The following is a 72,089-nucleotide window of genomic DNA, read 5'->3' on the forward strand; positions in this document are numbered from 1 at the left end:
CCTAAAAAGCATTTGTTTTCCCAGGATGCAGGTGTTGATATAGCTGCATTGTAGGTAAGGTTGTTGAATCAGGTTATAAATCAGAGCATGGCGCTGACTGGGGAACTGAGTTGAGGCCTCAGGGTGGGTCTGAACAGTTGCTCCCCTCCTCCTCTGCAGTGATCCTGTGCAGCCCAAGAGTGATCCAAGAAAAGCAGCTTGTACAGGCATTACAACATCTGGAAAGCCTTGATAATATTGATTTTCAGGCAAGAGAGGTAGATATATCAGGCATGGCTTCCAACACTTTACACAGGTTTTGCACCAGTGCAACTGAACTTCACTGAAACTTTTCTGGCATAAAACTGGTACTATACAACTGACAGTGTGGCTCACTTCTGCTGCTGTCCTTCTTTTGGCCATATGAGAAAAAACGATTGACTTTGCCACATTTTAGAATATTATCAATCATGACAGAATCTTTCATGGACTCCTGATCTCTCTAGTACTGCAACCTCAATCACACAGGTGTAACAAACCATTATTATTCTCCAATATTAATAATTAACTTTTCTGAAAATGTATCATAGGGAGAAAATCCCTTGTTGTCTGATCATATCTTTGATTTATATTTATTTTGCCCCTTGAGCTTCAACCTTCCCCCACTGATATCTCTCCAATGATTTCCATCAATCCCTTCTGCCAGATGTAAATTTTTTGAGTTAATAATTTTATTCTGCAAAATTAAGACAAAAACCTTTATTTGTTTTTTATCTTCATCATCTTAATCCTCATCTGCTTGCACATCGTTCTCATGTGATGCCTGTACAGCCAGTTGCTGCAGTCCTATCCACTACTTCCTTTAGTTATTCAACAATGGAATAATTTTCTGGAATAAATTTGTTAGAAAATGTCTACAAGCCAAAAATAACACATATCATCTTCAGCAAAGTGTGAGAAAAGACCAAATATACTGAATGGGGCATTGGAAGTACAAACTCCTACCTGATCCCTTTTTTCCACTATTTTTCAAGTTGGATATAGACTTTGTCTGGTGAGGAAAATAGTGGATCTTCTGGTATGCCTAGCAAATCCTAAAGTCCGTAACTGGCAGCTGCTCTTTTCTGAAACTGCAGGTCTTGATGAGCTGCCTGCAGCCTTCTGAGTTCCTGGTGCTCACACATCTACCAGACGGTGAAAAAATCTCCACTTCCAGAAAGGCTGAGATTCTGAAAACAAATTTTTGAACTTTCTTACTGAGTGTTTTCTATCAAAACTGCATATATCTGAAAACTCTAACCTCTTCTATGTACCTAGAGCAAAGTGCCACAATGAGGAAGGGAAAAATAAGTTAATATAAAATAAGTCTTACTTAATAACTGCATGAAAATCCCATGATTTTCGTTCTGATTTAATATAAGCTGGATAACTCTTGTTGTTCCAAGAGAAATTATCTGAGTTATAGCCAAGTAAAATCTGAGTGATATCCTCAGAACTTGGTTCATAGTAACTCAGAATTCCCTAAAAGTTGTTAGCTAAATGTTTTTGAGAAAAGTAGCAGGCAGAGGCAGAGTATGTCCTGTGGAATAGTTAGATAATTTTGAGATCGAAGATAATTAGGAATTTATAAGGGTGGGTTTTCTGTGCTTCAGTAATAAGTGCTAGATTCAGAACTTTGGCGTGATATTTTCATAAATTGCCACTTACCAAGATGAACATGTAAAAGAAGTCAAATTAATCCTTGAATGTATGAATTTTTTTTGTTTTGTTTTCTTTATTCATAGTTCTCTGCAACAGACAATCTATCTAGCAAAACAATATTGAAAACTTAAAAGGCAAACTGGGAGTGGAAATCCTGGACACAAGGTGCAGAAGTGGAACTACATTAATATTTCAAAGGAATCTACAACTTGTATATTCAGAATAGCTCTACTACTTTTCTGTGAGGAATATGCAGCAAGAGAAGACAGGTAATGCTTTATTTCAGAGTAGGTGGTGGTTGGTATAGGGCATTCAGGACATGGGATGGTGATGGCTGTGGTGTGAGTTACACTGTTAGAACAAGGCTGTGGTGTGGCATTTGGCCAGTGGCTGAAGTGAAGACTGAAAAGCAACAGCTTTGTATCCTGCCAAAATCTGGTATTGTCCCACAGGCTTTTCATTTTATTCCAAAGGTCATAATGTACTGTGTTCAGCCAAATCTGCTTCACGAAACTCCCACTCTAGGAAAAACAGTTTTTGACAGAGTAAGTGATTTACTGAATTTTTTGTATTTTAAAATGAATTTTCTTTGTACAGAAATAGGTTTGTATGGTAATGTCTGTGTGCAAGAAGGTAAAATCCTGTGAAAAATGTGGCACAGTAAGTGGATAAATCTTGTAGCTCAGCAATTTGTGTCAATGTTTAGCATAGGAGGAAATCCACTGTGACATGTATCAGATAATGGAATCATTTCCTATAAGGGTGCTTACTGCATGATGGCTTTACTCTCTGCAGAGCCATACAATGGAGCACATTAGCAGCACAGCACCAGTTTAACACTGGACATTGAAGGCTGAGCCCTGCTTTTAGTTATTGCATCAGCAGGAGTTAAAGAAGCCTTGTTCTAAAAGTAAAGGCCAGGGAGGCAGGGTTGAGAATTAGCAAATACCGAAGAGTGAGACTTTTTGCATAAGTTGGACCAAATTCCATTTCCAGTGCTGTTTTTACATACTGAGTTACCCTTCTTATTTAGAAAAACACTCCTCACAAACCACTGGTTTTGCGAATCAGATCTATTTTTCCATCTAGGTTCTTTCACTTCATTACCTAAGTGGCTCCATCACCTTAAGTACCTAATACCTCTCATTATCTTAGTGAGTCATTTAGGGGTTGACTATTTAATATCATGAATTCATCATAAATAAATATTAGAGCTAAAATCTACATTTGCTCTGGAAGATGGAAAGCTTTTTTTAATTTCTGAGGTCTGGGTTACTTAACAGCATTTTAAATCACTGGAAAGGTTTTATAAAGAACCCTGTGAGTAACATTAACAGCAGCTTCTCAATGAGATATAATATTTTGCCTAATAATAAACAATCTCATTTATTGTTATATGAAGTGGTTCTTCTGAGCAGGAGACAAATTTAGCTCTGATGTGGGTTTCCTTCTACACTGAGCTTTCCATCTCAATAAGGAAAACTTTGTCCTCAAAGGTGAGGAAGAATTCAGTCAAGTTTCATCCTAGAAAAGTCCTCATGTGCCAGAAGAACTGGCAGATGGGAGATATTGAAGCAAGATGAAATGTTCTTATTTTCCAATGCCCAGACTGTTTTTTCAGCCATACAAAACGGTCTCACTTTCCCTTACTGTAATTCTGATGGCTACCACCTAATGCTATGCTGTGGTGAGGGAGCTCTCATAGCTGAAATTTCTTTTGTAGGATCACAAGGGCACATTTTACTTTCTCTGAGACTACAGTACCTATGTCTACACTGCCTTAGGGCTCTTCTGATCATAATTTAACTTCTGTAATTTTTAATTGCTTGCAGTCCACACTTACATTTCTGAGTGTGCTTTCAGCAAGACAAGCTAGATGGACACCTCTGCCTGTTCTGCCTTGAAAGATGACCCAAGCCCAAGGATGTGTCCTGCATGGACAGGGCATAACCACAACCAGGGTTGCTCAGCAAAGCCATTCACCCTGTACTAGGTGATGACTTCTGGGGATGTCAGATGGTCAGGATCAGGCTAGCAAGTTGTATAAGTGTCTTACTAATAAGGGCTTATATTAAATATTTCAAGAAGCGATGGGATATAGAAAAGTGCATTTACAATGGCTCATGCTTTGAATTAACTTACACTTTTATTCTTTACAAATATGATGTAGTCCCTTCACCCTATAATCTTTTTCTAAAATTGAATCTCCTTTCAGTCTGAACTAGGACTAAAACCACTTTAAATGCTGTTTAAATTAGAGAGTTTTGGTGAAGAAAAGGCCAATTGCAGTTATTTAGAAAACAGCTATCTAGATTGAACAGAAATTTGAAAGACACACATCTGTGGGTTTGCATGTTGTCTTGCTAAATGTCTTGCCACTTGCTCAGAACTAAAAGGCAAAAAAAAATCATTCCCATTGGCTGTGAGAAACACTGCAGAACTCAGACAGTGTGGTACTGTATAGGAGCACAAGGCATGTTGCATTCCAGCCTGAGCTCTCCTGATTCCCTTCTGACTGTGTAAACACCGGTCTTTCAGACGGGTCTGGTGCCTACTCTGTTCTTCTTCCTACCAAATACAAGCCCCCTCTCTTGATCAGGAAGGAGCAGGGAAATTAAGAAAGCAATTTTTAAAAATTATCTGCCTTGTTCCTCTAGCAGGCTACCTTTCAGGAAAGCTTCTCATCTAATGTTGCCATGCCCTGCCTTCCCTTTCTCTTCCCCCAGAAGACTGTTGGGTTTTCTTTTCTATATGAAGACCATCTCTTCTAACTGTGTTTCTATTTTTACTTTTGCTAACTTGTATTTCTTCTTTTTCTTCCTCCATTATTTCTATTTCTATTGCCCTAATTCTTCTGGGCATTATTTCCTGCAAAATCTTGACCATCACTTTGGATCTCTTGATGCTGCACTCACAATACATCTTTCAATCATCTTCAACAAAAATTCAGTAAAGCATTGCTTTAAAAATACAAAGTTCACTCAAGTTTTCTAATGGCCAATGGATGATTAAAGGTCAAACACTCCAGACGGTCTAATATCTTTTCCTCCCCTCATTGCTTCTACCCGTGAAAAAGCTGTGAACTCCACAGTACCTGCTCTGGCATGCCAGCTGGCCTCTCCATACATGTTTTTTGTCTCATTCATCACCACATGTAGAACAAAGGCCTGTGCTGTCATCTGGGAAGGAGGAAGGCATGAAAAGAAAAGAGGTACTGGGAAATTCTGAGGTGTTATCAATGGGCAACACCTCAGGTGGATCATGGTGTGAAAACTGATGGAAGAAGGGAAGATGTATAATCCAGCCATTTGTGTTGCTCAAGAGATAACTGGCTTTCTGTGCCTAAAAGGACTTAATAGATTCCTTGCATATTTTCAGGACTTCTTTTAGCCATTCTGTTGCTAGCATGGACATTTATAGCTTTGATCTCAATTTTGATATGCACGTGTAGCACATTGTGATGACTCTCACCTAATTTCTAGCCATGCTATGTGGAAGGACCAGAATTTATTTTACCTGTCCTACTTAATCATCTTTGAAAAAGGGGTAAATACTCATAGGTATGGACTTGAGGACTGAAGAAAAATAGCTGGTGAAAACTTGGTTTAAAATCATGGTAATGGTTTTCTCTTTCAAGTTTTATTAATGTGATGGTTTTCAAATCTGTAACCCTACATCTGTGCAAGTCAATGGAGAGTTTGGGAGTTCAGCAGTGCATTTTTGGTTATCATGTATGGAATAGAGCTGTCAAAAATAAGTACAGTGAGCCTCTGTCCATATTATTTAATAAAAACATTTTTTATATCAGCGGGGTGAGGAAGTTTCTTTTGTATAAGAGGAAAAATTACTGTTGCCCATTTCCAGGAAAATCCTTCAGTTTTATTTCTTAACCAGAATCCTTTAGAAATGTTCCTTTAACCCAAATCATTTTCTTTCATATAGATGTACACATTTGAAAGCAATGAACACAAACATGAACTCAGCATTTTGAGATCACGTGAAATACTCCTTCTGTCACCTAATTTCCCCAGAGTATATGTATGTGGTTACCTACCCTTTTGTTGGAAATCTCTAGGTAGTTAAGGAAGCTAGTTATCTTATCATCAGGAGCATTAACCAAAGTATTGCTCCCAGTAAATAACATCTGAAGTGTTTACTGGAAAATCACCTCCTCTTAGGTACTGTGGAGCACCACAGCCTTGCAGTGCCCATGTTAAAGAGACCAATTCATATATCAAGCAGGCGGTAATCCCAATGAGGATGTGATATGCGAAAGGAGTCTGGGAAGACGGGATTTTTTTCTGCACACTGTGCCTAACAATGCCGAAATGTTTTTTTCCCTGTCCGTTTGCTTTAACAATGTGCCATTCTGTACCTCATAAGCACTTAATTTATTCCAACTCTTTGGCCTGACCTGTAATCCCCCCTCTCCTTACCCATCTGACCCATCTGTGTTTCATTTCCCACTCATCAGCATCCAAAGAGCCAGGCCCAGGCCCTGTTTGGAGCCATTAGACAGAGATTGGCACTGCTCCCTCTTCCTGCACCACATCCTCCGCTGAAAAAAATGACCATCAGATCAGAGAACAGAGCCTGCTTTGTCCCCGACAACCAAGATCTGGAAGCACTTTCAATCATTTGCACTCTATACCCACTCAAATGCATTAATGTGATCAACATTGGGCCTGTTGTGGGCATTTTTTCCAGCAAATAGCTTGCTAACATTCCAGGCATGTACTTCCCTGAAAACAAGACCGAGACAGGGCCCTGAATATTCAATTGGAAAATCACCAAGAGCAAGAGCTTAGCTTGGCACGGCTGGTGTTGATTCTTAATAAGTGACTTCCTAAAGCTGAGGCATGGGGCTTACAGCTTCAATGACTTGTTTGAAAAATATTTTGTAGGTGCCTCATACCACTTTATTTCCTGTGGTATGCGTCATATTGTGAGCTATTCTGAGCCAGGCTGTTTAAGCACACTAACATTTTTTTCCAAGATTGCGGTGTTTAACTAAAAATGTGCTTATACAAGATGAGCTCATAGCTATTAGTGCTGATGTAGTTTTAACTACTTGGATACCAATACCCCAAGACCTAAAACCTGCTGAAAAGGGGGGGAAACCTAAGGAAAAACCATCCTTGACAGTCACTGAAGGCTTTTTGTAGACAAGAGAACTGGAAAAATATTTTTAAAGTTGAATTTTGTTTCAGTCGGACATTTGGTGTGCAAAATGCCTTTCAATCTCTTTATAAAAGCTTGCTACTAAAAGACTTATGTAAATGGCTGAAGAGATTTCAGAAATCCACTGAAAAACAATTTTTTCAATGTTTTTCCATGTGCTACAAATATCACTTCCAGCAAAAGCAGTTTGTGTGTGCTTCTCCAGTGCAACTGCACGGACTAGGTACATCCTAATGTTTTATTCATTGGAATATGTCTTTCATTGACATGGCTACCATGACAAGGCAAGTTTGACTGTGCTGAAGGGGGTCAGCAAAGATTTTTGTCAAGGCATGCCATTGTGGAGGAGGGTGTCGGGCTGTCACAGTGCTGTTGTTCAGCTATGTGCTCTTGTATGAGTCCCATTCTTCAAGCTGAGAGAAGATGGCAGCATTTTGCATGACACACTTGAAAAGTCAAGGGGTGGGACTTTTGGAGCTTACCTTCATGCCTAAAGAGGACTATGAACAATGGGAGGTACCCTAACGAAGCCTTATTTCAAAGCCCATTTTAGAGGAATGGCACTTGCCTAGATTATATCAGGTCATGTCAGGTATAAAGGTATTAAAAAAGAAAATTGAAAGGAAGGGGATGAATGTCTATATGAAGTCATAAGACTGTTCATTTATAAGCCAAAAGCTGCACCCTGGACATAATCTGCAACTAGATGTTCTGTGTAGAAGAGTTAAAATGGAAATAAATACATGAAAGAAAATGGAAATAATTTACATTTTCCCAAAGTATGATATGGATGGAGCAAGGGGAATGAGAAAGGCAATGATATGCAAAAAGCACATACCATGATCACTTTTTCTAACCCAAACCATTTAAGAGTCGAGGATTCATCTGTAGAAGAACTTCTGTAAAAGGACAGTTGAATGTACACAATTTATTTGCATCCAAACTCCTTTTCTGTATTTCAGTGAAAAATAACTGAGACAAGATTTACAGCTAAAAATGTCAACAAGAGTGTTTTACTATTTGCATTAAAATATCTATTTAAAAATTTTGTTGGTGAACTTATTTTTTGTTACAAGTACACACACGTGAATTGAAGTTGAACCCTTTGCTAACAGGGAATATAATAGTTTCTTCCTGAATTACTGAAAAAATGGTTCCATGCAATTCTAGAATCTCTGCTTGTCATTTTATGTGGACTCCATGGTAATTTATGGCACTTTGTTAAAGAGGCAGTGCTTTTTGACAGGGTTCAAGTACCTATGTTTGTACTTGCGCATCTGAGCCTTAACTATGCAGATACCTCACAGGAGACACAAATCCAGACTCTGTCAGAAATTTGTGCAAATCATTGATTGTGCTAAACATCCCGCCCAATTTTTATCAAGAACTTCCCTTTGAAGTACGTTAAGATCTCAGTGGAGTATAGTATAGTTTCAGTTCCCCGCAAAGCAAATTCCAAAGCTTCAAATCCCTTTTATAATACACTGTGTTTATTGCAAATTGTTTTATATTATAGAAAATAAGCTTCCCAATTTAGCAAAGTAATGGGAAGAGAATGCATACAATAGAATGTCATAATTACAAACTCTGCAATCAATCACAGCATTTCAGAGCAAATGTAGAAGCACCAGTGGTGTCTGCTGCAATGGTGCTGAAGTTTTGCCCTCGTGATGTTTGAACTGATTTGAGTTTTCCCCTTATTTGGCCCCATAACAGAGCTTTAATGTTTAACATGGACATAAATTCACTGTAGCCCTCAAGTGAAGACTATATTTAAAAACTGAATAGAATGCTTGAATTTACTCTCCAGATTTTTCTTCCATGATCAAGTAAAGTTCCATGTAACTTTCCTTCCCAGTGCAGTGCATACAAAATCTCAGGAAACAGCAGGGCTTAATTAGGACCCTATTTTATAGTTTCACCTGAAAAAATACATTTTAAAAATCACATATGTTTAGCTGTGCAGATTTTTTAGCCAATAAATTCTTGTTAATTAATCACATTAACGGCACTCCTTAAAAGTTGAAACAAAATCACAAAGCAAACCAAATATCCCATAAATATAATGTATAAAGAACCGTTCACCAATGCATAAACTACATGCCTAAAACACATACAAATATTTTTATTTCTTCTTCTTCTTCTTCTTCTTCTTCTTCTTCTTCTTCTTCTTCTTCTTCTTCTTCTTCTTCTTCTTCTTCTTCTTCTTCTTCTTCTTCTTCTTCTTCTTCTTCTTCTTCTTTTTCCTTTTTTTTTCCCTCCTCCTTCTCCCCCCACTTTCACTTTCCCCTATTTTTTACTTTCTATTCTTCTTTTCCTCTCTTTTTTCTTATTACAGGCACAGTGCCAAGACAACAGTTGCTATCAGTCGTAAGAGTTCAGTAGATAAAGCCAAACACTTTTTTGGGGGGAAAAAATATATTGTATTTGGTTAAAAGATGTAACACGTTTCCCCTTCTATCTTGACTTTCAAGGCCTGGTTTAGAATCTTAAACAGAAGTGACTGCAGTCACCTTCCCTCAGACAAAAAGCAAAATGTGAAGAGAAGTCCCATTCAACCATTGTTTTGCCCCAGGACACCGAAAGCATTAATCCTCAGTGCAAACTGTGGCACTGAATACTGCATTATGATCTATGATTATCTGATGTAGAGTTGAAGACACAAAGACAGGATTATATTGAGTCTAAATTATAACATAAAAAATAAGCAAACAGAAACAGTCTGGGTTTCCTGGATTATCACTTATGACACAGCTACTTGTTTAAATCATCAGTGCAAAACCACAAAAACTTAGCATCATGGTAACTTATGAACTGGTAGACTCCTAAATCGTGGAATATGTATTTTTTTGTCAAAATGTTTTGGATGAAGCGTGGGTGACAGTAAATACAATACACCATTCTTTCCCTGACTAAGAAAATTATTCTTACTGTAAAATGATTCCCACCATATTTTGTTTTCAGTTAAGAGGCAGCTTCTTTGTATAAAGTTGCAGTCCTTTGAGATAGACTGAGAGACTATCAGGCTCTCTTATGATAGGTTACTTGTGTACATAAATAATATTGTATTATTATATGTGAGTTAATTCACTTTAATTTTCCTTGTTATATTTAGAGGATGTATAATGCTTTCCTAATTATGAACTTTGCATGTAAAAAATGTCTCTGTGCAACTTCTAAATTAAAAAATTCAGAAAATGATAAGCCTAATGACTGAAAAACAAGAAAGATAACTTCTATTTTGGATGCTAGTACAATTCTGATTATCCCCCATTTTTCTTTTTCAATTACTTCTGGATTGTTATAGTTTCCTCTACAGGTCTCCTCAGTGTTCCTGTGTTCTCTTTTAGCATTATCACTTTTCTGACATCATCCTGGCTTCAGGAAACCTGCAAGATGTTCACAGCAAGGGTTCCTTCTGTGGTCTTCTGCAATTACACTTTTTTTAGTCTCTATATATAAGACATGACACAAGCATCCAAAGTCATTACACAAAGACAATTCCTTTTCCTTTATATTTATTATTAAACATTTATTATTATTATTGCTTTTGTTTATTAGAATTTTTTAACTCGAGTACTTGTTTCAGTGGGACAGACAAGAAACAGTTTAAACTTTACCAATCAGAACGCTCCTGTGGGAAAATCAAGACAAACCAGAATCATCTGAATTTCACTGATATGGATAATGTTGCTGCATATTGTGTTCCCCACAGGCTTTTCCAAAGAAAATGGGGGCTGACTACAAGCAATTGGCCTAGCTGCAGCCTGATGGTGTTTCTGTGGAAAAGACTTGAGTGCAGCTACAGACATTTACTGCCTGTCCTGGAAACCAGGCCAAATGGAGAGAAATCTGATTCAAGACTGGGTCTGTGGAGCATCTGCCTACATAATGGTTTCATTTTGTTTGTGTTATGGTACAAATTATTTGGTAGCTATGAATGATTTTTCAAGATCTGCATGATTACCAAAACTTTCTACTGTCCTTCTTTTATCTAACTTCGACTTACACACACCTGTTAAAAATGGGTCAGGACATGAGACAAAGCTTGAGTATGAAGTGGAACAAAGGTTTGTCTGCTCAAGCAGAGGAGTTTGGTAATGCTGAACAAGCAGAGATATAGGAAAGTAAGGTAATCTGTCCTATGAAGAAAGTTACTGGAAGGTGTGGAAGGTTCTAAGAGCTAGGAATGGCTGGACTGATAGAATATATTTCCTGTCTTGTTGATTATCAAGGCATGGGATATGAATTTTTTCCTTTGTTATCCTTTATTACTTCCCCTGCAGTAACATTAACAGAGTCTTTCAGCTTTCTTCCTCAACATCTCTATATCCTTCTGAACAGCATACTGAGATTGATTAACTGGCTCATCTATACTCTGCCCTTTCTCCCTGGGTTCTGGGGGTCCTAAAGATCACACATTCTATCACTGCACTTTTACATTTCTTGTGGTTTAACCACAGCCAACAATCAATTACCTCTTGCTCACTCCTTTACCAGCAAGACTGAGGAGACAATCAGAAATTAAAAGCTGGAGAACCCATGGGTTGAGATAAAGACTGTTTAATTGGGAAAGCAAAAGCTGTGCATAAAAGCGAAGAAAAAGAAGGAATTAATTTACTGCTTTCCAAGGGCAGGCAGTTGTTCAGCCATCTCTGGGAGAGCTGGGCATTTGGGAAGACAAACACTGTCACACCAAAACCCCCTTCTTCTCCTCCCTTGCCCCCTCCCTTTATTTACTGACCATCATGTCATATTGTCTGGAATAGCCCTTTGGTCTGTTGGAGTCACCTGTGTTTCCTCTCAACCTACCATGCAACCCCAATTTCCTCATCAGTTGGCAGTAGGAAAAACTGCAGGGCCCTTGGTTGTGTAATAACAGAGCCTTGCCCACCAATAACAAAACCAATTCTTCATTATCAACCCTGTGTTCAGCACAAATCCAAAATACAGCCACTCTACCCCAGCCAAAACCAGCACAACACCGAAGATGTTCAGATTGCTATGCAGTGTGTAACATTGCACAATCTGAAGATAAATATGGCCTGGGTTTATGTTTCTGTATAATAACTGGTTAGTATCATGGAGGACACATCAGCAAGGCTGGACAGCGATATTTTAGCACATGGCCACCTTTTCCATATATGTGCTCAGAAAGGGGGACAGGATACACATCAGGGACCAGGCCTCCTCCTGTCATTGCCAACTGGAGGATGGTGAGGCAGAACAAAAGCTTCTGTCTCCACGGGAAGATCAAGCACAGCCATGCTATTTGTTCTCAAAATCCCTCATTTTCCCCATTTGATAGCTTCTAGATGCAGGCACAATACATGGCGTACACCACTCATTCCATACCTCCTGTGATCCTACACCTTAGCACTTCTACCAATCTACTGCCATGTGCCGACTGCATTGCATTTTGAACAGAATTAGCAGTAGGGGAAAAATTCTTAAGATTAAAAATTAAGTACATTTTACCATTTTTGAAGGAAGCAAGCATGGGACTTGCTTTGTTATTTGGATGTTAGACTTTCCATCTCTGTGTTCTCTGTTATGACACTAGCTCTTCTGCTACTCAATTCATTGGAGCAATCAACTTTCTAGAAAAATAAGTGTGCTAGTTATTTTATCTAAGCAGACACATGTGATTATTTTAATAATAGTAGTGGATAATTACTTGGCTTAGATCTAAAATCAGACCATTAAAATGGTAGTATATGAAATTATTCCAAACAAATATCTCATTTTCTGTTAACAAAGTATTTTTTGCTGTTGTTTTTAAGTTGTGGTATAGTCAGAATTGCCTTTGAATTGGTAGCACCAATAGGGCTATTAAAATATTGAGTGTTGCAGACTGATTGGGTGTGATTCCACCAGGAAATATGATCTTCTGTGGCTTGACTGTACTCCAAATCCTCTTGATTGCTTAAGTTTTTTGCAAAGTTTAGGGAAACTGAATGAAGTTGGTGACATGCCACAAGATATCATAGTGCAAAGCCAGGAGAAATTATTAAAGATTATGCAAAATTGATTTTTTTTTAACTGCATATTCTGAAAAATGAAATGTTATCATATTGGTCCTGGAATAAAAGCAAAAATATTAACCTAAAATTTAAGATATTCCCCTGGTCTACAGGTCCCAGAGCGTTTTTAATAATTATGGTCTTGGAAAATTATTCCTGAAACAGTAAATAGTATTCTTTCTTGTTCTCCTTTCTCAGGTGTCTACTTATAACCTGCGCAGTGACAAAGCTACTAATCAAGAGAATTTGCAGGTGAGAAGCCATATGCAGTTGGCAACTGTAGAAGATTTTAATTTCCTTTTTATTTTTAAATCATGACTGTAGAAGTACTTAGAAGACTCTGTCATTATTAAAAAAAGAACAGAGACTTGAAATTATCAGGAAAATAGGTTTAAAAATACTTAGACTTCTTTTCTTTTTTCACACGCTCATGCAAAAAAGGTTTTCAGCCACTGTGGTATTTGGGACAGAAAAGAGATGTAAACTGAACATTGGCAGCATTTGGAGACTGAGTGCTTTCAGAAACAGCTTTCTTCCAGATGATATTATGGGTTCCAGGAAACTAACAAGGCTCATCACACTAAGGAGAGGTAGAATCTATCAGGAATTTTTTAGTAATCCTGTTCCGTGCACTAGTGTGTAGTGCTCATCAGCAGAGAAGGGCAAAGAAGGAGGTGTCAAGGAATTTTCTCTTTAAGGTCTATGACAACAGGTTGGACAAACACCTGTCAGGAATGACACTTCTTTTGATCTCTTCCAGTTCTAGGATACTGAAATTTACAATAATTTAAGGAAAAACCCCCTCAGAACAGCCTATGGATATATATAACTAATGCCTTGAAATTTAGTCGTACTAGTGTAATGAAGACAGAGCATGGTTCAGACTCATCTTTCATTCTGACAGTTGTAAAGTGTGACTTCTAAAAATAAATTACAAGAGGGCAAATAATGTAAGATTAATCAATAATCTTATGCCTTAATTATTTTGGAGAGGAGAGTTTAATAGTAATATTAATGAAATTGAGTAGCATTAGTAATTAAGAGCAACAAATTAAAAGTTTCATAATTGCAAATGATGAATTCAGTTGAAAGTTTATCTTAAAAGTACATATCAAACTAGACATTACAAAATGTTAAAAAACATAGGTGTTCTCAAACTTTTAATCCCTATTATGAGTTTAATAACAGTATCTTCCCAAGGCAGTAAAATACCTTTGCCATACAAAGGCAGTTCTAATGGAAAGCCTAAAGTTTCTTTGGGTCAAATCTCATTCCTTTAGTAGCAAAAGGCATCCCATTCCTGGATTAATATACAATATGCATTTGGAATTATAGTTAGTTTATTAAAGTAGAATTAAAAAAAAACCCCTCCAACTATTTTTTTTACCCAGGTATGTATATGAAATGTATGGAGAAATAAATAGTCAAGTCCTCCTTAGAGGACAACCAGAGAAAATAAAATATAATGCTGCATACTAACCCTTGAGACAAAGTGAGTTTATCGTTGCTAAAGTAACTGTCCAAAGGGTCTTTGCATGCTATGTGGCCTAGCCCATGGATGGTTTTATATGAATGTATTAAGTTAAATGAATGAATGAATGGATAAATGTTATATTTGGATATATAAGTAGAAACTTGAAATAAAATGTTTTCTGCTCCAGCTATAAAAATAGTTTCAATAAATTTATTGCCATATTTTCACTTTCCATGTAAATAACCACCTAAAATTATTTCTTTAAAAAAACCTATGTTATAAAAATTTCTGAAGCTGAGCCTTTTTGCTCCAAGAGTTGTGGCAGCTGGACTCTTGTCAAACACCCAAAGAGATTGACCAGAACAATGCCCAAGGATGTAATATGTAAAGTAACCCATTCTACATATACATGAGAGTATGAGACGACTAAAGACTTGCAAAAGAGTGTTTTAAACTGTGATATAAGATGCTATAAAAATCACACTCAAGCTATTTTAAGCAAAAGTATTTAAATCATCATATTATTCAGGTATTATTTTTATAACAGCATCTGCAGCTGGGAAAAAAAAAAAAAAAAAAAAAAAAAGAAAGAGACCTGGGTAGATTTAAGTTGAGACATGGATAGATTCTGACAGGTGTAAACTGGCATAGCTTTGTGGCAGATTGGCTCAGAAGGAGTCTCTGGCTTGGGCTATGCATAATTGAACATACAGACACCATGACTATTTGATTTAACCTTGCTTAATGCATCTGAGCCTGCAGTATTCCTTAGAGGAACAAAATGACTGGCTTTGGATATAACCGTTAGCTTTTTTCTTTCTGATTACTCCATTATGTTTAAGCTTTGACTGAGCTCATTTTTTCTGCCCAGAAGCTTCAAACCATGAATTGGGAATGACATTTCACTAAGGAAGAATACAGATAAGTAAAAAGCACAAGGATATATCAACCTGTCATAACTTTCTTTTATAAAGGGACATTAAAATGTTGGAAGATAATGTGATAATTACACATTATTTGCTCAGAAACATCTAGATTAACTGAAGAAAATACCCTGGTTAGTCATTGCATGGAAGTGACATAGTGGCACAGTTTTATACTGACAGAACCTGTACAACTTCTTTATAACAGAGATGCTAGGCTGAGTTCTGACTTGCATTTTTGTCACCTTGGGGAAAATAATCTGGGATGTGCTGATACAGAGAGAAAAAAAGAGAATTTTCCAACATAACAAATGCTATGACTGGCTTTTGAAGGATCCTGATCCCTTTTTTTTTTTTTTCCTTAAGAGAGTTATGACTGAAGTTGGGATATGCCTCAGATCCATTTGACAAAGCATCATCAATCTTTGACTAATAAAATATACATGAGTTTGAAGGAACAGACATTCTAGACAAGGTTTCTTCTTATCTTCTACTTTTCGGTGGGAAAGGAAGGCAAAAAGAGAAAGAAATATATTGTTTGGATTTTTTTTTTGAGATTGACATATGTAACATCAGAGTTTTCCTTCATTTCCTTTTCTCCTGGAAAAAAAATTTCTTGTATTTGTGAAATATAAAAGTTGTATTCTGTGGAATGTGGACATTGGCCTTGGACAGGCTCAAGAGGAAAAGAATTATAGAAGAATTAAAAACAGAAGAGAAAAATTAATCTTTTATTTATCGTAAACGGAAGCTTATGTTTCATTTATATTACATGTGAACTAACAACTTCCATATTTTCTTTCTGAAAAGTGGAGACATGATGGGTTAAGCTAGTTGAAATTTTATAGTTGTTTTTGCTGAGAAAGTTGACTCCTTCATCTAATCTTTTGATGACAGCTTTTGTTCCTCCTAACAAATAGGAAACTTAAAGTCTCAGTTTTCAATACCAAATTTCTTGTTTTCCTCTTTTTACTGATGAATTAAAAAAAAAAAAAAAGAGAGAGAAAAAAACCTCCAAAAAAAAATTGATTGTCCCCAATTCTTCTTTGTTATAATCATGTTTACTAGACAATGGTGTAATCACAAGCACCATCCTTGGGGAATATTATGGAACATGTGGTGAGTTTTATTAATGCAAAGTGGTAATGAAATTAGTACAAATAATCATCTATTCACACAGAAAATTAAGAATGGGAAAATCCTAACACAGAAAGTATGTCCTCATTACATCAAATATGCATCAGGAATAAAGGCAAGCTTATAATTTCTCAAAACAAAATGTGCCTTTCTCTCATCTCCCTACAAGCAACAGACACAGATTATAAGTACATTTTTCTCTAAAATTTTACATCTGGAATGATCTTTGGAACTTTGCCAAACTAGACACAAACTAGAGCAATAGTACATGGCAAAAAAAAAAAAAAAAAAACAAACAACCAGATGTACTTGACTTAGGTCAACTTGTAGTTCTATCTTTCCCTTTAAATAGAAGATATGTAATCAAGAAGGAAGATAAATTACTTCCTGCCTTTTTTTTTTTTTTTTTTTTTTTTTGTAACTAGATGAATTTACTCTGGGAATTCAGTAAAATAATGTAAAGAATGACTGAATGACTGGCATTTTTTCCTCCCTGCACACAAAGTAGTACATTAGAGGTAGCAGTTTGGAGATTTTTGGCACAGCCAGGAAACTGTAACATGAGTTTCTCCTGGAACTTTTGCTTTGGCGTTTTGTGACTAATGTCATTTAAGGGCCCTTCAAAATGGCTATTTTGCACCTTAGTTGGGACAATGCCTCATTCTTAAGACTTTTCAAGACTCGAAGGAAGAGGACAAATGGTAGCTATCAGTCAAGCAGATTGACCTTACAAATATTGATAGCAAGGACCAGGGTGTGAAGATGCCTGGGGAAAAGAAAGAGAAAATTACATAGATGGACAGACATCTGGATGGGACAGGTGAAAAAGGAAAGAGTGGGTGAATTTATTCTTTGCATATTTTGTCCCCATCAGTTTATGAAGCATCTACAATGTTTTTAAGGCATTAATTCTCCACCAGCAGCAAGAAGATTTTTCTTCCTCAAGAGTCTTCTAAGAAATTATAGTGTCCTTGAAGTCAGCTTCCCCTTCAGTCACTTGATTCACCTGAGGCCTCTTTCAGCCTTCTGAAGGTCTCATAAATCATTATCCTCATGCTGACTACAATAATGGAAACCTGAATCTGTAGTTGATGACCACCAACAACAATAGCATCAAAATGCAGTACATTTGGATCCACAGGTGTCCCAATCACTCTGCATTTTCTTGACTTTTTTTTCTCCTTAGACTTTTAAGTCTCTCCTTGAAGTGAGTTCCTTTCTGCAAACTTGTAATTATGGGTCATCTTTTTATAGGTTGTGAAAAGATAGAAGAGATTTTTTGCTACATATTCCTTTAAGGCTCTGTCCACGTTTAAGTCATTGAGAGTCCTGTCTGAAGCATCTGGCCTCTCTACTGACTTATGTGGAACTTGGAAATTCCTGTTCATAAGCCCTTAACTCAACCAAATGAGAATTGCACCTGACTCGGCTCGGATATTGAATTGCTCTAGATTTTTTTTGTTGTTGTTGTTTTGTTGTTTGTTTTGTTTTTATTTTTGTTTTGGGAGGTTTTTGTTTTTGTTGTTGTTGTTGTTGGTCTGGATTTTTTTTGCAGTTGCTCTGGATTTTTTTACAATTGCTATAGATTTTTTTTCTACTATTACAACAGACGTCCTGCCAAGATAAAATTTTTTCAAACTTGATCTGTACCATGCCGGTGAAGGATAGTAACAGTGTGCAATATCCTGCACTTTGCAGGCCAGGACCCAGTCCTAATTTCCTGGTTTCATTGGTTGAGTGGGTACTGGAACTTAGTACTGATTTTTCTTTAATTAAAAGCCTCATTCACATATTCCTGGCATCTAATGATCTGTGGGGGAAGAACGAGTTTATTATTTGAAGCCGCTGTCAGTGGTTCTGACTATGGACTAGACTTAGACTGATAATTATTACTTTCTAAGAGTAGATGTCCAAAAATAAAATCAATTACAGATATTTTGGAAGGCAAGTATGGCTTCACACTTAAAGACAATAGTCAACCCTTAACTATGGGATACTAAAATAAAATTTTCCCAGGACAAAGGGATACTTGTAACAGGGTATTCTGAGGTTTTTTGCTTTAATCACTGAAGCAACTGGTACCAAACATTGTTGATGGTGGAGAGGTCACATACCTGTCTGCTCCTCCATAGAGACATTTTTATTTCTGGGAAGGAAAAATTTCAGAGGCACTTATGCCTAAAAATTACTTGATCTAGAATTGAATATTCCAGACTTTGTTGGGATTCACTTAAATGCTTTTTGGTGGTTGGCATGGATTGGTTTAGCCTCTGTCAGCCAATAAACAGGTATCATTATGACCAAGATGGTAAAGACAAGTTATTACCCAGTCTACAATGGCAAATAGCATCAAGCACTGTATTAAATTCTACATAGAAAAATCATTGGAGAGATCAATGCTTATGGTCCTGTATCTGTGTAAGCACTTTCAGTGAGCAGTTGGAAGTAGTTTCTACTCAGTATGGAGAAATCAGCTGGTGTGCTGGACAACTGGTTGAATGTTACTTGTGAGGGCTTTGGACTTGCACGAGGAGAGGCTGATATTTGTTGATGGAGAGGGTTGAGCTGAAGAGAAAAGCATGAACTTTTGGTCACTGAAATGTTGTAACACCTATTTGTTTCAGGAGTTTGGAGCCCAAGAAATATCCTGGTTCAGGTCTGCTGTAATAGAACAATGGGTGAGAAATCATTCAGAAGCAGTGACCAGAAGGTTTGGTTTTCTAGTGCATTTTCCAACACATGGCTCCCTCCAGAAAAAAAAAAAAATAAAAGCTGATGTAATTTGCCTCTATATTTGATTACTAATTGGTTTTCATAGAATTACATGTTTATCACCTCAGGTTATGGCTCTTCCTGGCTGGTGTGTGCCCCCACTAGCCTAAGCTATATTCAGCAGTCAGTTCCAGGTGTGCACCAGCACAATATAAATACAAATACATAGTACACATACCAAACACACACATCTTCATGAACATGCACAGACAGATCTACATACATACTATATATACACCAAATAAATACCCACCACTCTTACATATGTGTGTGAAGTCCTGTACAGAGCAAACTCAAGCACATGCCTCCAGTGGGAGCAAAGACACACTCCATGAAGGTTGGCAATAAAGATGGCCTAAGGGAATAGCCAAAAAATATGCTGTGATAAGTATCAAAAGATGAAATTTACATATAGCTATAAAAACTGATCATAGAGCAATACATGAATGCATTTGTGAAGGACTAGGTTGCAGTTCTTGCTGTACACATGACACCAGTACTCTGATGCACACTGGCTGGTTATTGAATTATGAGTAAAGCCCAAGAAATTGTTTCTGAGAGTTAAAGTCCTTTGTGATGCTCACTTGGGTTAAACGCTGTTGACATATTCTAACAGTGGATCAGACCTTCTCTCTGGGTGCAGGCACTCACCTCAACAAGCGTGAGCTGCCACAAGGTGTGTTCTTTCAGCCAGGACCCCTAAAAGAAGTTCACTTCCACAGAGTTCATCTAAATACCAGAGTAATTTCCTGCCCCTCTTGGATCTATACTTCCAGAATTTCTCCCAATTTATGTTTAGGAGGAAGAAACCGAATATATTTGGCAGAGTAGTTAACTCACTTCTCTGTTGTACATATGGCATGAAAAACTCAATACTGTCCATGTAAGAGTTGGGTAATTCCTATTTTTCCACATTTGTTCTCACAATTGAGAGAATAGTGTTTCTTAACAGCATTGGTGCTTTTATTTTCCAGATGATTAAAATTTTCTTTTTAATTTAATATGTATTTTCTGATTTGAAAACCTGATGGGTATGCCCTGATATAATTTTACTTTAGAAATATAAAAGGACCAAATTTAGAAAGTTCACATAAGAAATGAATTCTTGTGCTCTGTATGTATTTTAGCATTTTTTCTATATTTCAAGTCTGAGAACACACTGCACGTGAGTGACTACATCCTGTTTTTCATACAGTCAGGTACACCTAATCAATATATTTGTAAAAAAGTCTTCATAGTTATTTTTCACTGAATTTTGTGTAAATATAAGGGACTATGGTGTGCAAACCAATAATGAACGTATCTTCTCTACTGATCTGAGCACCTGATATTAAAATATTTTGCATTAAAAACCATCAGCAAGAGATTTCTCCTTTTTATTTTCCTTCATCATCATGTAAAATCCATTGTATATCACTCATTTTGAAATTTACCACCTATACAACAACTTCCTTATGCAATCTGCCCATGGAAAGGAATAAAAGAAAGACAGTAGCCACTTGTTTAGAAGTAGAGGTTGGATATTTGACATCTAAACTCAGAGCACAAGCAGAAGTACTTGTCTAGGCATCAATGAAAATTTCAATAGGGCTAGATTTGGAAAGAAAATTTTAGGCTCAGGAATTAACTGTTAAAACTAGGATCAGTACTAAAATATACAACTTTGGAAAAGAAGGTGGAAAGGAAAGAATTAGTTAGCAGAGATAAGTGTCTAAAGGAATGAAACAGACACTACAGTGTCATCCAACTCACCTTGTTTCAGTTCAGTAGGATTTCACAAAGCTGTCTAAATTACTCTAAAACTGAAACAAGAACATTTCCTTGATGCAACTTCAATATTAGAGAACACCCCAGGAGGTCTGTAATACTGTTAAAATATTAAGAAAGACATAGCTCTTAAAAGAGCAGTTCTTAAATCAGCTCCCAGGTAGAATATAAAAAAAAAAAGTTCCTAAGGTTTCAAAATAACACTGTTGCATTGAAAGCTGATGTTGCTCAGTTCATTTAGAAAATACTACAAACTACTTTACTATGGGAAATTGGTAAAGGAATCTTTCTTTAATAGGAAAGATTGGCTTGTGCACTGCAAATAAAGTGATGTTTACATAATTTTGAAAGATCTTTCAAAGAGTCAATACCCTTCTGCTGTGGCTTGCTGTAAGCACCATAATAAACTTGCCATTTTTAATAAAATTTAAATGCCATAATTATGTAATTACATTGTGGGGAAAATGTTTGCACTTTGGACAGATACACAATTAGATTTTTAGTAATTCCTGAGGATTTTTCTTATTAAAAGAAGCTTTCACACTAAACCACAGCTCCAAGGGGTACTTGTCAGCATGTGTTGTATTTAGTCTGAGACCAAATTCCGCGAGGTTTACAAAACCTAAAATTTTAGGGTAGTTAAAAAATTGTTTAATTGCAAAAAACCTCCTCATGTTCATTTAAGCCAGACTAATTTCATGTTAGGATACAATATGAATACTCCTTTTCAAGGTTCAGTTATTAAAAGAAAGTTAAATTATATTTACCTTTGTCACAACCCATTCAAGAACGGGTCAAATAGATTTCCTCACCATTTTCTCCATTGTCTAATTTGTTGTTGTTTTCTTTGCAGGAACACTGTTGAATTGGCTCCCACTATTCCATGGCTAGGACAATAGGTGAGACACACAGACTTTAGTGCACACCTCGGTTTTGTTCTGAGCACATCATTTCAGAGGGTTTGGCTCTCAGTTACACCTTTCATGTTAAATCTCAGATGAGAGTAGAAAAACCTCAAACCTTCATGAAGCACACAAAGGAAAACACAGATCCTTGAAGATCTTGTTGCCCCATGAGGTTTTGTCAGAGATTCTAAATAGAAGTGTGCATGATGAGGTGTGGGCTTGTTGAGTGTAGCCATTGCCTGGACAACTAGCACAGCCCATCTGACACAACTGGAAATAACATCAGTTTATATGCAATGCTGTAGAAAGAGTGTAAAAGGGTGTAAAATACACCCTGTAGCGGGGTGTATTTTATATCAGACTTTGTTAAAATTAAGTATTTATGTTTAGATGTGTAATGCAAATATAAGGCATGTACATGTATTTCCAGGTAGGCTTGATAGTTTGGATTTCATAAAGGTGATGCTTTGGGAAGGCTGACCTGGAACAGAGACTAGACAGAGCTAAATGAATAAAGTAGGTATTTATTAAAAGGCCTTTGAGGATACCGGGCAGGACAAGAGCCTGACCAGGGCTACACCCAAGCCAATATGGTCACGAAATGGACGACCGGTCACTAGGTCTCACACTTTTATAAGTTTTGGTCCATTTGTACATTGGGCTTTAGTTGTCCAATTACAGCTTCAGATTAAGAAGTCCCATCCTTCTTGTTTTCTCTCTTCAGTCCATCGTTGTTTACGCTTTTGGGCCTGAAAACTTGCAACAATTGTCCTTGGTCTCCATCTGGAAATGATTTGTTTTATCTACCTACTCTGTGAAGAGAGCTTACTAACGCTTAATATGAGGCTCAGAACCACAGCCCTAGGCAGCACAGAATCTGGAAAACATGAAAGCTAAAACTTAAGACATCAGAGGTTTCTGGTTTATTTTAAATACATGAAAATTAAGAGTTTACAAGATCAAAATATGTGAATTTCTAATGGAATGAAATTTATTATTTTTATCCAGTAGTAGCTTGTTTTGACTGGCAACAACAAAACGGAAGAGGAAGAACAAATCTGGTTGGGAGAAAGGAGGGAGAAAATTTCAGAGAGGAAAGATGAAGGAGGTTTGTGTACCTGAATGTAAACAGTAAAGGCCCTTATATTTAAGCTTCATTAAGGGAGATTTAAGGTTCATTATGACTATTTTTCATAGAGCTTTCATAGACACCATCCTTTGTGCACCATCACATAACAATGTAATGAATAAATAAATTAACAAGATACATCAGAAACTGATTTAAAACAACCTTTATGGCCAGTCTAAACTCTTTTTAGAGCCTTAATTTGATCTAATATATGGGACTTTCTATATATTTAGGATAATACACAGAGTAGCCTTGTTCACTTGTCTTGAGCAGAAAAAAAAGTACAAAAGGTTTTTCTAACTCAAATGAATAGACATCTAAGGATTCTTGTTTTTTAAGCTTTTGTACTGTTCACCAAAATCAAGAGAACAGAATTTGTCTTGAAATTTTGATAAACACCTCACAATACCAGGGCTGCAGCTCATAAAGAAATCCTGATTGAAAGATTTATCTTCTGGAACAAATCCATGTGGATAAAGTGGTGAGATAAGAGGGGATGGAATAGCATACAGTAGAAATAGGTTCTTATGCTTTTTGCAAATGGCATTCTTTTGTTCATTGTGTAAAATATTCCAGTAGAAAAGTTCAGTGTACATATTAAGTGATGAGATTTAGAAGCACCAGATATGAAGCCCACACACAGTACTTCTGTCTCAGAAATCAAGTTTAATGGAGTATAACATAATAATAATATAAATTGTGCTTTCTGGGTCATCTGAGAAACACCTGGACCGCAGTCAATTGGGAATATATGCAGAAAAATAACAGGCTTGCCTCTGTGGGCTGTTGTCCCAACAGGTAACACAATAAGAAGTTTGTTGTATAAGAGAAACAGGATTGGATCCCATTTTTTTTTATATTTGCAGCAATAGTTTGTTTACTATTAATTAAAGAGCAATTTGGGCAAAGAAGTCCAAACAAATAATCTAAAAAAATCCATTATTTCTTCCTACAAATCTTTCTCACAGCCATGACAACATTTCTTCTGTTAAAACATAGCCTGGACTTAATTCAGAAAATGCTGAGGTTTGCACTGAAATGTGTCCCTTTCAGATTAACACCTAATATCATAACTGACTTTAAGCACACGCTTATTATATTCATTGATTTCACAAGGACAAACACACACTTCAAATTAAGCATCTGCTTCAGTGCTGTCCTGCAGAGAGATGTTTTCCTGGAGTGAAGAAATAAGAATCACAATTAGACCAAGCTGAACATGGCTATCTTTCACATTAATTCTTTTATTACTTCATCTCTCTTATTACAATAGTTCTAAAAAGTGTTGCCACTTTTTTCAGTTTGACCTGTATTTCACACATACATAAAACTTGCCATGGCAGTCTTGATAATTCTTTTTACAGTCTGTGAAAGATTTCTCTTTTGAAAGTTGGAGTAAACATAAATTTGGTTAGCACAGGAAGAATAGGAAGAGTTTACATGGTCTGTAATTGTGGTAATCTGTATTCAGCCAAAGGGAAACCTCTAATTTTCTAGCTTATGTAATTGAATTTTTGACTGGTGTACAGTGGAAAGTTTTTTTTTATTATTTTTTTTAATTTTTTTTTTTAAATGAGAGAAGAAAATTGGAATTATAATGTATGAAGACTCCAACACTCAAATAAGCAAATAATGGTCTATTCTTGACATTTTCTCTTCTGAAAACAAACAAACAAACAAACCGCAAAAAAACTGAGCAAAATCAGACACACATACACACAACGAAACCTGGAGGAAAGACTTGAATGTGTTACAAATAAATTGTTTCCTATAATCAAAATTGCCTTGCTATTTAGTCAAGGAATTTGGGTCTAGTAGGATTTTAAAGATTTTAAGGATATTTTAAGGAAATTTTAAGGATACTAAGGATTTTAAAAGACAATCATACACATATTTCATTTTATACTTCCATTTTTTTTCTCATTTCAGTAATAGCATAGTTAGTGAGTAACAAGTCCTGAGAAACTGAAAAACAATGGCAGTCTTTGCTTGGAATACTGCCATGGAAAAGAAGTGACCCAGGAACATTCTCCTGTCTTAAGCTACACTTTGTTCATGACTCTCATTTAGAACAAAGGAGAAATAAAAGCTATTTGTGGTGACATCTATAAAGTATCAAGATCTCTTTGGATACTCACACAGCAATGAACTATGCTTCAAGAACTCTAAAAGCTTAAATCAACCACAGTTAAAGAAAAAATGGTAGTTTTGGGGGTTAGTTCTTGTTCAGAGCTACTTATAAAGAAATGCACTAGAACAAGCAACTTAAATAAGAAATTATATTTTACTTCTAACGTTAAAAATGATACAACAATTGCCAAACCTCATTCTTTGAAGAAAACATAGTCACGGTAATGTGAATTGAAGGACAGGATGCTTTATGCATTTGCATAGGGTTCTTTATTATAAACTAATTTTACAGTACCCAGACCTACTGCCCTTTAAACTGTGTGTAAGGGTTCTCATTGAAAGCAAGGAGCCCTCCCAGGACTCCTGAGGGCCTTCTCCATTGATATTTCATGTCTCTGTCTGTTTCAGAGAGTCGGGCTGTTATGAGATGCTCTCTGTTGCAGCAGTAATGTACAGAATGAGCCTCATGAGCATCAGTTAAAGTGTGATCCAGGGAATGGGATATAAAATACTACTGTCTGTACTCTACTTCAGGCACAGTCTGGTTCAATATGAACTTTTGCAATTAGTAAACCTCCGTCAACCTGACTGGGAGAGGCATGGCACAGATGCACTGCTTCCCCTCTCTTTGTGTCCTGCCTTTTCTAGGTGTACTCCATACCCACCTTACCCATTGACATTAGTGGAGAGGACCACCAGGAACTTGTTTTGGTCCATAAATATTTGGACTTGTGGAGAAATAAAAGGACCATTTTGTTTGTACTCTCTCTTCACATGATTTTGCAAATTTTCATAGCAAAGCTGCATTCAATGAAGCCAGAATGTTTCTTTCCAACAACCCATAGAATGATGCCACAAGGTGTGAATGAAATTTTTGAGGTAATAGACCCATGAACTGGTCTCTCATAAATGGTGTAGGGAACAAAGGAACAATAACGATCCAACTTACAGTAGAGTAACTCTGATAAGAAAATTATTTGAACTGTAGAGTCTAAAATGTCACAGTATTCAATTTCAATACATCAAACATGGGCGTATTATCTTCCTGCAAATAAGGTGAATGTATCCAGATGCTTATCTCTCTTTCGTTATGCGCTGATATGATGTCTCCTGCAATTCACATGGGGATTGATCAGATGTCTGCTAAGATCAAAAGGAGTCTTTATATAGCATTCATTGATTCATGAATCAAACTTCCAAAGAACAACAGTGAGATGAATTTTTTTAAGTTCTGAACTGTGTCTCATTTTGGACAAACATTTAAAAGCAAGAATGTTTCTCCCAACTGGACCAAAGCCTGCTTATTTGTGATTTCTAGAAATCATTCTAAGTTCCTGCAAAAAACCAGTTTGGGATTCAGTTCATTTTCATTCTACCTGGACTGACCCGTAACGCAGAGTCTGTCATTATTCTGCCTTTTATAGCATTTCTGTTTACAGGTTATCAAATGTCCAATTCAAATTATCCTGGGTTCACTGGAAAATTTCTCAAGCATTTGATAAGCCTGACCCTGTGGGAATATATGTCAAGTCTTTTTGAATAATTTACTGAAAAATTACCAGTACCATTTGCATCCTTAGGCTAATTTGCCTGCTATTATAGATGAGAAAGTTTCTACCATGTATTGATCAGGAAACAAAGGAACTAGGAATAATAAATGCATAAAAAGGAATTGAAATAACAAGGTAATTATTCAAATATAGAAATGGAAAATAGTGTGCTTTGATCTAGAGAAGTAAGATAATTATGAGACACTCTTAAAGGCAAAATATGATTTAAAACAGTCAGGTATAAATGGGGACTGTGCATAAGGTCCCCAGTGATACTGTTGTATCTAATTCGACTGCCCTGTAGTCGTTACCTATATATTTGCCTAAGATGTGTAATTTTTCCACTGATGTGCAGGGTAATTGGACTCCCCAAAGCCCAGAACACCTTAAGCAAAGTCTCACTGATTCTGAAGCAACCCTGTTAAAAAAATGACGTTTAATTAGCTGCAACCATTCCAAAGTCTGAAAAAGACTGAATAAACACTACTTGTTCTAATAGAAATTAAAAATACATTTGGTGGTATTAACAGACAGAAATTAGATCACGAAGGTCCTTGTTAGTTTATCACTTGGGTTAGTAAGGTAAAATCCAGCAGGAAGTAATTTGCAAATTTCCTGAGCAAAAGCTGAGTGAGAAATGAGTAAAACCTGCAGAACAACTTTATAAAAGCAGACTATAACTTACACTGGACATCACTGTGACTTAAGATGGAAGAAATCTATTTAATACAGGAAGACCTAATTTGTGAATCAAGATATAGAAGAACGCACAGCTGGGGATCAGAAAGAAGTTGCATCTGCACGTATAGCACCTTGTATGAATGATGGATCTGTCATCATCGTTACCATCCTGCTCAGTCTCACACTGGCTACTGCCAGAGGAAGGATGTTAAAGGAGACATTGCTTTCCTAGGACATGACTTAATGGCTCTTGGGTTTGATTGTTCCCCAGGAGAAGCAGAAAAGATGGTTTAACATACTAAGAAAGTGACTCTCTGTATGCCTGAGGCATACTTTTATTCCACATCTTCGAAACAAAAGTGTCATGTTAGTTAGCAGCACATTTCTGTGGTAAACAGTTCTAATGAGTATGCTAAATTTAGTGGTAAAATTGGAAGAAGAAGGGAAAAAAAAAACGGTGATACTGAAAGGCCAATTCCACTGAAAACTATATCTTAGAATTCTAACATCAAATCTGAGCCATGGATGGCCTCAGATTCAGTAGTGTCTGCGCTGTGAACACCATTTAGGAAGTATTTGGCTAGAGGAGGGTTTTTACCTATAAAACTATTACACAGAGATTTTTTTTTTTTTTTGATTGAGTGCTTGCTTATTTTCTTAAGAAAAAAAAACCCTGCTGTTGAAATGAAAACATATTATCAAATTTTCATTGAAGAAATTGGCAATTCAGAAAAAAAAAAAAAAAAGAAAAAGGAACGTTAGTGCTATGTTTTATCCAGGCAGCAGCCAAAAGAATTAGTTTTAAAGGCATAACTGTCAAACTCACCTAATGCATGATCTAACTGAAAGCAAAAGGGTTGCAGCAGGTAAGGTTCTGTCTTCCTATGCCTCTGACAAATGTCTCTATGTTTGAGATTGTGCTGCTTTTGCTGACTGTGATCATTGATGAGATTTCAGCAATATTTTATGTTATACACCAAATGTGGGACTTTTTCCACTGCTCTGTTGGAATTTCTACGCTTTCCGGTGTCTATTATAAAATAAACTGCATTGATCACCATTGTGTACCTGTTGCTTATCTTAGTGCCCTGGAGGAGATAAAAAAAATAAACAGAAGGGAAGAAGAAAAGCTGCTACTTTATCTTTGAAGTGGCTAGGCTGCAAGGGGAAGTAGTTAATTCCTCATGGGTAGGCACAAACATTCCTTCACTTGTGACATGTGCAAAGGTTGCTGTTCGGAGCAGACTCTTTTCAGGACCCATTTCTTCTGGGCACTTACATTTCTAAATGCCTCAAGAGGCTGTACTTCTCAAAAAGAGAGTGGAAGCTCTGGTGTTCTGGGCTAAGACTACACCAGCATTTTTGTGAACAAACTTTGGATCAATCCAGAGTTGGAAGTGAACATGAAAAGTGTCAGTAACTCTTTTATAAGTCTTTTTGTGGTGCAGCTGATTGACCCGCATTACGATGTACAATAGCATGAAAGAGTGTTAGTAATCAGTGCTAATGAATACATGTACCTACCTGATTCATATCCTGGGCATTACCCCTCACTAATGCTTTTGTTTGGCATTCATTAAAATTCCCATCATGACACAAAATGCTGAACATTTACTATAACAAAAACAAAAGCAAACAAAAAAAAAAGAGACACATTTATTGCAAATTTCAGTCAAAAAAGGGATAAATAAGGAAATACCATAGCACTGGGACATTGTCCCAGTCCTACTTTACTTTAGTTCATTAATTGTTTTTAGAAAAGTTATTTATAGTGAGACCTCAGGCAAATACTCAGAGAGAACTTGCAGCATAAACGTTCTCTGCCCCCCGCCCCCTTCCACTTCCCCCATCTGCAAAGGAGACTTGTTATTCCATTCTTTTCTTTCTTTTTTTCCCCCTTTAGAGTCAGGGAAGGACTTAGAGAAATGTCTTCATAGTTTAGATTTATGTTAGCTTTTCATCCATCTCCTACAACACGTTTACTGAGGAGGAAGAGAGAAAAAGGGTTCATTTGGGGAAGGCACTGTGATATCACAAAAAGGATTGGGGAACATGAAAGAGGCTTGCACAGTGACAAGACAAAAAGACTTCTCTGAACATAAGCATTTAAGATACCATCACAAAGAAGGCTAATAAACTGCTTTTCTGCACCTTTCTTTTTCTCTGCCATTTACTGCCAAGAAGATGCACTTGATGTGGTTATTTGTAGAAAGTCAGGAATGGAGAAAGCCAGTGTATAAAGAAAAGTGGATGGCCAGCTGTACCCAGAAGGATGATTGTGCTGTCACAAGTCTCTCATAAGCCTGGACATCCAACTACAGGGACACTTTTCCAATCTGATAGGGAAAAACAGGGATTTTTTTTTTTTCTTACTGAAAAATTAAGAAAAAAGAGAACACACATTCTACTCTTCTTCTCCACATTCTACTCTTCTGCTCAGTGCTGTGAGAACATTAGCACTAGAGCTAACATGTTCAGGATAAAGTCAAACACAGAGGACATTTTTGTTCAGATATCATGAGGCTTATTTGCTGATGTCAAGTCTATCATACTGAGCCCTCCAGGGCTTTAGATTAAAAAAAAAAAAAATTGGTTTGAGGATTAATCTGAGGATTCCTCATAGTCATAAGTATAGAAGCTGTTCTGCTCATACCTTCCAAGGCAGCAGCTATTGCAGATGTGCATGAAAGCAGGAATAAATTTACTAAAGAAGACATAAATATTAAACATAAAGAGTCTTAAAGCATGAAAGAGAAGTTTCTTGAGCATGGACTCCAAAACTGGACTTATATGTCCTTTCAGGAAATCAGATGGTGGTGCCCTTCAGGGACCACTTCTATTTCATATCTTCAGTACTGACGTAGACAATGGGATTGAGAGCACCCTCAGAAAATTTGCAGGTGATACCAAGCTGAGTGGTGCAGATGACACACCTGAAGGATGGGATGCTATCCAGAGGGACCTGGACAAGCTTGAGAAGGCTGGGAATGTTATGGGGTTTAACAAGACCAAGTGCAAGGTTCTGCACTTGGGTTGGGGCAATCCCCACTATCGATACAAGCTGGGGAATGAACACATCTCCCAAGAACGACTTGGGGTGCTGGAGGGTGAGGCTGGACATGACCCAGCAATGGGGACTCCCATCCCAGAAAGCCAAACTTGTCCTGGGCTGCATCCAAAGCAGCGTGGGCAGCAGGGCCAGGGAGGGGATTCTGCCCCTCTGCTCTGCCCTGGTGAGACCCCACCTGCAGGGCTGCATCCAGCACAGGAAGGACACGGACCTGTTGGACAGAGTATGGACCACCTCTCCCATGAGGAAACACTGAGAGAACTGGGATTGTTCAGTTTGGAAAAGAGGCAACTCTGGGGTGACATAAGGCAGTATGTCAGTACCTGAAGGCAGCCTACAGAAAAGATGGAGAGAGAACATTTACAGGCATGTAATGACAGGACATGGGGGAATAGATCCAAACTGAAAGAGAGCGGGTTTAGATTAGATATAAGGAAGAAATTATTTTCTTTGAGGGTGGTGAGGCATTGCAACAAGTTGCCCAGAGAAGCTGTGGAAAACTCTCTGCACTTGTGAGTGTTCAAGGCCAGGTTGGATGGGACCCTGAGCAACCTGGTCTAGTGTAAGGTGGCCACTTATGGCAGGGAGTTTAGAACTACATGTCCTTTAAGGTCCTTTACAATATATACCATTCTGTGATGATTCTATGAGGTAAATCTGGTTTCCTTTGTGGATTACAGATGTGAAATCCAAAAATTCTGCTTTACATACAGAAAGCTCCACAGTTTAACCAAAACCAGAATGTTTTTCAACCAGGCTATACTGAAATCTCCTCAATGACTTACCTTAGTTTATTAGTGAGCAGTTTCTAACTGCTTCTTAGTGAGCAGTTTCTTAGCTCATGAGATGAGAGTCCTCTGACTGGGACGTTTTTTCTATAATTATTATTTCCATTCAGTCAACACAATTAATTCCACTCAAATGTCATTTTTCAGATGGTTCACTACCATTAAAAGCAACTCATGCTTTTTTCTTTGGAGGGAGGAGGGTTAAGATTTTCTCTGTATTTCATATAATCAGTCCTCTGATTCTAGGAGTGCATGAGGCTCATGCAGCCCAGTAAGACATTCTGGTTTGCATAATTCAGCTGCAATCCTATTTGTCTGTGTCATTACATGTTATTCAGTATTTCAGCTGTGCTTTTATGCTTCTCTGATGGTGGTATGAATATTTGCTACTCATTGTTGTCCTTCAGACTCCCCCATTTCATAGGTGGGGAAAGTGAAGTGCAGAAAGCAAAGCTTTCATTTAGTGCGAGAAGGGAAATGCATAGAAGATTTGTATCAGATTTCCTAAAGCACAGTATAGGCATAATTATCTACTACTGAATGCAACCTAATTCAAGATAGACACCTAACAATATATGTTATTATATAACATTTCTAGAGGTAAAAATATTGGATTCTGTTGTTTCAGCAGCAATCAGATGGAGTATTGATGTCAAACCATGGCTGACCTTCAGACTTTGCCATCATTCTGTACAACTGGAGTTTCTTTGATGCTGCAAAAGAAGGAAATCAAATAGAAACTCCAAACCAAGAAACACCAAACAAACAAACAGTTTCTTTCCTTCAGAAGAGCAAAAATAGACTGCAGCCAATCCAAACTAATTACACTTGTTGAAAGCTTGGCTTTTTAAAGATGCTTAAAAAAATAACGTTGCTGAGGGTAAACACTATCACACTCTAATGGACGATAGGGAAGCCCAGATTTAGGCATGCCGTACTTTGGATCTCACCCAAATGATCTGTTTCTCATCCTTACTTACTTCACTTCATGATATTACTCAACTCATGAAACATTTCAGACTCAACTTAGGTCTAAGAGAAAGTGTTTCCATCCTGCCTAGGAGTTCTGAGATGGACTTCTAGGATCCATCACAATACTAAACAGGGACTTCCTCGTACTCAATTCTGAGTAATAGTTTGGAAGTGAGACCTCAGTATTCCCTCTGAATGACTGCACTGTGGTTCAGGATGAATCACTTATGCAGTACGTAGATTATGGGAGGGCAAACTCTGCTGTAATTGATTCTCACTTTGTAGCTGCGGTGGATATTTTTCACTCAGTTAATTTGCTTCATCAGTACCAATTCAGCCTTCCAACAAACCACACCCTTTCCAAAAATTATTGCAGGAAGAGGAGGCTGAGCACACATGGCCACTCATTCCCCTCTGGACAGATTGCCTCATATCATCTTTCAGGGGATGCACTCATAAAGAAAATTAGAGATTTTATAATTTTTGATTCCTTTGTGATAAAGCCACTGCACCTGCTGTGCGATGGCAATCACACCAAGTTCCTGTAGTTTCTAACATCCTCCAAGCAATGTTTCCACAGACCTGCTTTGGAACTCTTCTACTTGCCTCTCCTGGATTCTCTCTGTTCCCAGATGGAAGATTAGTAACTCACGAGATCAATAACCTTAAAAAAACAGTAGCCCAGGAGGCTCCATTTCAAAATTAAATTGTTCAGATTGAACTAGCTCAGAGCTGGTTGACATTCCTTCTGAATACAATTTCCCCTATAAAGGCTAAACTGACTTTGGAAAATACCTTCAAAGGTTGCATTATAAAATCTTATTACATCCTTTCTGTATTTCAAGGGCCATAGAGCAAGGATTTGGGCCAAAAACTATACTCATAAAATTTTCTTTAAATACTGTATCTGGTAACAAATAATTATAACAAGACTGGGTCTGGAAAGAAATCAATCACCATTGTCAAAAACCAGACATCTTTTCCCCTGTGAACAATCTGATTTTGCATATTTCACACATTTATTGGCTTGCACAATAAAAAAAAAATGATGGCCACAATATTTACAAGTAGATTAGAACAGTTGAAGGCCGGTTCATGAGAGAGTCAAGACTTTTAAAGGTTTAAACCTTGGGAAGCTGTCACAAATGGAAGAAAAATTAACAACAGAAAAAGAAACAGCTCATATTTAAATGTCCATGTACGTATTTAAGGCCAGAAACAAACAGAGATTTACAAATTGGGATGTTGAACATAGTGATGCTTACAAGATTCAAGGACAGAACTGAATCCTCTGAACTAAGAACCATGATGAGCAGAGGGTGAGACTCCTAGAAGTAGGGCCTAGACTGATTATCTCTTCAAATGCTTCAAATGTAAGATAGCCTCTTCTATGAGCAGGAACAAGTAACAGGGCATATCTGAAACTGTAGAAGGAAATTTTAAGAGCCCATGGAGTTTACACTGATCAAAAATAAAGATTCTGCAAGAGGGAATTCAGAGCATCTAAATTTGGATTTTCAGGCAATTGGCTCCCTTTTTTTCTATGAATATATGCGTGAAAGAGACAAAACCCTGTTGCTCAGAGCCATAATATGAACCCTAGGAACACAAATTTTGAACCCACTGAGTGTATCTACATTGTTAAATGTAAGAGGGTCAGGGAGAATGTTGATCGTTGAAACTCTTATTTTGCAATGTTTAATTACTATCTGTCTCTCTCTGGCTCTCTGCTAGACTTCTTCATCTAGATTTTTTTCAATGTCTATCTGCCTGAAGGAGGCTAGCTCTTGGCAGAAAGCCAGCACCTTGGCATTCTCTTTTATTTACCAGTAAAGCTGATGTGACTAGTGGAAGTTGTTGTTTCGAGTGACATAGATCACCTCTGAAGGATTTGTGTATATGCTCCACTGACTTTTATCAGAGCTCAGGTGAGCATCTGGTTTCAAAAAAATTAGTTCATCTCTTCCTCATCAGAGCTAGATGCCTAAAATATTTAAATATGCCTGCATCCTATTTTGTCACACAAGATGCTAGATTGAAGTATTTATTTTTTGTTTTACACACTGAGCAAACATGAGTGAAAACAAAATAGCAGTAGGCAAAAGGTATCTGTATGCGATTGGTAAAGGATCACCAAGGCAGGTCAGTAAGAAACTGGAGAAGGGGGAAGATATATCAGTGTCCTAGATCTATGAAGGAAAAGATTTCCAGAGAGGTCCCTATACCTGGGATCCTCTAAGGTAGATGTGAGGTTGAGCAGAGAAACAGAACTGAAACAGACAGTCCTGCCCTGGAAGGCCTGAGGCCAGCTTTGTTCCAGCTCTGCAGACTGGCTACAGGGAAGTACATTCACAGATCTCCTGCATAGAGGTGATAATGTTACCTTTATCTGCTCTGCACATTTGTTTAGAGCAGAGCCTCATGCCTGCTCTAAACCAACCTGCAGATATGAATGCCCTATGTTTCAAGTCCTCTAAAGAAAATCAGTTTTCCAGTAAAACCTTGTCAATACAGCAGCATGTATTTCTTCACTCAGAGTCTATATCTGCAAGGAAAGTGAAGATCATCCTCTTTTCCCCTCTGCCTGCTACCAGGAATGGAAAATTTGAGGGTGGGCAGAGCTTTGAGGCAGCATCTAATAATTTGCAAGTTACAACTTGTACCAAAAGTCTTTTTTTGCAGCAGAATTTTCATGGTAAATGTGATTGCAGCTACCAAACTCAAAGCATTCACATATCCTTCTTAAGAATATGCAGTAACAGGTGTCAGTAGAGTTCCTGTTTCTTTTGCCGAAGCCTGCTGAAGCCAGCTGAAACTGAAGGCTGCCATGTCCCACCAAAATGTCTGCAAAGCTATACAGAAAACTTCCCTTGACTCTGATACTTCTTATTAGTGGGAATCTTTCCAGGGTAAGCAGAGAAACATCTTTCTACTTTATCTTAGTTTGCTCAAGGAACTGAAATCATCCAGTATGAGTCATGCCTTTTGCAGAGCCCCTGACTACAGCAGAGCAAATTCTAAGAAATCCTTTATTCAGAGTGTCCTCTGGTTCAGCAAGGGCCTGGAATTTGGGTGACCACAGGAAGGAGTTGAGAGGTTTTCCAGCCTGACCCTATCAGCCGTCTCACCACAAGAACTTCCTATTTTGGCTGAATCCCTTCAATCAATTTGAGGCTGCTCTGTATGATCAATAGGAGGCAGTTTAAGGACGGCTTGTTTACCTTATGTTTGTGAAGTGATTCTGGTTCCCTGGTTCCTCTGTCTTACAGCAGAGCTTCTACTGTTTGCATTAAGGCTTTAAATCATTGCTAAATTTTACAAAGAAAAGCAAAGAGTGAAAGGCATATATTTTGTACTAAATCTCTCTAAAAGTTAGCAGTAAAATAAACATCATGAAAGAGAATCAGAAAAGACTGGGGATAAATAACATAGTAAGTATAAGATAGAGGATGACTTTACAGGTAAATGCATCTAAATAATAACATACCATATAATGTCCAAAATACATATATTAAAAGTCTTTGTAAACTCTATTGAAATTGAAATAAAAAATTCAACTCTAAAACTTATAACACATATGGTTAATGCAAACATGATAGAAAAGATGTAGAAATGAAATGATAAACCACTAAGTACTCTTTGCTTTCATACAACCCTTAAAAAGTTTCATTATCTCAGGGAGAAAACAACAGTCACAGTACAAAGCCATTAGTGTTTCATGAAAATAAGCTAGTGAAAGCTACTTCAGTATGTGAAAGAGATTTGCATTCAGGTTTTTCTAGAGGTGTGGGTAAATGAATGATTTCAGTTACTGGAAAATAATATTTGCATTAGACAGCATAACATTTGAATAGGGCAGAAGGAGTGTAACTTATCTGTATCAGATCACTGTGTCCTATCTCAAAAAGAACTATGAATTTGTTGTTTTTCTTTCACAGAGAAGAACTTCTTTTTCAAGAAGGGATATGGTAGAACAAATGTTTAGTTGTTTTCATAGTCCCTGATCTTTTAATCTCAAGCTCAGCACAGACATATAACACTTCTAAGTGGGGGAAAACAGATTTATTTGATTGAAATAAATTTTTGACTCCTGACAGGACATATAGACTACCTGGAATACAGTGGCTATCTTGTTCAAAAGTTATTCAAATTATAGTATAAGGCAATTTAATTGATTTACAAAGCTTTTCAGGTAGGAATGTTTATCATTAGCTGCTTTTTAGGAAATCAAGCACTAAAAAGCTTAAATAAAAAACTGGTGAAAACTAAATTTTATTTAGTTATTTTTTACATTAGAGATGGCCATTAAACCATGACAACTTCCTTCAGGCACAGAGGAAGGATAACATGGAGGACCAATGTTGGTTTAGTTCTTTTAATATACCCACCCACATGTACAGTACAGGAAATAAAAATAAATTCTTTCCTTACTTGGTGACTGGTTTCCAAAATCTGGAATGAAGATTACTGTCCATGAAAGGATTTTTGTTCAGAGGGTGTTCAGCCGAATGCAGTGTATGAACCAAAGCCTGCTCTATGAGACACATCTAATTCCTGATAAGGCTCACAGGCAAAATCTATAGCTAAAGGAATTCTAGTAGTGTACTTGATGTGAAAGAAAGACTTTCTGTATCAAAGAAAGGTGAAAAGCAGAATCAACCATCAAGCTTAGCTTCCTGGTTTCACATTCACCAGTGTATGGGCCTGAACAAAAACAATTTCAGTCAATATCATAAAACATATCATAGATCATAAGAATTACTCAAAAAGAAAAAAATCATCTTAAAAGCAGCAGTGATGAGCAGTGAATACTGCTTTAGTGATTAAGGTTCCAAAGTAGTTCAACCCTCTTCCACTGCTATACTTTTGCAAAGTTCAGCTGTGAAATTTCACATGTACTCAGATGAAATATGCAGAAGCTGCAATGGCTGGTAAGGTGTCTGGAAAGTATTTTAAAGATTTTTTTCTTTCTGTTTTACTCTCAGATGTGCAAATATCCCTTGCTCAGTGTTCATTTCATTCAGACTCTGAAATATATATGTGAAGAGAAGGAGATCCTCCTTGTACAACAGAAAACTACATTAAGAGTAGTCTCTTGCTCTGCTCCTCTCATAGAGCTTCCAATGGTGGAGCTAGAGCTTTTTTCTCTTTTCTTTTGTTCCCAGGACACACCTTGCCAGACAGCTTACTGCTCTCTCATGTGGCTCCCAGTGACCACTTTTCCTTCAGGCCAGCCCCCTGGCACAACTCTTTTGACTCCACTACTTTTGTCCAACAGAACTAAACTGATTTGAAAATTTCAGGCAAAACCATTTTAAAGCTTTGGCAAGTGAAAAGAGACAAAACAGGAAAAAAACCCCTAAACCCTAATGTGAGATTACTTCAGTTTGAACCCTCACATTGAGAGAAATGCTTTTCTTCATTTGCCTCAAACTTGACCAAATAATTTTTATTCTGGCATATGATCACACCTGTGGATTTGCTTAGGTTTTATGATGTTCCCATAGGTCAAAATCTGGCTTATAAAAGGAAGCTGCAAGAGAAGACTATGGAGTGGCTATTCTGTTTCCCATAACTATGGAGGAAAGTTATTGTCCAAACCCAGCTTTTTTTCTGGAAACACAGTTTGTCATCAGGAAAATAGCTGATAAGAAGTGCCGCATTAACATCTAAGTCACCAGCATTTGGTATATGCCCTCAGTGAAATTCTTTACAAAATCACTGAGGTCAAGTCACAGCTAAAGCTGAAAGTGATAGAAAGAGATTAATCCAAACCTTTCCTACAGTGAGAAGAGGAAAAGAGACTCTGGAGACCTCACTAGCATAACACATATTGTTTATTTGCTAATCTTTAGAGTAAGGAAAGTATGGAAAATGCAAAACCAGAACAAAGAAAACATTAGACTTCAAAAAATTCGTTGGACATGACTTTTTAAATGATACTGACGGAAATTTGTTCCTCTATGGAAGTGGGCCCTGGATTAGTATTTTGCGTATGGTGAAGTTACAAAATTTACTCTTCAAAAGTTTGTGTTAATCTGTTATCAAATTTTATTAAAGTTCATAATTTCTTTACACATCATGGCTTGCTATGGCTCCCTGAAACAAGGTCATTACGTCTTAACTGTTTAACACACCCTTCCTGCTTAATGTGTGCACTCAATATTCTGTGGGAAATGCTTGGCTGTCCCTTGCAGCTTTGCAGAGCTGTCAGGAAGGCAGGTTTTTCCCTACAGTTTAATCACACTTTTCTTTTCTCACTTATACTTCAAGGCTTCCACATGCTGCTATAACATTTCCAGCTGAAATCAGACATATAGAATCCTCTCATCTCCTGGACAGACCATAAGCTTCTTCTAGGATGTTTCTGGTATTATGGCTGCATTCCATCATTTTAATGTTGAGGCAAAGCGGACCACAGCCAAGAAAAAAAATTATACCAAAGTCTCTGCATTGCCACCAGATCATCTAAGCCAATGACTGAAATACAATTAAAATTAATTCCCCTTCTTTCTGTGGAGCTGCAGTGGACATGGAGTGCAGCTGTTGTCATCTGTTTTTTGTGCTATCATTCCCACCTCACTTAACTCTTGCTGGTGCATTTTTAAAGTGAAATAGTAGGCGTTCTTTCTGCCTGTTTGATGGGAGATGCAGTGCTCCAGATTTCACATAATAATTTCCCTTCTTTATAGAGTGCCTCAATTATTCAGAGTTCTTTTCAAAATAAGTAAAAAATAAGGTGGCTGACCTGCACAGAATTACAGTGGTGTGAATCGGTAATGATTCTACTGATTTCACAGGGAGGAGACTGGGTATGAATCAAAATAACAAAATCTAAACTAAAATCCAATCGTTATTCACACTTTTAGACTGTCTCAGAAGCCTGATTACACATATACTCAGTCCTACATATATACTTCCTGCAGATCCTACACATTTGTACTTCAGGGATTTTCTGTTGATGTTTCCACGGGCCTTCTTATAGGTGCACTGCAGTTATTTTGCCAAAGTACTGTTACGATGCAACAAATGAGGGTAGAATATATCCTCTGATCTTCAAATTACACCTGTATAATACCTGAACAAAAGTTGATAGAAAAATAAACAATTCCAGCCAAAATTCTGTCCCCTAGTAGTGATATATGGAGAACTGGATATAGCATTTCCTCAACAATTGCTTCTTCTGGTAAAAAAAAAAAAATCTGAATCACCCTCATCACTGGAGGAGTTACGTAGTAAATATAAGCTGCTTGTCCTGTATAATTTTTTTTTTCTGTTAATGGTTTCACAGATTTCCACACAAAAACATTTAATTTCATAGAATAGAATAAAAACACCATTTTCTAGTAGGAGTGTTAAAATTCAAATGAATTTAGATAATGTAGTATTTCTCCTGGCCTGGACACTCAGTGCTTTTGTATCTGCACATGCACTAAATTATGTTTGTTACCTATGTTCCATGTAAATCAATCACTATGTCAGTTTAGAAACTATAAATTGTACATGTATAAATAGATGACTCTATGAATTCTGCCTTCAGTTAAGGACATGAAGATGTATTATGGAAGGAACATTAGTGTGTATATTAATGTACATTGATATTTCAAACAATGCTTTTGATTTAGTATTTTTACCATAAATGAGGTTCTAGATTTGATTTTATCTCGATGAATATCTTATTTAGTCAGTATAAGTCTCACAGGTTATAATTATATATTGGATCCTAAGTCTCAGTCATGTGCAACGGTATCATACTTGTTGATTGTTCATTTGAATTTTGAGAACAATACCAAAATAAGAAACTGTGTACCTAAGCAGACACACATTAAAATGCATTCTGTTCTGTATTCTGTCACACAAAACTCTGGATGAACACAAAAAAATAATGTTGTTTATTAATAATTTGGCAAAATAATGTCTGCATAATGATTCAAGTGACTAAACATAAATTTAAATTATTATCCCATATAAGCTTCCGGCCTTGGGATTTTTTTGTCATTTTTTTATTCTAATGAAAAATATAAATATATATATATATATTGGTTAACAGTTTGGAATTTCATGCTTTTCCAATTTTTTTTATCTGTGAGTTATTTTGAGGATAAAATTTTATCAATATGCATGCTGAAGGACACTCTCTTTTTTATGGAAGAATCTACCTTTACAAGTCTGTTAAATCAGGGAATTCATTATGTATTTTGGAATTGCAAATCTCAGTTTTGTTCAGCAAGACAGGAACCTCTGCATTCTCTCCATTTGTTAATATTAATGTCCTAAATAGAAAAGATTCAGGTAGTCAATTTAGACTTCTATCATGCTTGCATTTAAAGAACTCTGTGAAATTGTTTTCAAACAGTAAAGGCCTTGCTACAGCATCTGTAGGACTTGACAATGTGTCTACAAGGAGAGCTCCTGTGCATTGCCAAAGGACTTGCTTCTCTCCGTGCTTTGTATGGGTTTTGTAGTCAAGTCCTTGTCGGTGCATGCGTAAATGACACTAGAAATTTTTTCCAGGCTCTGGAAATCATTTATTCTGTTAAATATTTGAAGTCTGGGTTGTGCTAAGAGAAGTCTTCCAAATTCTGGGCATTGTCTGGGAGTCAGTACAGTATAAAATCCCCTCCACTGAGCAGCCTACAGACATGGCACAGACAATCACAGAATCACAGGACTACAGGATTGGTCAGATTGGAAGGGAATACAGTGGATCATCTGGTCCAATCTCCCTGCTCGAATAGAGTTATTCTAGACCACATGGCACAGGACTGTGTCCAGATGGTTCTGGAATATCTCCAGTGAGGGAGATTCTACAACCTCTCTGGACAATCTGCTGCAGTGCTCTGTCACCTGCACAGTAAAGAATTTCTTCCTCATTTTCAGGTGGAACTTCTCGTACATAAGTTTCTGCACAATACCCCTTGTCCTATTACTTGGCACCACTGAGACAAGTCTGGATTCATCCTCTTGGCAACTCCACTTTAAATACTTATATACATAAGTGAAGTCAGGTTCTAGATTCAAAGTACAGTTCAAATAACTCCTGGTAAGAGCAACAAAAGTTTTTCAACAGTATTAAATGTTTACCTGCAGGAAACCTTATCATTTTCTGTTTTTCAGAACTAAGTAATAAGAATTCCAGCAATATAGGGGTTAAACACAGTCATGATTAATTCTGGAGTTAAAGTATATTTGTAGTTGTCATCTCACTGATTGGATTGATATGCTGTCTCAATGAAACATGGCTTTTTTGATAGATTTGGGAGAGTACAGAATGTTACAGTCCTGCAGCAGTAAATGCATGTAATTCAGCATAGTTAGTAAAACTAGACAGGTTAATGAACTTACATGGAACTCAGCTAACTTAATGCAGCTATTTTATGTTCTGTAGGAAGTTAATCCTGATTCAATACCTTGACTAGAGACTGTAAAAATATCTTTGTCAGGAAAAGGTATTCACATTTTAATCTACTTTGTGCTAATAAAGAGAGGGAGAGGGAAGGAGTTCATTTTCATGGAATAAGGTGGAGGTGAAACAAACTCCCTCTTTGTCTTGAGAAATATTGCACCTGCATTAAGTTTCCTGCTGATTCCTTAGTAGCAATTTGATGGTTTTCCCTCTCCTCCTTCCCTTCATTGTTTTCAGCACTGAGGAATGTGAGGCATGCCAGACGTCCTTCTTGTCACTGACAAAATTCTTTCTTCAATTGCAAAAAATAGATCTTCCTCCCCTAAGTTACCATCAGCAAGTCATCTCAACAATGCACCTGTACTGTGTAACACTATATTATACTTTTCAGGGCTTCATATTTGTGCGACAGACTTGAGAGATACGTTTCCTGGTCATCTAAAACCTATGGTTCCGATTTCTGACTGGGAAGGTCTTTTAGGAATGTATTGTGATTTCCAAACAATGGCGAAATTATTATTTCTTTTATTTGATATAAAACTTTTTTTCAAGAAAAGTGCAAATTCCATTGTACCCTCCTTCCCAAAATAAACCTATTGCATTTTCAATACAATGTTTAGAAACTAGATTTTCTTGGATGTACTCTTCTCATTAACTTTACACTTTAATGCTCAAGACTCATAGAGAGTATGGTCAGCTCAGACAAGAGACCCGAGGTTTTCCCAGATGCTTTGGTGACTGTGGAAATCTACAAAAATAGAGGTTGTGTGTAGGCTGGCCTGATAGCCCTAAAATCATTACAAATTATGTAGTCAGGCAAGCACACAAAGAAAGTCTCTATACAGGCTGTGTAATTATGAGGACTCAGTAGATTACAAAACCTTGTAATAGATAATCATGTACTCCAACATTCCCCAATTATTTTCAGACCCATTGGACAGACCTTCACTGAGCAACCCCTAGGCTAGTAACAGCCTTGGAAGATTTATCTCTCTGATGATGTACCAACCTGATATTAAAAGAAGCACAGCAATGTAAGTGAAGCTAGCTTGTTTCCAAATTGGATCTAGCCCAGTCAATTAGGAGAGGTAGAATCTGTGTATTTTGCTTCAAGGAATGGTTATCAATATATTCATCTCATATTTGCAAAGTATTCCAAATAGGATTATCTAAAAGTCTATCCTGAGCCTGGATTAATTAATTCTGTGCCTTAACAACTTCAGTTACAGAACAGAATTTATATTGATGGCCTTTACAGATGACAGCAAGGCCACAGAGGCTGTATAAATTTAAGAGTATGTGATCAGAATTTAAAATAAATTAGTGAACACTGAGAAAATGTTCAAATTGAACAGGACGGAAAATTGAAAATACCAGTGCCATATGTAGGAATCAGAAAGCAAATTCTTTCTTTTGGGAAGCAAAAATCTCAGAATACTGCCTGGCGGGTTATACCAGTAAAAGAAAAGGAAGTCCTTAAGATGAAAAACAAGCTCATTATGCACCAAAATAATTTTGTACTTTGCATAAAACATTAGATATAATAATTCCTGTTCTACTTTGCCCTGATATATCCAGATGAAATTCTTGTGACTTTCATCCTCCTTCTTAAAAGAAAGGTATTACTGGCCTGAACAGAGACCAGAAGAAAACAGTCTAGACAGCAGCAACATCAAATATGAGAAAAAAAAAAAAATTACATAGTGTCAAAGGCCCTTGTATTCTTTAACATAGGATGTTGTACGACAGTATTGATCAGTTCAGCAAATCCACTGACATGACAGACAAAATCCGTTTGACTGCTAACAAGATTTGAGCCACTTATTCAAGAAATGGCATGTGGTTCTACAGAAGTGGAAACAGGGATTACAGCATCCTTAAAATCTAAAGTCTCCCCTCTCACTGGGACACACAGGTCTGTACAATCAGGACACACATGTGGGGGGCTATGCCAACCATCTCATGAGAGGCTAATTGGGGAGGCTTTTGAGTGCCTGCACATTCAAAGTTAAATGTTACCATAAACAAATAATAATAAATAATACGTAATATAATAATATATAATAAACAAATAAAATGTTACCATATAAATCGGAACACATTAACTTCTATTTAGAGCAAACTATTCCTATTTTTATAATCACCTGTTGGGGGTCAATACCTTCTTAAAGTGTTGTAACCCAATCACTTGCCTGAGATCTCATTCTTATAGGAAGAGTTTCACAGGCACTTCTAAGGATCATTCATACCAAAATTGACTGAAAGTGTACACCAGGTGCTGATTTATATAAAAGATCAATAAATATGTTTGCATATAAATATTTTCAAAATTCCATTAAGTACAGAATTATTCTTAGACGCAAACAAGAAATTTTTATCTCTGGGACACAGTCTGCATTGTCAAGTCATTGGGGTATACCAACATATTTTATATAGACTCTGAAGATGAATGCATGCTAATAAATTATCCATTTTTGTAAAATGAACAAGTTTCTCAAGTGCTATCTGCTAATTACAGCCATGAGTTTTTTTCATGCACTGGACTTAAATGAAAATGTCAGCAAAATAAGGTTTTATGTTTAAAAGGTAAAAAATATATGAAAGTATTTAATGCATTATAGAAATAACCACCTTTAGTGCAGCATTCCTGTTAGCCAAACATGGAATTAAATTATGTAATGTGACATGACCATGCCCAAAACACAAGTTTCACGAGCATGAAATTAACATGCTAAATATTTTCTCTGACTGGAGCTGTAAGAATTGCCTGAAGTGCTGTTAGGTTTCAACAATGTCCTCTTGCTGACCACTATTAATCTCTAGTATAAACCCTCTATCTGGATTTTTTTCCTTCTGAATGTTGTAACTAGAATGTTTGTGGATCATCAAAGTTGTAACAAACAGGAAAGGACAGACATATGCACATTAAAGAAATGTATAGACACATGTATAATATTTTGCAATTTTTTTGTGTTAATTGATACCACACAGCAGCAGTATTATCCTAGAATCCCTAGGCCTCATACATCATATGTTCTTCCTCATTCCTTAGCAAATCATTTGGTTATGTTCTATTTTGTAGTTTCCAAAATTTCCCTTCTTATTGTATATGGATTTGTCATTATATTCACATCAGCGTCACTAATTATTTTTCTTTCTGGGTGAAGAAACCAGTAGATGAAATTTCCTAGCTGAGATCAAACTGAATCAACACTCATTAACAGATCCCATGTGTTCAGTAAGCAGTCAGTATTAGAGTGGAAAAAAAAAATGTGCTTTTTAAAAACATGACACTCAATTCTTTTCTGAAATGCAGATGAAAGAAGAATTAGCGTCCACAGTGAACAAGAATATCTTCAGAAGTTAGCTACTTGTCTGAAGAGCTAACAGAACCCTGAGTCTTAGCTAGTGGCAAAGATATGTGTTCTGCACAGAGCTACACAGTAATTATTCCTTTAATCCTAGGAAATTAATAAAGCTTGATGGATTATGAGATTCTGTCCCAAAGGATGTAGACCAATTGACGACATTGTTGGCACTTTAAAGACCTCTATTAAGGGCAGGGTCACTGAACCTGCATCATTTGTTATTGCATTACAGCTCCATGTACTCAGCTATGAAAGGCACAAACACACAGTGTTTTCCTTACTCCTGGCTGCAGATAACAAAGGTGAAAAAATATGATTCCCATTACTTCCCCTTGAACATTTATTCCTCTCTCTGTTCTTCTATGCATGGAAATTGAAAAAAGTCCAGGAAATTGTGTAAATGCCCTTCACTGCAACCACTGAGTTCTTAAGAAATGTAGAACAAGTTCTGACCTCAGAGCTGTCCTTTCTTTGAGCAGAATGGCAGAATAATGGCTTCCTGGAGTCCCTTCTCACATGAATTTTTTTGTGATACCACAATTTTAAAAAATCTGCCAACAGTTTAAAACTTTAAGACCTGAAAGTGCTTATTATCTAACAGTACTAAATCTCAAGCAACAAAAATCTTTGTTCTCTTGTCAAATGTGTTGTCTCTCAGAATTTTTAGACAAATCAATAAGAGTTAAAGAAATATTCAATTCAAATACACAATCTTCATAAAACCATGTAACTGCCTGATTAAACACCCCTGGAATCTCTTCATCTTTCACAGAAATCAACACAATCCAGCTTCCCTTCACATTCAGTTATGGCATTCTATCAAAAATAATAGGTTAAGTATGACACATATTAACGACGTGGTTGACCTTAATGTAATGATGTGAAATAGTCTAAATTTGATTAGCAGTTATGATCTTCATCCTTTGAATAGCATTTTGTGGGTTGCTCCTGGATGAGAGGCCTCAAACAACTGGAATAATGTTGTGGCACTTTCCACAGTCCACTTCACCTGCAACTACATCAAACTTCATATAACTAGGATGCATGAGGAAATAAGCACTTCTGTTAGAGAGGTTTGACTCAACTTACAGTTCTCTCAGTTGCTTATAAATATGATACTAATGGAATGTAATACTGAAATTTGGAAAAAAATAAACAAATAGTACAAACACTTACATAGAGCTTTAATTTTTTGTCCACCAGCATTATCTAAAATGTTCAGCAATCTCTGTGAATAATATTTGACACTTGTTTTTAACTTCTCAATGTCTTGTTACAGAAAAGTGGTAATGCTATTGAATTTCTTACCTCATCTTCCCTCTTTTTTAAAAAAAATATTTTTTGGTTGGTTTTGTTTTGTTTTGCTTTGTTTTGTTTTTGAGGTGTGGCTTTTCCATGTCTATGTGCATTGCATGACATTCTCCAATAAGAATATGTGCCTTACATAAAACCTTGATGTCCACTCTCTACCTAAATACACTACATAGAGACACAACAAAGACAAGCCCTATTGTGTCTGCTCCTGGAACCAGGATATTTTGGTGCCTGGTTGTCCATTGGTATTTGTTCAAGAGAAAAGGTGGACATGATTTTCTGTAGTCTACTCAGGAGACAGGCTTCCATCTCAAGAGGATGGCATCCTTCTCTCTGATATCTCACCTTTTCTTGGAAGCAGAGAGAAGTACATATTTAGATTAAACTGGATGGTTGGGATTATGTCACTAAAGTGGACATACAGGAAATCAGTGAGGACCATTTGTTTCAGATAACAAATTTTATGGGCTTCACTATCCTACCTGTTACATATGAAATGTACCAAGCACCTGCAAAATATGTCCTGTAAAGTCTCACAATTTTATTTAATTCAAACTGATGTGCTCTTTTGTCCAAATTTCAGCTTTGTCTTAGTCTTCTTTGCTTCAAAGAAATTAAGATTTTGAATATTGGGAACTTATAAGAAACTTTATAAGTACAGGTAGAAGAATCATTTTGATGAGAGTACCTGAAATTTGAGCAAAGACTAAATTACTTCTGTTAAAATAGTGAATATCTTAGTCTGGCATGCATTTCTAGACTGTAGAAACAGAATTTAGAAAAAATATTTTTTGCACAAACTTACCTTAGAACCAATGTGCCAGTATCATTTTCTGAGGAAAAAAAAAAAACCAAACGAACCCAAAACCCCCCCCAAAAAACCCAAACAAAAACCAAAACAAAAAACCAAAACCAACCAAGCAAAAAAAACCCCAAAAACCAAAACAGAACAGAAAAAAAACGAAACCCAAACTTTACCTTCAGTTTTGCTTTGCTCCATTATCATAACTTTTATATGCTTCATTAGGTTTCTTCTGCCTCTGTGAGGTTCCTTTTCTGCACAAGGAGACCTAGAAAATATTACTTAATTTCTGTGCTCTCCAGCAAGATGCTGAGCAGTCTTCAGGAACATCTGCTTTTCATGGATTGTCTCCATAGCTGGTACTTTTCCTTATTTTTGCTAACAAATAAAATATTTTTTAATTTGCATTTCAAAATGTTTTAATTCCAAGTCATTAAAACATAAAAGTAAACCCATCTCTCTTGCAAGAAACATGCAAAAGAAGTTTTCTGAGGTTAATATTATTCACAGACAATAAGTTCTCATGAGTTTTACATAATTGACATATCCAGACTCTTAGAGGTTTTGGTAAGTTGATGCTAGGCTATGGTGATCCCAAATGGCAATGATGGAGAAAATTAAATGATTTCAGGTTTACAGGTTTTCTGCTTCATCCATCATGTCAGGACTAATTCCTCAGACTTATCCCACATAGCATTGGTCCCTGCTTAAGGCTGGAGACCGAGAAGTCTAGCTGAAGAATTAGATTTCCAATTAGATCTTTTTCAGAAGTTGCAATTTGAGCTGGCTCCAAACCACAACTGAATCACAGACTTCTTCCACGTTGCTACCATCTTGGAAACATCATGATTTGTTGGTGATAATAAAAAGTGTGTGAAGTACATAGCCTACAGATTAAGTACATGCTCACACAGATAAGACTCCTAGGGTACACCCTGTCCTTATTTGTAACATCTACTCTTTGGTTTTTGACTTTCTTTCTCTTTTTAGATGGAATGGTTTCAGTTTTGCCATTAAAATGTTCTGTTTAAAAACCCTCTGAGAAAGCAATGTGTATTTTTCTATGTGCCACAAAGTATAAAAATACTAATATCAAGTCCTTTACATTCAGAAGTGCTAACAGTGGATACTCAGAAGGTTTCTCAAATCTGTTTAAGATTAGACCTAAAAATAAATTGGAGTAAAAGGAATGTTTTTATGTGCTCAGATATTAGGACCAGCTTGAGCTGCAGATCATCTTGGCAGACATTGCTGGACCTCCCTGGTGTCTAAGAAATTGCAAACTCCTTTCCAAATCCTTTCGGAAATTGCCAGTTTGATAGAATGACATTGCAGGAAACCACTCAAATTTAACATATTTGCTGTTTCATGTTCTGCCAAAACAATGACAGGACACCAGATTAGGTCATACTTTGAAAAATAAAACCTCAGACAATAGATCTGAATGCTGCATTATATTATTTAAAATATATCTCTTATTTTTGAAAATGTAGAGTCAGAAGAGTGTCTACAGTTCCCTATATATATATATTTTGTGGCTAGTTTCAGAAAATATAGCATGAATATTTTGTTTCAAGGAATAAATGCTTCTTACAGAAAAAATGTTATCATGTAGCTGAAAAAGATATTATTTCTGTTTTGTATTCCTGGCAGTATATACAGAATACATTGAGAGAGGTCATTAGAGAAAAAGTCTTGGTTTGCCCCTAAAGGATTTTAAATTTGAGTAAGGAACAGTTAAATAGTTCAAATTTTTAAACTATTACATTTGGTTAACAAGGAAAATTAGAAATTATTGTCTACTTTCTTAACTTTTACTGTAACTTGGATTAGAGTGCAAATTCAAATATTAACAAATAAGTTACTATTAAGAAATAATAACTTAAGAAAGTGGTGCAAATAACAGACTTCCCCTAATCTAAGCTGCAATGAAATGAAATATAGAAACTAAATGTCAACAGCAGGTTTTATAGGAGCTATAATCGTGATGAGACAGAGACAGGTAGCTAAATGATATCCTTAGAGGTACAAATTATGTATACTTTAAATGTAGGTTGATCATGATGGGAACTCTTAGCAAAGGAATTTTCTTTCTATTTCTGGCTTTTTAAAGATTTATTGACAAGGTCAAACTTAACTCATCACAGATCTGGAAGGGTTGTGGGGAGGGATTTGGCATGTTTTGAAAGCCACTGAGTGTTGTTTCAAAATGCACTGAGACCATCTGTATTAATTCCTCAGACACAAGCTGTCTATAACTTGTGCATTCTGTTATTAGTACGAGTAACTCAAGTTATGCTCCCATGGAAATGTTTTGGAAAATATTGATTATAAATCTAGCAGTTGATAGAAGATTAGGTAACTCTGCTCTTCTATATCAGCAAAGAGTTCTCCAGCAGAAGATGGAACTTCTCTATTAAAATTCCGGGCTTGCATCCTTTTGTGAAGTATGGACTGTAACTGATTTTGTCTCTAGCCAAGAATGCTCAGGTCTGGAGCCTGAGAATCTCACTGAACATCTTTCCACTAATCAATTATGATTCTACAAAAGCAAAATATTTCCTAAAAAATACTTTTTCAACATTTTCTGTGAAAATTATAAGCATATTTTTTCAACAGTTTGGGTTTTTTTTTGATGATGAGTTTATCTAGAATGGTATAAATTAGAGTGCTTTGGCTTTTACATCATTTTGTGATCAATATCAATAACAGTGCTATCAAAAAGAAGTATTTTGAAAAAAAATTTACATTTCTATTTTTTTCATTTGCTTAAAAATTTTCACTAACAATTTTTTGGAAATATTAAACTTCATTTCTAATGGAAACACAGCATCCACCAGGACCCATCAACACTAGTTTTATTTTCTTTTGTCTGATATTTGTTGTACAGAAATGATATTTTTTAGTGGGACTGTTGAACTCTGGAAGCACTCCCATCTTCTGCAGTTTTCAGTTGCTTGCAACCTTGATACAGAAAAATTCATTAATATAAGGAAATTATTTATTTTTACAAAATGCATTTCAGTACTATTCATAGAGGTTGATAACTTTTTCAAATGTTGGATCTCTATGTCATTAAATGTGTTTGAAATACACTAAAAATGAATGGAAGGATCAGTCTATTTTTCCTCCACAGCAGATAGGAGGCCCTTGTTTCCCTTTCAAAAATTGAAATGGCAGCTGTTTTGGCAGCTGCATAGCCATGTAAACAAGATACGGTTTTCAAGTTTCCACATATTTATCATATTACAGGCATTGGGAGACTGAATCAATGAAACAAAAAACTCTAGAGATTGAGTGAGTTAGACTACCAAGAAGGAAAGGTGTTATCCTGGCTAAAAAAACTCTAGGACAATGTGGAAATAAATTGTCAAAATTTAAATACAGTTTCCTTTCTAATATGAAGATCGGTGTTTACACAGAATACAACAAAAATACAACTAACTGAATGCATAAACCAAAAATATAAATAATTCATATTTTTTTTTACTTTTTTAAAATAAAAAAGAAAACATAAAAATATTTATTAAGCAAAATGACTTACAAGATGTATTCACCTTCAAAATACTCCCAACAGATTTAAAATGTAAACCAGAATAATAGATATCTGCATTTTCTTCCATGCAAGTAGGCTAATTAATTCCCTTTCTTCTTGTCGCCATAGAAAACTAGTCTAAGGAAAAATAATAGTATTCTTCTGGAAGTGTGGAAGGTAGAATATAAACTTGTGTAGAGTAGATATAAAGATATCTTCAACTTGCATTTTGTAGATTTTTGTATTTATTTTCAAGCCCTCTGCATCTAAATCTGTGATGTAGATTTTGAATGGCAAGACATCCATAAATTCTGGTAAAGTCAAATATATAAATTATGCATTTAAAATAGATGGATCTTGGAACTCAGTAAAGTGGCTGAGGTTTTTTGGGTTTTTTTTTCTTTAAATATGTGAACAGCCTCACTGACTCTCCTAGAGCTGACTTTTCCTCATCTCTGTGATAGTTATCATGTTCCCAATGTTTTGCAAACTTCTAGTTCCTTTGCTGGATAGGTAACTATGGTTTGTCTTTCATATTAAACAGTTTGATGTCCTTGATGTCCTTCAGATTTTGCAGAAAATTCTTCCTCAGACACTCTTTACAGATTCCAAATTTTACTTCCTCTCCATCTTTGAAAGTTATTAAAAACTGACTGTAGAGGGCTTTTAGAAAGTCATAAAACCTGAAAAAATGCATCACAGTGAGTTTGGTCTAGAATATAATATTGAGGTTTTTTATTTACGAAATAAACACGGTTGGGAAACCTTCAGGTGACATGAAGACTGTCTTGTTTTATACTCAGTGAAAATACAGTTTGCTGTAAACCAAGAAAATAATCCAGAAATCTTATTCCCAGCATGCCCTTTACTATATGTAGTCAGATGTGATAAATTGGACAATGAAATTACATGACTGTAAGTATATATACACACAGACAAAGTTATACTTACTTAATTCATTGATGTGCTTGGAAAAACTGGTCTTATGGCCCTTCTGAAACTGGGAACATACTCTTTCTAGAAGGAAAACCTTGATACTTCTGATTCTGCAAGTCTGGAAAGTAATAGTGGGGTTTTTTTTTTTTAACTATTGAAGTATATATAAGAATAAAAATATGTGTAGTTGCATATTAAACCCAGTTTTTCATATAGTGTTCTGTCCCTGGGGAAGAAAGGCAAAAATATTTTATGGTCACGTAGAACAAAAAAAGTGACAGCTGTCTGAGGTTGCCTATATGTGTGTATAATTTTCAAGACCTGTCCAAAGGGATCCAAGAATATGGAGTAAACACTAATTCAATACATCATGGGTAAAAGCATGTACCCCAGTTATAATTTAGCTGTCTCAGACTATTAAACATGTCTCATTATGCACGTGTGTGTTTGCACGTATGTACATAATGCTTCTAAACAATCACATACCAATATATGCACACACATGTATATTTATATCTATCAGTTTTTAAAATGTAGTAACTGGGCATGTGACAAGAAAACTTAAAAAATCCAACAGATCTATCTTTCCTAAAGCACTGAACTTCTAAGGCCAGGCCTGACTGGTAAGTTGGTTAGCACTGAATGATGGCTTGCGCAAGAACTGGACCACAACATGCTTAATGTTCATTGGCAGCTTTCCCTCCCTTAAGGCAATAATAAAATCCCTTCTTTAACACTCAAACAACCAAACCCAATCAAGAGATCCATGCAAAAGGATGCAAATCACGAGAAAATAATAAATAAATGGAGTGGTCTTTTGGTCTTGCTGGAGAAAAGAAATATTGTATTCTGCTCTTAGATGTAGGGCAGAGAAATTGAGAGAGGTGTCAGAGACAAACCTGATCTGCATCCCATAGGTAGGGCTGGAAGGTTCATCTGCCAACGCTGTGGTAAGCCACTGGTGACAGGATCTCTCCCTGGGTGGTCAGGCAGATACCTATCAGTGCAGAGCTGAAGCGTAGACAAAACAACAATTTTGATGCATCTAAACTGAACTGCAGGTGTGCACTGCAGTATGCCCTGAATCAGAAATCTGGTGGAAGCATGTGATGGCTCTCATCCAGACAGCACTACCAGGTAACCATCCCATAGAAAATAGATGAAAGACACAAAGCTTGCTCTGGTTTGGAGGCAGGGCCCTTCTCCAGACCCATCAGCTCTGAAGTGTTCCCAGTTCACCTCCCAGTTTAGATTGCAGCCTCCAAGTTTTCAAGCACCTACTGTACTTGCTGTATATCTGCCAGTTTGTGTAATAATAATTATACCCATTTTCAGGGTGGAATAAAAGGATTATAACTCCTACTGAAAAAAAAAGCACCCTTTTTCTTTTCTAGAAAAGAAGTCATATCTTAAAACAGCAATCTAGTAAAGTATTTTGTCACTAAATATGGCATTTAGTACCCAAAATTTTGGGAGGAACAATCTAATCTGTTTTGTACCTTGATATATGCTCAACACCCTAAAGGCCAGATAAAAACCTGTCTATATGCTCATATGCTTTGTGTAAAGACATAAACGCTACTTAGGGTCCAAACTCTATGACCTGAATGCTTGAAAACAATTTTCTATGACAGCATGGTTTGCTGAAGTAATAGGAGAAGGGGATCTAGATTTAGCCACTGCCTTGAAGACTGACGAACCTTGTATCTCCCCTGTTATTACAGAGTACATCAGTGAGACACATAGTTATCCTAATCAACATCTGCAACGCATGTTTCAGACTGGAACAGGTCAAAATCACTGTTTTGGTGGCCATCAGTGCATGTGATTTATACACACCTGCCTGCATGGCTAAAGTTTCTAATGAAACCACAAGATCAAGCAGTCCCACAAAGAAAACAAAGGTGCTTGGGAAAAGTTTCTAATTGTTATAGTTCATTCTTGAAAAATTTATTGGTGTCAATAAACACCCTATCTTGCTTTAAACTTATCTGCTAAGTTTGATAAGCCAGCAGTGCAAACCTACTCTTTTGAACCTGGGTAAATTTTAAGTAGCTTAAAATTCTGGAAGAGGGATTTGTACCTACTCAGAATAAATTTCAGTTTGTGACTAAATGGTTACCACATCAGCAGATAAAAATAAGAACTGTAATTTTCATAGATTTAAGGCAACTCTTATTTAAGCCTGTGACTGGTATCTGGTCTCCTCTTCGTGTGGTTCTCTCTCCATCTGTCAATCAAGCCAGGAGTTTTCTGAGGACAGAGAGAAGCAGCTGCAGATTCAATAGCAGCTCTGAGTAGCTCATCAGCACAGCTGTTCCCCCACATTTGTTTCCAAAGCAAAAAGTCTTTTGTGTTTATATTAGGTAAGGAAATGTACTATTTGTGCATATGAGACTTTTCCTGAAAGCTTCTGAAAGTCAAAGAAGGGAAAAAAATATGCTTTAGGAACAGCTTTTGATGGGAATTTAGAATTAACTTAGAAATAAAATGCTTGTTAATATTAGTGAAGATTTTGTGCTGTAGTGATTGTAAAGTGAATCATGGCCTGGCTGTCAAACTACCTTTTATGGATCTCTCCTCTCCTCTCCTCTCCTCTCCTCTCCTCTCCCCTCCCCTCCCCTCCCCTCCCCTCCCCTCCCCTCCCCTCCCCTCCCCTCCCCTCCCCTCCCCTCCCCTCCCCTCCCCTCCCCTCCCCTCCCCTCCCCTCCCCTCCCCTCCTCCCTCCCTCCCTCCCTCCCTCCCTCCCTCCCTCCCTCCCTCCCTCCCTCCCTTCCTCCCTTCCTCCCTTCCTCCCTTCCTTCCTTCCTTCCTTCCTTCCTTCCTTCCTTCCTTCCTTCCTTCCTTCCTTCCTTCCTTCCTTCCTTCCTTCCTTCCTTCCTTCCTTCCTTCCTTCCTTTTTCTTTCTTCTCTTTTCCACCTTTCCTTTCTTCTTTAAAAAAAATGGTATAAAGTAGCTACATTTAGCAAGATTATATTAATATTCATTAATTGATCTAAAAATAGTTGAAAGTCAGAATAGGGTTCTCTCCAGCACACATGAGGATTGTATATTTGACTTAAAAAACCAAAACAGAACCAAACAAAAATAAACAAACAAACAAAAAACCAAAACCCACAGAATAATTGGATATTATCCCAAAATTCAGAGGCATCCTGCCTCTGAAGTTCATGGACGACTAACATTAGACCTTCATCTTCATGAGAAAATCCATATTTTTAAGAAGGGATTATAAGAAGTTGTTGCTGCAGTAGAGAAATTTATCTGACACTGCAACAGAGAATATTTTCTGATTCCAAACTGATTTAAAAAGATTGCATTTTGTCTCGATTTTGTAATGCTTTTGCTTACATAAAGTCTTCATTACCTGTCTAATGAGCATATCTAAAGTGATTTGTGATTTTTGTTATTTTCTAGAAAGATTTTGAAGCAGCAAAACTTGTAAACTGAAGTTTCGAATCAAAGAAGACAGTGGTTTCTTACTAAAATAAATTAAAAATCACTGGTTTTGTGTAAAAAAAAAATCATCAGCTTTCTTTTTGTCTTTGTACATTTAGATGCAGTGGTTCATAAAAGGACAGACTCAAACCCATTGAAATCGATGAAAGTTTCTGTTGACTTCCAAAGGCTTTGGACCAAATCCAGAGTACACATTCATGACTTCAAAGTAGGAGACCCATTAAAAAAAAATGCAGCTCTTGGTGTGTAATGCTACAGTCTTTTGTGTTTTCATTATAACAATTACAACAGAAGACCTTTGTGCCAGATGTTGGGTCACTCACGAGAAACATCTGTTAGTAGCACGCAAAACCTGGCTGGATCAGGGCCATTAGGAAAAATAAACAAAAATACATTCTTTGTTTTCATTACAAGAATTATTGTAATTCTCCCAAGAACATGATCTTTCCCCACAAGAGGAAGATTTTGTGAGCCATATACACTAAAATCTGAAGACATGAGATCAGTGCCAGCAAGAGCTTTCCTGGAAACTTCTGGACTCATTTGGATCTGGCCTGAATCAAGGCAGAGAACCAGCTTCTCTTTGCTCTGACATAATAGATTTGTTTTTTCCCTGCTGTCTGTGGGTAAGAAACCGGCTTCAACACAAATCACTCATAGGAAATACACAATTTCTTTTTTCTCCTCCATTTTTTTTTCTCCTTTTTGTTTTCACTTACTTGGTAAGCCATTTGGACTGAGGTCTATTTCAAGCTGTTTGGATCGTTAAATGTTTAGCAAGAAGTTAGGTTAGACTTTTAGGTAAAACCTGCATGTCAAGTCAATTTTCAAAGGCCGGTAGCCAAAGTTCACACAAGGTAGTCTTGTACCCCAGCAGCGGATGGGAATCAGTCCCAGTGGATTTGCTTTTGGCAGAGCCTATTTGTGCTGGTTTGTGCTAGCGGGAGATATGTGGCCTGGGACACAGGCTGGAGGTCTTCTCTCTGGGAAGGGTCATATGCTGAGCTGAAAACTTGGGGCCGTGCCCAGCCATTCTTAGTAGCTGAGCTCACATCTGCAGAAGATCTTTGAGAGGAACTCCCAAAAATACCCAGACCAACCAAAGAAGACAGCTGGGTTTTCCTGCAAAGGAACATAGCTATTGTGCTATTAAAATATCTTTAAAGTGATGAGGAAAAGTGGAAAGTTCGAAAATAATGGCAACTGCACAGACATTGTGCTTTCAGCAACAAGACTTGACTTAAATAAAGTTCTCTGGGGTCAGGGGTGATGGTGGAATATGGCCAAGGAGTCCAGGGTAAGCATTAGGCCTATTTGAGGAAGATGATGGAAGGAAGACCTCATCAAGACTTTTTGAATAAAATATTAGGGAGACAGAGGAGTTTGATGAAGGTGAAAATGCCTCAAAATAGATGGGGTATTTTTTTGTTGGTTTTTGGGGGGAGTTTTTTGTTTGTTTGTTTGTTTGTTTGTTTGTTTTTTTGTGGGGTTTTTTGTGGGTTTTTTTTGGGTTTTTGTTGTTGTTGTTGTTGTTGTTGTTGTTTTTTGGTTTTGGTTGTTTTTTTTTTTTTCCTGTGGAGCATGTGGATTTGCAGATCAACAGTTATTCTTACATCAAATGTGTAATTTCTCATGATACAATCAAGGAAATGTTAAAACCTCAGGAGAATCAATAGTTTAATGACAACCACTTCTTTTTCACTCTTATTTTACCCAACCTGTATGTGGTCACGAAATTTATCTTAGCTGTGCCCCCATCCCCTCTTCCTGTTTTTAATAAAAACCATGGGTTTTTCTGGCACAAAAAAAAAAGGAAATCTAGCCTCATGGATGCCAGTTGCCTGTTATAGTCTTGGTGTTGGTCCTGTACAGACAGGCAAGAGATGGATGGAAGTGCAATTGCTGCTGAATACTTCAGGAGAGAGGAGGTTTAGGGGAATATTAGCCTTTTCCTCTTCATATATGAATTTGCCCCTGTAGCACACACAGCATACACTGCCCATGTGGGAGGCTGAAGATGTCAGGCCAACATTTTTCATGACCTGTCTCAGCATTATTCTCTGCAAAGACCTTGGGAATGATGCTGTGAATCCCCTTAGTGAATTTTGCTTTTTCTGGCTGACACTGGCTCAGTACAACTTTTCAGCCTGGAAGGTCCTGCTCATATAAGGGAAGGAAATGCAGACGGTCACAAACCTCATCCTCCTGGAATGAAACAAAAACATGCCTCTCTAGGAACACCTGTTACTGGTTTAAATGTCTGTTTACACTGACCCTTAAAGCAAGCTGAAACTAAGAGAAGGGTGGGTCTTGGAAAGGAAAGGACAGCTGAGAAAGATCTGTTCTGCATGCAGTGAAGATTTTTAATTTGCATAAAACCAGAACTCAGACAACGCTGTGGAGTCTTGATGGGGCAATAGGAAGCCGGGTCGTAGAATATAACTTTTGTCTAATGTCAAGCCAAATGCCCAACAGGTGTAAATTCCTATAAATCACTGGAGTTAGTTTTCTGTATGTTGTGCGGCTCTGTGCTGTGAGGCACACAGACAAGCCTCTGTTTGGGCTTTTTATAGAGCGTTAGAACTTTTTGTATGACCTGCCTCCTGTTTTTGACGTTTTGTCAAAACCCAACTGGTCCAAATTGCATTCTTTAACCTCTTTTAGTCACTTGTTACCTCCTGCATGCTATTTGCTGGACTCTGTTGCACTCATCCCTCCTGTTCACGGTCAAGCACTCAAGATACATCCCCTTAAAGGGAAGCTGAGAAACAGATTTGAAGTGAGATGGACAATGTGATGACTTGACAGCTTCATGGCCAAAAATGTTCCTTGTTCTCTGGCCTGCCTGTGACAACCCCGCACAACCTCCATGTAAGAAGAGGCAGATATGCTGACCATAGCCAGCACATGTGCCCTGGCTGAGAACAAGCTGTCAGGAATTAATCATTCCGATTGGAAGCAGAATCATTGATTACCCTTTCAAAATTAGAACTTTACTTTTTTTAATTTAGTGAGCTTGCAGGAACATGTGCAAGACCCCCTGACGCTGGAGTGTGTTGTTTTGAAAAGGGTCACCTACAACTGGTTATGGAAATACTTAGTTTCTCTATCATTGCTCATCTCTGCTAACCTATTTCTTTATTTTTTTCCTTAGCATTAACTGTTCTGTCTGGAACACACTTCAAGAATTAAGAAGTACAAAACTGGCTTTTCTTCACCATATGATAATTTCTCTGAACATCTTAACAGTCTGTATTTATCTATTTCTATTACTGATTAACTGGCTGAGCAGATTTTTTTTTTTTATCCTTGCTTATAGAGTTCCTTCTTTTCCCTGAAGAAATTCAGAGTTCAGGTAATGAAGGTAGTTTTCTGTGCACAGTGGATGAAATATTGAGAAGTTAACTCTTACAAGACTGTGGACTTGTCTTTAAAAAGAACTATATGCTATCCAATGTGGCTGAATGAAACACAGAAAGCAAAACTTAAAACCAGAGCACTTTACCATGATAATTTCTAGGGGAAAATGGACCTCGGAGCTTTACTTTTTCTTGTAGGTCTTCAAAATTATCTATATAATATTACACAGCCCAAGGAATTACTAAACTTATCATTGCCCTAGGTTTTGAATGTGTGTACAGAAAACAGAGGGGAAAAAAGGAGAAATGCACATTGTGGACAGACAAATCTGCATTGATTTTTCCATTGACTTGCCATCCATGTAATACAGGAATACTGGCATAACACAGAACAGTGTGGCTGTTCAGATACTGGGACTTCAAATACAGATTGCTCTATCAACACCCTCCAGGGCAATTCATTACCCACAGTGTCTAGCATGTCATGCATGGTTTTAGCTGCAATTAGCTGACAATATCTGGGTTTTCTGCATCTGACATTTGAGGAGCAAATATTGTATGGATCTGTGGTCTACAGAGCATGCATACCTCTGGTTAATAGGATAGTGTAGGTAAGGGCTCCAGTAGAAGTTAAAACTCATTTTCCTTACCTGAAAATAATGCTTACCTTGGCACCAGAAAATTGTTTCTGTTCAGTTTTCACTTGTTGCTGTGATTTCAGGGCATTCAGAACTACAGGCACATTGCTATGGCACACAGAGCACAGGTGGAGAAGAAGGACAAATCTTCATAATTGCAGCTGTTCATTACACTTGCCTAGATTATTATAGATCTCATGAAATTCCAGAGCCTTATAGAAATTAGAAGAAAAGTCATCCTGAATTTCATTAATTCAATGCAGTGGTAGCTAATGTTCAAAACCTATTTCCCAAGCTGTGGTCTTGAAGTTTGACTAGCAGTATAATAACATTGATATAATATCGGAATACTTGAAAGTAGAGGTTTTATCAAATCAATCTGCAACTGAATGAATAAGTGCTTTTCTGACAGGCAGGCAGCACCCCAGCTCAGCTCACCTTCCTCAGTTTCGGAAGCTTTTCGAACAGAAGCATTTCAAAAATGACAGAAAAATTAGTTTAGTTAATGTTGGAGATCTACTTTAGATAAAGCAAAAATTTGCTAAATGGTGTAGAAGATTTTGTTTCAGCATAGGCAAAATAACAGTCATACTGATCACCATTATGGAACAGAAAGCAAGGCAGTAGTCATGGAAATGTATAGACGCAATGTGGGAAATAGATATTACTCAGTGTATAAATGTATTCAGTAACAATAGAAATGAAATGTGAAAAGCTGAAATGCCAAGTCCTTCAGGTAAGAGATTGTCCCATAGAAATGGTGGTAACAAGTATTTCTCATATATATTACTTTTCCTTTTGGTATTCCTGCTCCTATTAGAAGGGTCAGTGAAACCACCACTGTAATACTTTGTTTACTTCCACCCCAAATCTCAAATTCATTACACAGACTATGAAATCATTCTGATTTTCAACTAAGAAATGAAAGGGCATGAATTTAAGAACAGAAGATTTGTGTGGTAGATGATGCCATTTTGTTACCTGAAATGTTTACATATCCTCTTATCCCAGATATTTGTCTTACAAAGTCCCCAAGTTAAAGTCATGGATGATTTTGAGTTTTTGATTAAACAGGCAATGAAAAATTGAAAGAGGTTTTTATGCACAAAGTTCTATCACATCAGTAATTATATAGCCGAATTGCCATGGCACTCCGTGAAAAGTATAAGGCAGTGAATTATTTTAATTTCTCTTTTAAACCCCACTGCATGCAGAAAAATATTTGAACAGTTAAAATCTAGTTAAACAGTTAAATTTTACTGCACAATGAGCTCTGATAGGTAAGTCCTTTAATATAGGGGGGGTTGTCACCAACCAGCCCATAGTGAATAAAACAAATGATTACTCAAGACTTTACCTCCATTGAGGCATGGAAAATGGACTTCAGACAGACGTTTTAGGCAAGTGGATTACAAATATAGTGTTGAAGAACCAAAAATTTGCTGTACGCATGTGTCTCAAACACTGATAAGTTGGAATTCAACAAGGATCAGTGGTAATAACATACTGTGACAAAGAGGATGTAGCTGAAGAAGAAGGCCATGGTGGGGTAGGGTATCACTTCTCTGGGACAAATACCCTTGTTTTAGTTCCTGGAGATAAAGACAACACAGTGTGGGAGGGTAGGGAGAGACCACCAAAGTCCCCTGAAAAGAAGGCAAGAGACTAATGTCCAGGCTGGGAAAAACTTATCTGTAAAAAGGTAACCCACAAAGCCCAGGTGTGTGAGTGCCAAAGGGCCATGAACACACCAGCTGGGCTGATGCTGGAGCCAGGACTGGTGATCTCTCTCCCCTTCTTCCATCCTTTCATGATCTCTCTGTCCCTCTCTCTGCCTCAGTCTCTCTGTGTCCCTCTCTCTCATTCACTTCTCTTTTTCTGTCTTCCCATTCACTTTACTCCTTTATCCAAAACCCACTACCATGTGCTTATCCTAGGAGGTCAGGGGCTAACACACTAATTTCAATGTCAAGTGTGACATTTGCTAATAAAACTTTGTAAGCCCTTGCAGTCTGTCTGACTCTAGTCTTCCTCTTAAGGTTGGGAGGCCACAGCTGCTGTGACATGTTTTTGGAATACGTAACAACAGCCTCAGATGCCAGAAGCAAAAGCCTTTTTCCTTTGGCTCACTGAAGTCAGGAGAAAATCTCCCACCGATTTCAAGACATTATCAGTACCCATTAGGAATTTTTACATTTTGAAATAGTGTATTTAATTATTTCACATTAATTATTACTGTTGTAGCTATTCCATACTAAGGTCAAGAAACTTACGCACAGAACTTTCCAATGGCCAGTCACTAAAAGCCATAAGTGTTTTTAGGGTGACCAGTTAGAAGAAACACACTCACATTGCTGACTAAGTAGCATATTTTGGCAATGCTGATCAGATAAATATTATATTTAAAAGTGTAACAGGTTTACTAGCAGCAAAAAGGTTGAAAGAGGCTTTACATTAATTGAGGTATTAAATATTGCAGAGGTGATGACTCATTACACCCTTTCTGGCATAAAATATGTATCAGAAAAACACATGGCTATGTTTTGAAAGTCTTCAAAAGCCTTGTGGGAATGTCAGACCTCTTTTGATGAGGTCTTTTTCTGCATGTTTAGTACATAGAAGGACTAAGTGCAAATAAAAGTAACAGATACCAGTCCTATAGAACATTTAGCCCTGGCTCAGCTGGCAAAAAAATACTATTTAGCATAGTTTGGTTAAACTTTGGCTTTAATCTCAAGATGAGGAGTTTAAAAACACCTCCATATAATATTGTGAAGGAAAACCATATGGAGTTCTGAGTTGCTAAAAAGCACAGATAAACATGCTGGCCTACAAAAAGCTGATTAGCCTTTAATTCACTACAACAGCAGTGCCTTAAAAGTGGTTTTCAAAGTCAAGAGCCGCATTCAGGTTTATGGCAGCTAAGGGACTCCTTTTGGTTTGAGATGATGAAAAAGAATGGAGTCCCAGGCAAAAAGGATGTTATTAGTAGAGCTCTTTTTTTTTTTTCTTTTTTTAACATCTGTGAAAGCATACAGAAAAAAGCTAATATCAACACAGGAAAAAGTTTCTTTAACTACCTGTGTTAAGCTATTTGTCTTAATATTGAAAAAATACAGCAAAATCTTCACCCACCAAAATCATCTCTTGTCTCCTCAAATGGCTTCCCATATACTGAAAACCTATTACAATAAGAGCTGTGATCTGCGGTATTTAACAGCTTCTAATTGGCATGTGTAAGGATAGACAGAGTTTTATTACATGAGTTCAAAGTCGGGTTCCATTGTACCCCATTGTTTCTAGCTTTGGTGATCCTGATTGTCTGTTCTACACTAAAACAACTCCCTGATCAAGTGACTGGAATTATGTTCTAAGCATTGCTCAGAGCATGACAGAGTAAGAATGGAAAGTTGTGTTTCAGATCAACACTGACGAGTAGTTTATTAAAGTATGAACAACTGACTGCTAATAAGAACATAGCCATGGTTTCCTGATGAATATGAACCAGTTAAATGAGTAACTCTTCTGTAAGTTTATACTTGGCATGGCTTATTCATTAGTCTGCAAGCAAATTCTTTTCTGCATTCAATACAGAAGGTCTGGGGAGTTAATAAAATGAGCGAAAATAAAAATACCACAGAGCAATTCAAGCAGTGGAAGCTAAATTATACTCTTGTATATTTTGAGACTAAGTGTTTTACCTGGTTGGTTGCACTCCAATCCCATTGACATCAATTGACATAGCTACAATATGTGTGGAAAACAGCACTGGAAATGAAATTATGATATGCTACATTGATTTTGTAGAACTCCTGATAAAATGCTACAAATTACATATTAAAATACTTGTATTTAAATAGTAAGAGAGGCCAGAAGTTGCAAATACATGTTATTGTCACCATGAAATATTATAGTTAATGTCAATTTCTTAGCAAAATCTTTTATGGTTCATAAGAGGTGTTTCAGATCTTATTATAGATTTGAGACATTGTCATATTTAGTCTTTTACCAAGGCCAGTACAAATGCTAGCCCCTCTACAGATTCTAGACTATTTTGCACCAAATGAAGTTGAGAATTTACCCAAGATATGCTGAGTATTCTGGGGGGGTTATATGCCACTGTTTATTTGACTTGTCACAAAAATCTTATTCCATCTAGTTTGCAGTCACATTCCTCAAAAAACAGTGGCGGGAGGGATCCATTTTCCAGTAACACAGCTGTAATGAGAAGCCTGTTTCATATGGTGCAAACCCTGATCAAAAGTCATTGTGAGAGGAAACTGGAGATTAGCATGTAGATCCATACACTGGGATAGATATAGTCCTCAGGATGATACAGAAAGCACCAAGACACTACCATCCCCATCTCCCAGACAGAAAACATTAAGCTGGATCCTCTGACTTTAAAATGATATGAGCAACAAGAGAAACCTAAGCCTTCTGAAGGTCTGAAAAGTAAAGCAGAGTAAAAGGCCCTTGAGATTACAAAATGTCACAAATAAAACATAGTCCAGGTAAATCAGGAATTTGGGCAAGAGTAAAGGGAAACAAAAATCCTGCAAGATATTTCTTGGGTTTGTTCTCTGTTTAATTTGTTGCTTATGAAGGCCACTACTGTTATGATTTCTGAACACATCTTAAGTATTTAAGAATGGATATAATAGTTTATTTTCTTTCCAACTCCATAAACAAATCAGTGTAGGGATTTCTCACATAGGAATTTTCTTCCACTACAGCAGAAGGATGTAGTTAGGTCAATATAGCAGTGATGATTAGTGTCTTACAAAGACTGCTTTTTCTCTAAAAGAAGTGGTAATATTTTCTCCCTTTGTTTAAGCTATTTTTAAAATGGAATACATTTAAACTGGGAAAACATGTACTTCATCCATAATACGTAATACAGTACTGAGATTTTTGAAACAATAGTGGTTCCTATTCACAACTCATCTTTTGTGATTTTATTTTTGCAGGCGGTTAATTCTTACATCTTTGTCTTTCTTACATGGATATGTAGCTGAAAACACAGACATGAAAGACCTTATCTACATGTATTAAAACTGACAATTCATGTTTAAAATATATTTCAAAATGTTCTAAGATTCACTTGTTAATTCAGAATGTCTCTATATGTGCCATGAGATGTATGATCAATGTTGTGCCCCAAATGTGGGACAATAAGATCTCCAAAGTAAAGTCAAAATATTATAGAAAAAAGTAAAAGCCCTCAACTTGTAAAATATTTCTCTTGCATTCTCACTGTTCACTCTGCTGCTTTTTTTGTGGATCTCATTTTTTAACAGTTATCTCTGCCAGCACACGAAGCTCATTTGTTACTTAAAAAAGCAGTAATATAAATTATATTAAATGAAAGTGATGGATTTTAAAGATTAGCTGAAAGAACAGAACAACACCTGTGCACAGTCACAATAGGGCTGCATACAAATTTCCAGCTTGGTGCAAGAGGACATAATATCATCACCTTCCCTGACTGGCACCTAAGTGATACTACCTGTTCAAATACTACCACTGACAGAGTTCTGAAAAAGAAGTATGAATGTGTTTCTCTAGTGGACAGGCATTGCTTGCAGAAAGGGAGCATTCCTTCATAGTTTTTTATAGCTAAATTTAAAAAAGTAAATAACTGGTATATTAGCATGAAACTGGTAATAACAGCTCATAATCTCTGCAATTCCACATGAATTATTTTTTTCCATGTGAGGGAATCTTAAGAGCAAAACTATTCATTGATCTCTTAGCACTGATTAATCATATCAGCAGTAAAGACAACTGCCTGGGATAAGGAACTTCTGTTTTCTGAACATTGAATTTAAATGTGAAAAGAAGGTGAAAAGGATCTGGGGGACATATCTCTAGCAGGGGGATTTATAACATTTAAGATTCTCACAACTTTACTGAGTACAGTATTAGAGAATGGCAGGGGTATAGGTCAGCAGAGCCTAATTTATATCTGTTTCTTCATAGGAATTCTGTTCTCTCACTTTAAATCACAGTAGTAATTACACCCACACAGACACTGAAAAAAACCTCTTGTTTTTTCATACAGTAAGATTTCATTAGCCAAGATTAATGACCTAAGTCACAAAAAATCTAAATGCATTTTTGGAAAATGAAACTTCCATGCCACTTTCTTAACTTTGGGCTTACTGACATAAGGAAAGTTAGGGATCTTTCATTTTCTGTCTCCCCATCTTTATCCACCTAAATTTTGTTTCTAGTTATTTCTGATCCTCTGATCTGCTTTATTAAAGCTTTGCAGTCTTGTGTTGGCTTTCCCACTTCCTAGCTGTGTCACTGCTCTTTGTGAAGAAATTTCTGCAGTTGCTTTCTACTATGTGAGTGATCAACATGCTCAAACTACCCTATGAGCTGTACCATTTCTTGGTCATCTCTGATCTACCAACAAAAACATCTCATCTTTTAAATTCAGCTCATAGAATTTTACTGAGCTTGTGTGGTAGCTGTGAAGAACAGTATTTTGCAGATATTCTTTGTCCCATTAATAGCTTTCTTCAAGTTTTAGAAAATGAATCATGGGGTGTTCTAGTAGTGACTCAGGAGTCATCCCACATCATTACACAATTCATTGATATTTGATGTTTAATCTACATATGAAATGTTTTTAATGAAAAAGCTGCACTAATGAAGCAGGAAAATGTCTACTCTAAATCACTTGCCAGAAATCTTGCATTCTTGACCTTAAAAAGCTTTTTTCAAATTATTTTTTAATACCTACCCAGACTGAAGCTATATCAACAACATTTATATCCAGAAGTGATAGATGTGATTCAAAAGAATGCTAAAAACAGAATTAGATATATGTGGGGTGAAATATTAACAATTCAGCAAGTAGCATTCATATGCAAAACAGAAAGAGAAATCTTTTTTGCTGCCTGTTTTGTAAGAAGACAGGCAAGAAGGTGATAGTCCAAAAACTGCTTTTGTAGAATGCTAAAATAGGTACCCTAAAGATTTAGATATTCTCCAATTACAGTCAGCAAGTTGTCCATTAAAAAAAACCAAACAAAAAACCAAAAAAACAAACAAAAAACAAACAAACAAACACAAAAACAACAAAAAAAAAACCCCAAACCACCTACAAACCCGATACTTTCTGTTTGCTGGGAATATTGTACAACTGTGGTTGTACAACAGGTCTAGATATAGACAACATGTCTCTTTGGGGGTCAAGGTATCTGGAGAATGATTTGGGCAAGATCAAGACACTTTAGTCTAATGGGTCATTCTACAAGACTTACAAGAGGTTCTTACCTTTGTTTTATACTTGTGGAAAGGCTGAAGTTGCACAGGCAGAGTGTTTTCCTAAGTTATGTGGGTTTCCCCTAAATTATGCGACAACAGAAACTCCAAAACTGCCTCTGGTCTGATCTAAGATATCCACAGTGAAGAATTCTTTAGACATGCTGATTTGTGACTCGATATAGTACAGCTGTGTTAGCATATCTCTGAACCCCAAATAATAAGCTCTGCTTTTCAAAAATGTGGATTTAGGCTCAATTATGTGTTGACAAAACTGTACAATTTTCAGTCTGGATAAGTCCCAGCTAAAGCCAGCTTGGAGGTCTATGGATCATCATATAGTCCATGCTGCAAACAAACAGAAACATGACTAGCACTGCTGAACTGGGTATTAGAGCTGGAAATAGTAGTAAGTGGACATCAACCACAACAACAACCACAAAACTTTTTTGGACTGAAAAAGCAAAACCAGTTCTAGGTGCAGCCAAATACATATTCCATGTCTTAGGTACAGGGCATATTCTAAGAATTAATTAGTATGGTGCAATTATTTAAGCTTTTTCATATAGAAATGACATGGTAAACAACATGAAATGATATGGTAAAAGTAATAGGTGGAAAAATTTTAGTGTTCCTTCTTTGGTAAATCATAAATATATCAGTAAATAAACAGAAGTAAATGTGTATACGGCAAAGATAAATTTTGTATTCAATTGTTACTCTGCAACCTTGCCTTTTCCCTCCAACAAGAGGGATTTGTTGGCACATATCTTAAAAGATTAGACCATTCACCGGTTAGGAAAGAAGAAAATACTTTAACTGGAGTTTAGTAGGATGGTTGAAGAAAATCCTTGTATAGCTGTTCTAGGACTTTGTAAGACTGCAATTTTACAGTGCTCTGCATTCAAATCAGTGATATTTTTCTGACTAGTACTTAGCTTATAAAAGTCATAACTTGTTTCAATCCTAATAATTTGCAGGTGTACAGATTCCTGGAAATTATCATCCTTCTCTTCATAAAAAGTACAAAACAAGAGCAGAAATAAAGCTAATGGTTTAAAGTAATGAGTAAGGAAACATGCCTTTCCCACATATCAAATTGTGGTGAAAGTCCATAAGCTAGTTTACCTTTTTTGTAGGATGAAACAATTGTACTGGTTTCTTTCTTTTCAAAAAGAAGATACCCAGATAGGCAGCTAATGTGATGCACGGCCAATGAGACACCCAAGATATTTAAAAGGAGCATTTGAAGACTAGTCTGGATGTTTTGAAATACAAAAATAGGATGACAATTGATGCATGCTTTACTAATTAAATCCCAATCCTAGTCTCAGTGATAGGTAGAACAAAAAATCCCAAGTGACTATCTAACTTAGAACAGGAAAAATAAGGCGGCCGGTCAGGCTGCAAAACCGACAATCTTGTTCTTCTCTATGTTCAGTGCAGGATTTATGAGACAGTTGTTGTCTAAATGTGAAATGAGGGAGGTTTTGTTGTTATTTTGCTGAATGAAGATATTATAATGAGCTATCAGAAAGAGTTGTTCACTTGTTTCTGTTCAAAAAGATAAATTTTGAAGTCAGTAGTAGTAGACTGTATTTTGGAACTATAAAATTCATTAAAAGTGAAAGAATAAAGAGACCAAGAGTAGATTTGCTATGAATTCTTAGAAACAGCAAAGTCTATATCCTCTGCGAGGAAGATGATATTTCATAAAGATTGTCTCAGGCAGTAGAAACTATAATAAATATTTACAATATGTCTATGTTCAAAATCTGTTTTAGATAGCTGCACTGTATAATGAATGATACAATGGTACTTGTGATTCATATTCATAAAATTTGCAAAGAAATCTGTAATAATGATTACTCTGAGAGCTCTCAGTATAGGAAAAACACACCATTTACATCCTCCATTACTTTGATAAGTAAGGAAGAAATGTTCCAGGTTAATATTGCCATGGTTCAGGATATGATATTGTTCTACCGATCTTAGCTGGATAACCTTAAGTGATCCCTCTTCATCTGTAACTAAGGTATCTGTTTAGCAACAATAAAGGTTAGGCTGTCTTTAAGCAAAATTATCATAAAGACAGAAAGAGAGAGAAAAACCACTTCCATTTAAATTATAAGAGCTTATGATCTTATACTGATTATTTGAGGTTAATGAATATCTAAAATAATAATGATAACTAAGTACATCAGCTTGGACATGAAACTAGGATATCACTTTTGAGTTAAAACCTTCAGAAGAGCTCATACTCAATACAGATTTCTTTTGTTGTTAATTGGTTCAAATGATTTGATGTGAATTATGTGCACTCTGAGGTTTAAGCAGTGCAGACAAGCCCTGAATGGATCTGGTTTTGCAGCCCTTTTTCTCACATAAGCAACGTGAGAGAAAGCAACCCATATTTATTCCTTTTAAGTAAACAAGTTTCTCAGTGGACCTCTATGTGTTAATAAACCTCATGGGATCAGAACCCCCTGAACTAATACAAAATGGGCATAGAAATGTAAAAAATATATTTGAGTGCCAAATGGACAAAATTCTCAGAACAGAAATGTGATGTCACTTTATCAAAACTACTGCCAGCTCTAATTGCAGATCCCTGTTAGGAAGTTTCCTTAAAAGCATGAACTTACTTATAGGTGTCTATCTTTGCAGACACTTTATCAGCACTTTTAGCTGGTTTTGTATACCAAAATTGATTTGTTTATGTAAACATCAGCCTTATTACACAGTACTAAAATGACACATTTAGCTAGTAACACACATTTATTTTTCGACTATCAGAGAAAGGATGCTTGTTGCTTATTCTGAAAAATTACATTCGTGGCTCTACCAAAACAGGAAGATCAGCAGCATATATATAGATATATATATACATATATATATGTATATATATGTATATATGTATATATATATATACCCCAGAATATTTTTTTTCTACAAATTGAACTACATTGATGTGAGAGAAAAGCAGAACAAATAAAGCATCACATATCACTCATTTTGTACAAGTGTTCATAAGATATCCTATGCATGTGGGTTTTTCTAGATACATAGTTTACGACCAGATGTATGCATGTATGTATGTAAGGTTCAACAAAATGCAGTTATTGTACAGTGTCAGCATTGAAAAATTAATTTTTGGCACACATTTGACTTTGAAGCAACTGTATTGTGGTTAAAGAATGCAGCTAAATGGAACAGATTAGTCAGAAGCTGATTTATATTTTCATTTATGTCATTGGGAATTGAACATATTAAGTGTTTTCAGAATTGATTTCTAGGTGTATTCACTGTCTTGCATGATAAATAGTGCATTTGCTGCAAGGCTTTCAAGAAGTTCCAAGTTCAATAAAACTTCAGTTCCCAAGGTGGAACCCACCTCTCATTTTGGTCCTGGGTTAAGCATTTACAGTTTAGGCTTTTCTGCCACCTGTTAATGTTTCCTCATGTTTTCGTATGTTCTCCTAATTAAAGGTCAGACTAAGTTTGGTTGTTTTCCAAATTCTCTTTAACAAGCACAAGTCAACTGAGCAAATATTGGTTTTTACCAGATGTAAAAAAATGAAGAGCATCATATTTCCTCTAAAGAAGCGGTTTCCAGATATTTTCCAGGCAATTCTACTTCTGCTAGTTTCTCTCTCTCTTTCTCCTGCTTTCCATGAATCAACCCCAACCCACTGCCCCTTTCTTCTGCTCTGATACTGCTCATGAAATTCCTTGCATCTTTATCCTTGTGACAGTTTCAACTCTTGAATAAAATATAAGCTGGTAAACCCAGGAGAAAACTTGGGCTGCTCCCATCCCATATGTTTAAAGTTGGATTGCCTTTCTAGTAAGAAATTGGTCTTCATGGTTCAAAACTCTGTTTCACACCGTGCTTGAAGCCTCACCAATGTGTGCTTTTTCAGGCTCAGGCTTGAGGCCTGAGACAAATTCTTTCAGATATGTTTGCCACTATGGGGAGAATGGGCTTGACTCATTTACTTCCTCCACATATATGGCACCTTATGTGAAACATCATTTTAGGAAAGCTAGCATAACAGAGTAGTCCATCATAATCCACTCCACTCAAAGGATGCAAATTCAAGAAAGAGACTGGGTTGATTTCTCATGATGTTGGTGTGCATGCACTTAATTTCTTATAGGTGGAGAGCTTATGCACCTTGCTACAGAGCTGCAGGAGAAAACAGCCCCTGTTGTATCTCTCACCACAGGAAAAAGGTTTATTTCTATTTACTGAGAAAGTGATAGAACAAATGTGTTATCTCTTCATTCCTAAACTATTTTATTAAATGCAGGCAGAAAGGTATTTATCCTTTCTTCTTCCTGTCCGAGAGATTGGGCTCATGTTCATCACCTTATGTTGTGCTGCTAAGCCAGAAAAACTTTTCTTGCGTTTACATTTTGGACATGCAGTCAATATCATGTTTCACAGAAAAGTTGATTATATTTACACAGGACAGTGCATAGCTAGAGGGTAAAAAATGTCATATGTAGTATTAAGGAAATGTCACCTTTACTAATTAATGTATCTATAATAGCAATGAGAAGAGGGCCCTGCAGTTCATCATTGCAACAGTGTTCAATTTAGTGTTTATTCTTATCTTTCCTAGTGACTGATTTAGCCAGTTAGAATGACACAATCTTCCCAGAAATGAGAATCAGGAATTAGCTGGGTTGGAAGGCACTGGGAATGCCTGCTGATCAAGATTTCTTGAGGTTTCTGTTTTCAGAGTTACTGAGGTAAGTGTGGCAGAACTCATGCCAAGGAGTTATGTCCTTTAATACAGAGTATTATAAAGGAAAGGAATCTGGCCCTGCATATTCTGATGACACCTCAACACTCTTCACTTCATTGGCCTTTTTTTTTTTTTGTACTTGTGGATATGATTTATTTTACATATTATTGGTGTAATTAAAACATTTCCAAGTACAATGGAGTGGGAAACAAACCTGTTTAGCTTGCAGTTCAATTTCTTTTCTTTTCTTTTTAATACAGTTGATGTGAAGCTTTTGATTTCCCTTGAATAAGTGCACAATTCTTGAATCCCATGTCTCAAATTAGCTTCACCTGAAACTGACTGAAAAAATGATTTTGCTCAGGTTTGTTTGGAACTAGGTTTAAGCACTGAAGGGTTTTTTCTGCAGATTGCAAGGAACATTTCAATGATCATTGAGCAAACGGGGAGAAGCAATGTAAGTGAATCAGGTACATGTGCGTGTTTCTTAAGTTTTACTGCAAATATTTTCCACTCTCCCTGGTGGGCCAACATCATCCCAAATTTAAATTTACCAAGGTTAATGAAGTTGTACCAAAGAACAAATTTGGCTTATTAATTTTTGACAGAGTGCTAAAGGAAACACTGATTCCATTTTTAAACTCTAGCTCTTTTCTTTCTAAAGGAGAAAAAAAAAGGCCAAACAAGAAATATTTCTGTAAAAAGAATATTGGAGCATCACCTAGTCAGTAAACTTCACACTGGCGTGAAACTGGGCATGTTTGCTAGTGGAGTTTTAAGTGTTTGAAGTGTTTGGAGAATGTATACATATTACTGAAGGGGGTTTTGGCACTGTCACTTGATGTCTGGATTGCAACAAGCATTTCTTCTATTGCTGACAAATAGAAAGCATGTGTTTGGCATTATTTATTGTTTTCTGTGAAGTATATGTCAAGGTCTGAAAGTGTGTATTTCCCTAGGCATGTCCTAAGTTTAGTTGATATAATTAAGTTGCTGATATCTGGCACAGTAACCAGTCAGTGGGGTTTGATTTGACAGTATGGGAGACAAGTTTGGC

This window comes from Chamaea fasciata, unplaced genomic scaffold (assembly GCF_029207755.1).
Source record: "Chamaea fasciata isolate MVZ Bird 193981 ecotype frontalis unplaced genomic scaffold, bChaFas1.0.hap1 SCAF_2, whole genome shotgun sequence".
Lineage (NCBI taxonomy): Eukaryota > Metazoa > Chordata > Aves > Passeriformes > Sylviidae > Chamaea > Chamaea fasciata.